Source organism: Plecotus auritus, assembly GCF_963455305.1.
Source record: "Plecotus auritus genome assembly, chromosome: 5".
Taxonomy (NCBI): Eukaryota; Metazoa; Chordata; class Mammalia; order Chiroptera; family Vespertilionidae; genus Plecotus; species Plecotus auritus.
The window spans coordinates 31879280-31946712 of record NC_137776.1 but is presented as its reverse complement, the minus strand read 5'-3'; the positions used below and the strand labels follow the sequence as shown (position 1 = coordinate 31946712).

General features: G+C 40.8%; 1 protein-coding gene across 2 annotated transcripts; it reads right to left on the bottom strand.

The window, feature by feature from the left end:
• Positions 1–26042: 26042 nt before the first annotated feature.
• Positions 26043–66863, bottom strand: LOC308248037 (nuclear body protein SP140-like protein). 2 transcript variants are annotated; one of them, XM_080667968.1, is made up of 16 exons: positions 66655–66863; positions 61745–61910; positions 60253–60421; positions 57791–57877; positions 57481–57582; positions 56508–56561; positions 53414–53479; positions 40378–40482; positions 38353–38495; positions 37170–37217; positions 34603–34647; positions 32290–32405; positions 31485–31593; positions 29687–29764; positions 29325–29468; positions 27034–28578 (listed from the first exon to the last, which is right to left on the bottom strand). In XM_080667968.1, exons 1-16 carry the CDS (start codon positions 66684–66686, stop codon positions 28471–28473), a joined length of 1572 nt encoding a protein of 523 aa, XP_080524094.1. In that variant the 5' UTR covers positions 66687–66863; the 3' UTR covers positions 27034–28470. The 2 variants fall into 2 exon arrangements, with proteins under 2 accessions (XP_080524095.1, XP_080524094.1); XM_080667969.1 differs by lacking the exon at positions 57791–57877 and having other exon boundaries at positions 26043–28578; positions 66655–66778.
• Positions 66864–67433: the final 570 nt, after the last annotated feature.

Genomic DNA, 67433 nt, shown 5'->3' with positions numbered 1-67433 from the left:
TGAGTGTCAACTATAATTGAAACATTTTTTAAAATTAAAAAAAAGCTTTCTGTATAGGAGTTTTCCCATCTGTGGAATGAAGGGAAACAAAAGTTATCTGGTCTAACTTTTAGGTTGTTGTAAACATAAAACAACATTTTTTTTTTGGTGAAGGTATTTTCAAATATCACTCTGTAGGCTAATGTCATATTGGGGGTCATCTGACAAACGTTATAAATTTGATGGTAATCACCAGAAGCTGTTCCTTCTGTCAATAGAGAATATGACCAGAGTCCATTGACGTTTGAACAAGTTTATGACAAAACTGAACAGTAGCTGACTGTCCCATTTTCTCTGCTCTGTGCAGAATAGCTGGTGAGTATGGGAACATCACAATGTGATCCACCACACTTGGGGGTGACATGTCTGAGAACATGGAATAAGATTCACTGCCATCCAACAAGAGCCATCCTTTTTGATTAAGCCAGAATTATAATGTTTCCTTTCTTCGTAGTTTTTAAAGTGGCCACATGAGACCAAGGCAGGAGTGGGCTCCCTGGGCCATGGTGTGTGCTCAGAGAAATGGGAACCCTGAGCTCAGACTCCTGATGTCCTGGAGCCCAGCAATGACAGGCCTCACCCTCCTCGTCAGGACCACTTCTCACTGCATAACTCCTGATTGCCGGGGGTGTCTCATCTGCACTGGACTCAGAAGACTCTTCATGATTTCTCCCTGCAGAAGGAGCAAATGTCCCTTTGAAGAAGCCAAATTATGAAAAGGAATCCACAGAGAAAAAACTTGGGAAGCTCTGAAAACCCAGGGCTAGAATGACCCTCCCTGAGACCTCCATGACCTGCCTTTTGCATTCATGTGACCTGTAGGTCAGTATTTTATCCCTCCCCTCCCCTGAGCTTGGGACTAAGCTATTTCACCCCAGTGGGCATCTCTGCTTTCTCTTGACCCTCTGTTTTCTTATACCAGATTTGCTTTCTCCTTTACCTTGTCTCTTTATGGATTTGTTGTTTATCTGTATTCACATTTATTTTTAGCTCTGCTCCTCTCCCAGGGCTGTCTTGGAAATCTGGTATTGAAGAAGGCAGATCTCCCCATGGCTGCTTCTCGGAATGACTTTGTGAAATAGAGCCCCACCTCTACACCACCTAATATTCCTAGGAATCTTTACTTGAGAAAAAAATTCAAATTCTATTGTGTTTGAGTCTTTGACTTCTTTGTGTTTATATGTTACAGCCATTATCCTAACTAATATGAAAGTTAAAATGCATGTTTGATTTTTTTATATACTTAAGTGTTAACTTTTTGACCACACATGATTTGCTAAAAGTATCATGGTACTTTCAAAAATCACTCTGTATTTTTCTTTTATAAAAAAACTAGAGGCCCGGAGCATGAAAATTCATGCACTGGAGAGGGGGGTCCCTCAGCCTGGCCTGCCCCCTTTCACAGTCTGGGAGCCCTCAGGGGTGGGAGGCCACCCGGCAATCAGGGGAAGGCGACTCCCCCATCACACCTCTGCTGCTGCTACTGCTGGCAGCGCAAGCCTTGGCTGGCCCTGGTTACCTGAGCCTCAGCAGCCCTGGGCAGCTGGGCAGCCAACATTCGAGGCTTGCCTGCGCCTTGGGCCCGCCCTGGGCAACTGGGGGATTCTGGAGGCTTGCCCCGCACCTGCCACCCCAGTGGGACTGAGGGGACTGAGCGCTGCCATCTTGTGGCTGTGGGTGCTGCCATCTTTGAGGGCATGGCAGTCAAATAGCATATTCCCTCCTTATTGGCTGTGGGTGCCACCATCTTTGAGGGTGGGGCAGTCAATTAGCATATTCCCTCTTTATTTGATAGGATGTTTTATTAATTTAAAACATCCTTTCTTAAATAACACATCCCACTGGAAGCTACATTGCAATGCCTTCCATGTGCAGGAATGTTCCTGAGTCTCTTCCATATCACTCATTTTCAACGGAGAGTCATGCAACAAACACATGAAACTTATTATAGACTAGTGTGCTCTAGGGTGGGGATCCTGAAGTCCTCAATTTATTTTCCTGGCCCTGAGGCTGGTTTTGCTGTTATCACTGCTTTTCCAAATAGCCCACAATTTACTGTAGTGGTTAAAAGCTTAGACTCCAGCACAAAAAAACAAATAATAATGATCATTGTTGTTGGGCGAACGTGAGTGAATGACCACTGGAGTCCAGACCAAATTAAAATTTAGGGAGCCTTTATTAGTCAGCCAGTGACTGCTCTGCCATTCTCCATGCAGGGAGTCCAGAGAGCAGCCCCAACCCTTTGTGCAGGACCACTTTTAAGCACATTTACCACATCCTGTTTTTGCAGAACAAGCAACCCAAGACAAAACAGTTTTTCCCAAGCAACGTCGGGGTCATGCCATTGACGACCATGTTATTTACAGGGTCATCCCGTTCTTCAGAAAGCTGACAGTGTTCTGTGTTCTGTCTTGCAAGGCTATTTTGTGATTCAGCTAGGATTCACACATGCTCAAAAATTTCCACTCTCTAACAATCATTAAGTATAGTAATATTATCAAATGCATGGAACACTGATGAAGTACCAGGTATGATTGTGAATACTTTACATGACATAACTTGTTTAAAATCTATCACCCTGGAAGTAGGTACTATTATCAGCTTCATTTTATAGATAATGAAACTGAGGGATAGAGAGGGGAATCCACTTCTTAAAGTCACAGGGCAGAATTTGAAGCCAGCCGTGGGTTGTCAGACTTCCTGCTCTGACACCACCTTAAGGCAGAGGTCAATCTCTAGTCTCAATAGCCAAATTCTCAGCTCATTCTTTGTCCTCTGAAAAATGTGGACAATATACCATCACTTTAAGTGTTTGAGAAAATTAAATAAAGTATTGCCTGTATCACTATACTCTAAGCCTTAGAGTCTAAGGGATATTGTAACTGATCAGGAAATTAAATCCTTATAACTAATGTCTTAAATGTCTTAAATATTTACATAATTTGAAACCTATAAAGTGTATGATGCATTAAGGGAGTTTGAGAGTTGTAAACCGTGGTTATTGGTTGCTAAAATACCAAAGTATTTTTTTCAGAGACCTGTAAGGTGTTTGGTGGGTAATTTTAGGTATGTGGGAGAGGGCTTGCATGGGAAGCACACGGTGTCCATGGTCCATGGTGTCCATGGACCCAATGAGGAAGCTACCCTGACCCACCAGGGACATGCTGTTCACACCCTCCCCCACCTCTCTCACTGCAGTGCTGGCCACAACTGGACATGACCTCAAAGCATCACAGATTCAAGTGAGACAGAAAACTGTGAAGCTAGGTGTATGGACAAGATAGCCAAGCCCATGGTGTCAAGAGATAGCAGAAAGTGTATTTAACAGTATAAAGAAGTGCCCCTCTCAGGAGAGCCATAGTACCAAGACTCTGTCATCTAAGGCTTTGGAGAAATTGTATAACCAATGGACACAGACAATAGTGTGGTGAAGGCCTGGGGTGGAGCAGGGGCTGCGAGCAGGGGATACAGGGGAGGAAATTGGGGAACATCTGTAATGCTGTCAACAACAACAAAAAGACTGACTATTCTGGGCAATTAGTGGTAAAAAGAAACAACCCCTCCCCAGCGCATTCCAAAATGGGACAAGGATCACAGAACAGTCAACAGGAACAGACCAAGGTAAGATGAGGGATCTGCTTATGAGGAGATCAGGTTTGGATACATGTTTTCACCAGTTCTTGGGGGAAGAAATTAGAAGTTTATTTCAGATATTGAAGTATGAGATGTGCCATTTCCCCCTAATACCATTTTAATCTTTACAAAGTAGGACTTGAAGATTCTATCCCCTCATGTATCAACACGGAGCCCATCTGGACCTGGCGGATCCCACCTGATTCTTGCCATCAGCTGCACCCCTGGCCTCAGTCAGACCATCTCACTGAGATCATCCATGAGTGACTCGTTTACTGGTGATGGCTTTTCTTGTCATCCATAGCCACTCTGAACTTGTTTTTTGTTCTTAAAGCTTGCCCCTGAGGAGTGGCCTTACCTTACTTCCTGCAAAGTCATGTCTCCTTGTCCTCACCCCCTTCACATCATATCCTCCCTCTACATGTTTGTTTCTCTGTCTTGTTATTCTTTCCATGAAGATTAAGTGTACGGGGTTAAGAACACAGGTGCTGGCTGGGCCAGTATTGCTCAGTGGTTGAACATTGACTTATGAAGCAGGAGGTCAAGGTTCAATTCCTGGTCGGGGCACATGCCCAGGTTGCAGGAGTGTGCAGGGGGCATGCAGGAGGCAGCCGATCAATGATTCTATTTCACCATTGATGTTTCTATCTCTCTCTCCTTCTCCCTTTCTTTCTCTGAAATCACTAAAAATACATATTTTTAAAAAAGAACAAAGGCTCTTGATTTAGAAAGCCTGGGTTCATTTTGAACATTTTACCCCAGGCCAACTGTACACATGATCTCTTTAGACTTCAGTCTCCTTTTCTGCAAATAGAGAGTAGTACTTACCCCCAAGGACAGCTGTGAGCACTAAGCCCACAACTGCCAGAATAAATGTTCAGTAAGTGGGCTCTTAATAATATGTTTGTTCTCATTGTGTTCTTTGCCTCTTTCCCCTGTCTTTCATTTCCGCTGTTTCTTCCTCTCTCTCTCAAAATACCCATACCCCTACCTTTACATCTTACCACTTCCTCTCTTCTCTCTATATATGACTGCCCATGCCTTGAATATTTTGAACAACATTTCCCACCTTGAATCAGTCTCTTTTTCTGTCTCAAAGGTCTCCTCTCTGACTTGACCCTGTGCCCATAGTTATTAGCCCTTCACAGCCTTTCACTGATCTTCCCCTACTGGTTCCCTCTAAATCACAGTTACTTCCAGGTCAGCATTGTCTTTAAATCTGGTTTCCTGACACACCCAGTTCCTATTTCTCTGTCCTGGCTATTAGGCCAACAGTATCTAATCATAGCTCCTCTTCCAGGATCAGCCTCTGGTCAGACATTCACACAAACAGCCCTCCCTGCCTTCTTCATGCCCCTCAATAGTTCTTCCCTGATTTCCAAACTCTATTCAGGATTCAGGCCTACTTTCCTTTCTCCTTTTTTCTTATCAGATGAGAATTGATTTTTATCTAGTCACAAATACCTTGTTCAAGGCTTAGCTGGGTATTAGGGTTCTCTGTTCTTTCTTCTCCTTCACTTGCTCGATAAATTTTCTCATGGATCGCTGAGAAAATGGAGAGAGAGGAAATTTGCAGCCTTCCAGTCACTCAGAACTCTGTGAGTCCCAATCCTCAAGCTAAAGCTCCCCATCATCCCTGGGATAGAATAAAGAACCCACAACAAAGGAGCTCTTCTATTTCCTGTACAGAAGGAGCCACTCGAATGTCAGGATAAAGGAGTCATGAAAACATTGTGAGCCTTTTATGTAAAATGAATTTACAGATGGCTAGGAAAGCATATATCAAAATAAATAATAGAAGTGAAATATGTTTTCTGACCTGTTCAAACTGTAAAGAAGAAAGAGAGGAATTTCCTCAGGAGAGAAATAAGATCCTCCATAAGTGTCTGTACCCACAGCTAAGCTGTCACATGAAGTGGGTAGTAGTTAATTTGGTTGGACTGCTGTGTGGATCGCTGCATGGGGTCCCACAGAAGAGCAGCAACTGATGCTGCCCTGTTAGGATATGGTGTTTCCTGTCTTTTGTCCTTCTAAGTAAATCTGATGCTACTGTAGCTCTGGTTGTCCTATGAGTCAAGATGTCCAGTTAAGCAGACCTACAGGTGGGTGTTGTGTTGTAGCCATTTTATCATAAGCTTTGAGAGGCTAATGATATGTCTCTTTTCTTAACTGCTATATCCCCACTGCCCAGCACTGTGTTGCACATGGTAAAGGCTAAATATGTATTGTGGAAAAAAATTGGCCCTGGACATCAAAAGGAAGTTAATAAGCTTGATAACCATTGTCAAAGCTTTTATAAATGTGAGTTAAATCAGGGTATTTCTGCATGTTGGCCTCATTGAACAATGCTTCCAGAAGTGGCAGTTCAAATGTCTTCTCCAGATCACTGAGAACATTGTACACCACTCTCTGTACAGGGAACAGGTTTCTACAAGATTCTTGACAATCCTTAAAGAACGTTGAATATAGAAAAATGTAAATATAGCCTTCCAAGTTATAGAAAAGCCCTAGAAAGTTACTTTATTGTTAATATATTACAATTTCCCAACATAGGTATCTTCTCATATAAAGTTTAAAATTCCTCTATATTTGTATGGCTACTAAGTGAAACAAGTAAATCCTTCTTCCTTGAAAATACCATTTGTGAATCTGATCTCCTCACCCTCATTTACAATAGAGGGAAAGAGGAGCAATTTTGAAGAATAAAGGTGGGTTCAGAGTTAAATGATTTGTAGCCTTTAAAGAACCTGGCCAAATATTTTCGGAATAGACTTAGCAGGTAGTGAGCTGCTATTCTATTAACTGGACAATCCTGTCCCTTCCCCAGGACTGATGTGACCAGGCTGATCCTGGAAGAGGAGCTATGATTAGATACTGTTGGCCTAATAGCCAGGACCTGGAAGGGCTCAAGGAAACCTATGACAATTCTCCCTTTTGGTGAACTTGGTCATAGAGAAAGCTTATTCATAGGGTAAGAGAAGACTTGCATCTCCGCATTTACACCTACATCTTTTGTGAAAATTAACCTAAATTCCAAAACTCAAGAAATACCTGTGGGAGGAAGGAGAGGGGAAAATGGAAAGAAAACTGAAAACTGTTGGCACAGGAAGAATAACAAGCATTTCCAAATTTGTCCTAACAAGGCATTTGGGTTTTAATGTTCTCAGATCTAATTATTTATATTGATGTTTATTGAAATAAATTGTTTTAATTATTATTTTAAGTGAAATCATTCAACTTATCCATTTACTTGTTCAAATTACTTTTAATTCCCAGTTTATGCTATATTGTAGGCATCTATGTAACACACCTACTTCAGATCCAGCCTATCTCCAGTGCTATTCACACGACTCTAGGGGGAACCACGGAGCACTGTTCCTTCAGGTAGGAGCAGGACTGTCTCAGGTGATGTCCTGCTTCTCTTCTCCCTTTTTACCTTATAGTAATACAACAGTATTTGAAAAGGTCCCACTCATAAGTGACTCCTCAATTGGTGAGTGGTTCCCTGACATTTGGTTCCAGTATATCAAAGCATAACTTACCAGTATTTGGGGCTCATTTACCAGATTGTGACATAATAAACCTCCCTTACTTCATATATTTTATTGGTGATGAATTCATGGTCATGAAGGCCTTCAAGGAAAGGAAATGCCTTTTTTATTGCAATTGAAATCTCAACCTTATGTCTTCTGAAGTGCCAGAGTACAGTCTCATAAATAAGCCTATTCTGATCTTCTATAGACATCCTAGGGAGAAGGGATACCATGAAAAAAAATGGTCATCAAGATTCTGAGATACTTGTGGAGGCTGTAGTTCTTATAAATGAAGGATAGGCTGTGATGAACCAACATATATAAAAAAAAGTGGTCCTGAAAATAAATAAATAGTCCTGAGTAGAGACCAGAATAAATGGAATTGAAGCAATAGACAAAGATGTAATGAAGGAAGCATGGAGGATCAAAAAGATAAAACTAAGACTGAAAAACTTCATTCCATCCTGTCCTTATGAAAGCCATTATAAAGGTACATTACCATATCTTAAATATTTTTATTTAAAAACTTAAATACAGGGTTGGAAAAATGGCGGCAAAATAGACAGGTGTGTCCTGAGCCTTGTGCCGGAGCAGATAGAAAGAACAGCTGAGGGTCTCATGGGGAGTGTCTGTTGGAGAGTTAAGGGACAGCTATACTCCAGGAGAAGGTGGGGGACTGCTGGACGGAGGTCCCCTGACTGGGCAGCCCTCACTGCTGCTGGGTTCCCCTTGGGAGCCACCAGCTCAGATGCACAGACCATGCCATCTTGAAGGGGAAAGTGGATGTTTTCTGAAGGCTGGAAATCTACAACTGCAGCACCCACTGAACAGCTGCGAACCCCAGAGTACCGGTCCCCAATTGGCGCAAACACGCAGATTCAGAGGAGCTCTACACTCCACCACGGAAAGGTCAGATTTCGCCTGGGATAAGGTGAGGTCTCTGGTACCGGTGGGAGAGAGAAACGCGCGCACTGCAGGAGCTGGAGGACCGGGGGAAGTCTGCACCTAGAAAAATCCATGGCTGTTGGGGCTGGCATGATCTGTGAATGTGGAAGGGGGTCCTCAGAGCTGCTAACAGAGGGGATCTCTAAAAAGCAACCCATTTTGATCTGACACAGAAGGACAGCCTAAAAATTTTGGGAGTGGGCTGGCTGCTTAGACACAAGGGGGAAAAGGGGATTGAGCAGGCTTGCACGCAGACCCAGAGTTCACACACTTGCGCTTTCTCCTCTTTGAATCCTTGCTACTGATTACTGAGCCCAATACATAGGATCACCCAGTTGGGGACAACCTAGGAGACTGCAGGGGAAAGTTATTTTTCTGGAAACTGGGGATCAGAGCAGGGAGTGACAGTCAGAGAACCAGCTCTGGGGTAGCCCGCTCCCACAAACCGGTATTGAGTGCCACAGGGAAAGCAGGATCTAAGCACAGGCTAGAGAGGACATATAGGCCCAGAGGTCAACCCCAAAACACTGCCACCCAGGGGCTGAATCACAAATTGATTCTTGTGTAATCACAAATAAAGGAATACAAGAAAGTAAGACACACCGCCTGCTTAAAAATCAAGACTGGCTTACAACACTGAGGAGCAGTGGAACGCAGGGATCTGCAATACTGTCCTGACTGGGAAACAGGTGTGCCAAACAGAACAATAGAGGAAGAGAATGACCTTCACTACTGCATATTTTATTTCAATTATTTATTTATTTATTTATTTATTTATTTATTTTTCTTTTTCATCTTTTACTTAAGAAACTATTTTTTTTCTTTTTTCCTCACTTGATTTTAGCTTTTAAATTATTACATTTTTATTTTCAATCAGTATTATTACTACTACTATTTAACCTTTTTTTAAAAAAAGTGTCATTTTATTTTCTCTTTATTTGACTTTGAGATTAGTGTTCTATATTCTATTTTCATCTTTCCTTTAGCATCATTCTACTCTATCTCAACTCTACCTTTATGCCATCACTCTCTTCTTAAGTTTTACCCTTTTGTTGTCCTGTTTCTCTTACCCTTTTCCTGCTTTAGAATTTCCCTATTCTTTCTTTTTACCCCCTGTTAAAATTTCACCCCATTTATATATCTAATTTCCAATCCCCTAATCTGAATTCATACACATCTCTCTCTTCTCTGTCTTCAATATCCAAAATATTGTTTTTCTCTCTGTCCTTTTGTTGTTGTTTGCTTGAATGTTGATTATATAGATTTTTTATGCTTGATTGTGAGATTGTTTTGCTTATTCTTTTTTTTTTTTTTGGTTTGCTTTGTTTTTGTTTGTTTTTTGCATCTGTTTTGCCTAACCTTGCTTGATATTAATTGTTGTTTGTAGTTTGTATTAATCTCCAGGTATTTGTTGCTGGAATTTTCTGGAACTATTGGCTGTTCTATTGGAGTTTTCTCCCCATATATATAGTTTGCTCCCCTTTTCTTCTTATTCTCTTTCTTTTCTCTCTTACTTTTTTTCCCCTTTTCCCAATTTCATTTTGGGACTCCTTTCTTTTTTTTTCTCTCTTCTACTTTCTCTCCTATCCCCAAATTTGCCTTTCTCTGGTGGTCATCTTTATTTGGGTTTATTAATATTGTGAATACACTTCTGTTCAGTGCCTTGTGTGTTGTACCTGGTTGTGTTGTATTTGGTGCCTTTAGATCAACGCAGGAGAGAGAGAACTATATAACCAGACATCCAGAGAAGAGAGACCATGGGGAGACAAAGAAACAGCCCTCATATGAAAGAAAAGCAGGCATCACCAGAAAAGGAAGTAAATGAAATGGAGGCAAGCAACCTTCTAGAGAAAAAATTCATAGAAATGGTCATAAGGTGGCTGAAAAGAATGGAAGACAAATTCGACAATATGAGTAAGAACCAAGAGGAAATGAAGAAGAACCAAGAAGAAATGAAAAATGACATTGCTGCTGTAAAGAACTCAATAGAAAGCATCAAGAGTAGACTAGAAGAAGCAGAGGACCACATCAGTGAGCTAGAAGACAAAATGGGGAAAAATACCCAAGTAGAGCAGCTTCTAGGAAAAAAAAATTAAAAAGCAGGAGGAGAGTCTAAGGGAACTTTGGGACAATACGAAACAAAACAACATCTGCATAATAGGGGTTCCAGAAGGAAAGGAAACTGAGCAAGGAATAGAAAACCTGTTTGAAGAAATAATGACAGAAAACTTCCCTGATATAAGGAGGAAAAAACCCACACAAATCTAAGAAGCTCACAGAGTCCTAAACAAAATGAACCCCAAAAGACCGACGCCAAGGCACATTATAATTAAATTGGCAAACACCAACGACAAAGTAAGAATCTTAAAAGCGGCCAGAGAGAGACAGAAAGTTACCTACAAGGGAACCCCCATCAGACTAGCAACAGATTTCTCAACAGAAACTCATCAGGCCAGAAGGGAATGGAATGAAATATACAAAGTCATGCAAAGGAAGGGTCTGAATCCAAGAATACTGTACCCAACAATGCTGTCAATCAAAATTGAAGGTGAAATCAGGAGCCTCACAGACAAAAAAGGACTAAGGGAATTTATTACCACCAAACCAGCGATGCAAGAAATGCTAAAGGGTCTTCTGTAAAAAAAAAAAAAAAAAAAAAAGAAATAGGAAGCAAAGAAGGAACACAGGGGTAAAGAATAAAAAAGGCGACAAATAAATACCTATCAATAATAACTTTAAATGTAAATGGAATAAATGCCCCAATCAAAAGACATAGGGTAATGGATTGGATGAGAAAACACTATCTACATATCTGCTGTCTATAAGAAACCCACCTCAGAAAAAAAGACGCACACAGACTGAGGGTGAAGGGATGGAAAAAGGTTTTTCAGGTGAATGGAAATGAAAAAAAAAGCTGGGATAGCAATACTTATATCTGACAAATTAGATCTCAAAGTGAAGGACATAACAAGAGATAAGGAAGGCCACTTCATAATACTAAAGGGAGCAATCCAACAAGAAGAAATAACTCTGGTAAACATACACGCACCCAATACAGGAACACCCAAATACATAAAAAAAAAACTCCTGGAGGATATCAAGGGAGAGATTGACAGCAATACAATCATAGTAGGAGACTTTAATACCCCACTATCACCATTGGACAAATCCTCTAAACAAAAAATCAGCAAAATCAATCCTAAATGACTCACTAGACCAGATGGAATTAATTGACATCTTCAGAACATTTCACCCCAAAGCCACAGAATATACATTCCTCTCAAGTGCACGTGGGTCATTTTCAAAGATAGACCATATGTTGGGACATAGGCAAAGCCTCTTCAAATTCAAGAAGATAGAAATCATATCAATCATCTTCTCAGATCACAGTGGCATAAAACTGGAAATCAACTACAATAAAAATAATCCTAAAAAATTGAACATATGGAGACTAAACAGCATGCTGTTAAACAATGACTGGGATACCAGAGAGATCAAGGAAGAAATAAAAAACATCATGGCAACAAATGAAAACACAACAATCCAAAATCTATGGGACACAGCGAAAGCAGTCTTGAGAGGGAAGTTCATAGCTCTACAAGCATACTGCAAAAAACAAGAAACAATGGTAATAAATTACTTAAACCTACAACTCAAAGAGTTATAAAGAGAGCAACAAGAAAAGCCCAGTGTAAGCAGAAAGAAGGAAATAATAAAGATCAGAGCGGAGATAAACAACATTGAGACCAAAAAAACAATACAAAAGATCAATAAAACCAAGAGCTGATTCTTTGCAAGGATAAACAAGATTGATGAACCTCTAGCCAGGCTCACCAAGAAACAAAGAGAGAGGGCCCAAATTAAAAAAATCAGAAATGAAAGAGGTGAAATAACAACAGAACCCACCAAAATACAAAGGATTGTTAAAAAATACTATGAACAACTCTATTCCAACAAACTGGACAACCTGGAGGAAATGGACATATTCCTAGAAAAATATAACCTTCCAAAACTCAATCACGAAGAATCTAAACATCTCAATAGGCCAATAACTATGGAAGAAATTGAAGCAGTCATCAAAAAGCTTCCAGCAAACAAAAGCCTGGGCCAGATGGCTTCACAGGGGAGTTTTACCAAACAATCAAGGAAGAACTAAAACCTATCCTCCTCAGACAATTCCAAAATTTCAAGAGGAAGGAACACTTCCACGCTCCTTCTATGATGCCAGCATCACCCTAACCAAAACCAGATAAAGACAACACAATCAAAGAGAATTACAGGCCAATATCCCTCGTGAACATAGATGCCAAAATCCTCAACAAAATTCTAGCAAATCGGATCCAGCAGTACATCAGAAAGATCATACACCATGAACAAGTAGGATTTATCCCCAGGAATGCAAGGATGGTACAATATCCGCAAATCAATTAACGTGATACATCTCATAAACAAATTGAGTGATAAAAATCACATAGTCATATCAATTGATGCAGAAAAAGCATTTGACAAAATCCAGCACCCTTTCTTGATAAAAACTCTCAACAAGGTGGGAATAGAAGGATCATACCTCAACATAATAAAAGCTATATATGATAAACCCACAGCTAACATCATGCTCAATGGGCAAAAACTAAAACCATTTCCCCTAAGAACAGGAACAAGACAAGGATGCCCACTCTCACCACTCCTGTTTGCCATAGTACTGGAAGTATTAGCCATTGCAATTAGACAAGAAGAAGAAATAAAAGGCATCCACATTGGAAAGAAGTAGTAAAGCTGTCCTTATTCACAGATGACATGATATTGTACATAAAAAACCCAAAGACTCTATCAAAAAAATAACAAACTTTATAAATGAATTCAGTAATGTAGCAGGATACAAAATTAATGCCAAGAAATCTATAGCATTTCTATACACCAATAGTGAAGTTAGAGAAAGGGAGACTAAAAAAAACAATCCCATTTACCATCACACCAAAAAATTAAGATACCTAGGAATAAACTTAACCAATGAGGTAAAAGACCTATATGCCAAAAACTACAGGACACTGAAAAAAGAGATAGAGGAAGACATAAACAGATGGAAGAACTTACCGTGTTCATGGATTGGTAGAATCAACATCATTAAAATGTCCATACTACCCAAAGCAATCTATAGATTCAATGCACTCCCCATTAAAATACCAACAGCATATTTCACAGACCTAGAAAGAACTCTCCAAAAATTCATCTGGAATTAAAAAAGACCCCGAATAGCCACAGCAATCCTGAGAAAGAAGAACAAAGTTGATGGGATCTCAATACCAGATTTCAAACTGTATTACAAAGCCACTGTTCTCAAAACAGCCTGGTATTGGCACAAGAACATACATATAGATCAATGGAATAGAATAGAGAACCCAGAAATCCACCAAAATCACTATGCCCAATTAATATTTGACAAAGGAGGCATGAACATATAATGGAGTCAAGACAGTCTCTTCAATAAATGGTGTTGGGAAAATTGGACAGATACATGCAAAAAAATGAAACTAGATCACCTACTGACACCATACACAAAAATAAATTCAAAATGGATACAGGACTTAAACATAAGATGGGAAACAATAAAAATATTAGAGGAATCCACAGGCAGAAAAATCTCTGCCATATGCCAAAGCAATTTCTTCACTGATACTGCTCCTAGGGCAATGGAAACTAAAGAGAAAATAAACAAATGGGACTACATCAAAATAAAAAGCTTTTGCACAGCAAAGGAGACCATCAATAAAACAACAAGAAAGCCCACTGCATGGGAGAACATATTTGCCAATGATATCAATGATAAGGTTTTAATCTCCAACATTTATAGGTAACTCATGCAGCTTAACAAAAAGAAGATAAACAACCCAATCAAATAAATGGACAACTGATCTAAATAGACACTTTTCTAAAGAAGACAGATGGAAGGCCAAGAGACATATGAAAACCTGCTCAAAGTCACTAATCATCAGAGAGATTCAAAACAACAATGCGGTACCATCTCACACCTGTCAGAATGGCTATTATCAACAAATCAACAAATGACAAATGCTGGCGAGGATGTGGAGAAAAAGGAACCCTCGTGCACTGCTGGTGGGAATGCAGACTGGTGCAGCCACTGTGGAGAACAGTATGGAGTTTCCTCAAAAAACTAAAAATGGAACTCCCATTTGACCCCGTGATCCCACATCTAGGAATATATCCTAAGAAACTAGAAACACAAATCAGAAAGGATATATGCACCCCTATGTTCATAGCAGCACAATTTACAATAGCTAAGATTTGGAAACAGCCTAAGTGCCCATCAGCAGATGAGTGGATTAAAAACCCGTGGTACTATACAATGGAATACTATGCTTCGGTAAAAAAGGAGTTCTTACCATTTGCAACAACATGGATGGAGATGGAGAGCATTATGCTAAGTGAATTAAGCCAGTTGGAGAAAGATAAATATCACATGATCTCACTCATTTGTTGAATATAATGAACAACATAAACTGATGAACAAAAATAGATCCAGAGACAGAGAAACATCAATCAGAACATCAAACCTCAGGGAAGGAAGGGGAGGGTGGGGGTAAGGGGGAGAGAACAACCAAAGGACTTATATGCATGCACATTTTTAATGAAACCTACTTCTGGTTATTTTATGCTACTTTAAATGGTATTGCTTTTTAAATTGCTTGTTATTATTATTATATGGGTTTGGAATTGGTTTTGAAAAGTATTAACTATGTATTCACAACTTTCCTAAATTCATTTATTAGTTCTAATAAATATTGTAGATTCCTTTTGGATTTTATAGAAAATATTTATGTCATTAGCAAATAAAACTCTTACTTATTCTTTTCCAACAATTATTTATTTTTCTTGTCTTATTACAGTGGTTAGGAGTTTAAATATAATGTTGAAGAGAAGTAGTAAGCATAAACTTTCTTGTCTTGTTTCCAAACTCAGAGAAAAAGCATTCAGTATCATAATTGTGATATTTGCTGTGTTTTTTACAGGGAAGTTCTCTTTATTTGTACTTCACTGAGAGTTTTATGATAAAGAGATATTGAATATTATAAATTGCATCTATTGAGCTATTCATATGGTTTTTCATCTTTATACTTTAATATTCAATCGATTCTTATTGATCTTTAGAGTCTTCTCTTAAGTAAGTACAACTACAGTTCAACAGTAATTTGAGGCTATTCTCCAATAAATGAAAGAAGGGATAATATTGAAAGGGTTACCTCAGGAGAAACAAGGATATTGTTGAAAATAAGAGAATGGCTTTAGAAACTCTAATATATTTAGAGAGATTTGAGAATACATATTGTACCCCAAAATGCAAAAAAAAGAAAGAAAAGGTTTACAGAGAAAGAGATAGTGGTTAGAAATTTGTTAAGTTAATTTTTGGATATTTACTAAAATGGTTGTAAAAAAAAGTACAGGAGATTTCCTAGAAAATTAAGTAAACAGGTTAAAAGGGAAAACATTACTTTCTTTCTCTGCATCATACACTGCTTTTCTGCATCAATTTTTATACATTAATACGTTGCAAAAATTCTCTGTCATCTAGTATGATTCTAGTTTGTTTATTTGTTTATTTATTTATTTCATGTAGAATATTGTGCATTACACTCTCACTCTTAGGAAAATACAATAGGATGGATTGCAGAAAAACAGAAAAGCAAACTGAAATGAGAAAGATGTGAAAATAAGATGGCAATGAATTCAACCTTGGAGACATTAAAGAGAAATCCAAGATGGCAGTTCAGCAGCAGACAGAGAACCCAGATGTCTCTGATTGAAAAAGGTGATGATTATAGCACATAGATAAGTGCAACAAATGACAGCAATGTCATAAGGGATGGAAAGCAGTAATTGGAAATACTGTTATAGGGTGCCTGAGCTACAGGTGAAGTGGCATAAATTGTATGTTTTGAACTCCAGGCTGCTACTAAAAACATTCTAAAAGAAATACCTGTTAGAATGGCTATTATCAGAAAGACAAAAAACAAACAAACAAACAAACAAAAAATATAGATGAGGATGTGAAGAAAACAGAATAATTGTTCACTGTAGTGGTAATGTAAATTGATGCAAACACTATGAAAAACAGTATGGCATTTCCTCCAAAAATTAAAAATAAAACTACCATATGATCCAGCAACACACTTGTTTTTGTTTTTTTGGTGTTTTTTTTTTTCCCAAAAAATGAAAGCACTAACTCAAAAAGATATATGCACCCTTATGTTCATTATAACATTATTTAAAACTAGAGGCCCAGTGCACAAAATTCGTGCACGGGGGAGGGGGTTGTCCCTCAGCCCAGCCTGCATCCTCTCCAATCTGGGACCCCTAAAGGGATGTCCAACTTCCTGTTTAGGCCCAATCCAAGTGGTTTTGGCCTAAACAGGCAGTCGGACATCCCTCTCACAATCCAGGACTGCTGGCTCCCAACCGCTTGCCTGCCTGCCTGTCTGATTGCCCCTAACTGCTTCTGCCTGACAGCCTGATCACCTCCTCACTATTCCCCTGCCAGCCTGATCGATGCCTAATATCTCCCCTACTGGCCTGGTTGCTTCTAACTGCCCTCCCCTGCAGGCCTAGTTCCCCCCAACTGCCCTCCCCTGCAGGCTGGGTCACCCCCAACTGCCCTCCTCTTCTGGCCTGGTCACCCCTAACTGCCCTCCTTTTCAGGCCTGGTCCCTCCCAGCTGCCCTCCCATCTTGTGTCCACATGGGGGCGGCCATCTTGTGTGTTGGAGTGATGGTCAATTTGCATATTACCTCTTTATTATATAGGACTAGAGGCCTGGTGCCCAAATTTTGTGCATGGGATAAGGGGGGGGTGTCCCTCAGCCCAGCCTGCACCCTCTCCAATCTGGTAACCCTCGAGGGATGTCCAACTGCCCGTCAGACATTCCTGTCACAATCCAGGACTGCTGGCTCCCAACCGCTTGCCTGCCTGCCAGCCTGATCACCCCTTAGCCACTCCCCTGTCAGCCTGATCAACGCCTAACTGCTCTGCTGCTGACCTGATTACCCCTAACTGCCCTCCCCTGCTGACCTGGTCACCCCTAACTGCCCTCCCCTGCCGGCCTGGTTGCCTCCAACTGCCCTCCCCTATAGGCCTGGTTGCCCCCAACTACCCTCCCTTGCCAGCCTTGTCACCCCTAACTGCCCTCCCCTGCTGGCCTGGTCGCCCCTAACTACCCTCCCCTGCAGGCCTGGTTGCCCCTAACTGTCCTCCCATGCAGGCCTGATTGCCCCCAACTGCCCCCTTGTATGCCTGGTCCCCCCCAACTGCCCTCCCCTGCTGGCCATCTTGTGTCCTCATGGGGGCAGCCATCTTTGACCACATGGGGGTGGCCATCTTGTGTGTTGGAGTGATGGTCAATTTGCATATTACCTCTTTATTATATAGGATAGCCAAGATATGGGGGTCGGTGGGGGATGAGTGTTCACTGATGGGTGAATGGATAAAGAAAATGTGATAGCTCTAGCCTGTGTGGCTCAGTTGGTTGGAACATTGTCCCATGGACCAAAAGGTTGTTGGTTTGATATGTGGTCAGGGCACATATCTAGGTTGTGGGTTCTGTCCCCGGACAGGAGGTCACTGATTGATGGTTCTCTCATACATTGATGTTTCTCTCTCTCTCTCTCTCTCTCTCTCTCTTTCTCTCTCTCTCTCTCTCTCTCTCTCTCTCTCTCTCTCTCTCTCTCTCTCTCTCTCTCTCCCTCTCTCCAAAATCAATAAAACATATTCTCAGGTGAGCATTTGAAAAAAAAAAGTGGTATATGTATATAATGGAATATTATTTAACTGTAAAACAGAATGAATGCAACAACATGAATGGACTTCAAGAGCATTATGGTAAGTGAAATAAATCAGACAGAGAAAAATACACGTGATCTCACTTATATGTAAAATCTAAAACAAACAAAAAACAAGCACATAATACAGAGAACAGATTGGTGATTGCCAGAGGCAGTGGGTGAAGAGTGGTAAAATTAGTAAAGTTGGACAAAAGGTACACACTTTCAGTTATAAAATAAATAAGTCATGGTGATGGAATGTACAGCATAGAGATGAATGTTAATAATACTGTATTGCCCGAACTGGTTTGGCTCAGTGGATAGAGCGTCAGCCTGTGGACTGAAGGGTCCCAGGTTCGATTCCGGTCAAGGGCATGTACCTGGGTTGCGGGCACATCCCCAGTAGGGGGCGTGCAGGAGGCAGCTGATCGATGTCTCTCTCTCATTGATGTTTCTAACTTTCTATCCCTCTCTCTTCCTCTCTGTGAAAAATCAATAAAATATATTAAAAAAATAATACTGTATTGCATATTTAAAAGTTGCTAAGAGAATAGATCTCATAACTTCTAATCACAAGAAAAAAATTGTGTAACTATGTGTGGTGATGGATGTTAACTTGACTTATTCTGTTGATCATTTTACAATATAAATAAATATTGAATTATTATGTTGTTATACACCTGAAATTAGCATAATGTTATGTGTCAATTACACTTCAGTAAGAAAAGAAAAAGTTAAGGATCTTGAGAGGGGGAAATTATATTGTTCGGGATTATCTAAGTGAGCCCAATGTAATCACAGGTGACTTTATAAGTTGAAGAAGGATGCAGAAAAATTAAAGTCAGAAAGAGATTTGAAGATGCTATGTTGCTGGCTTTGAAGATGAAGGAAGGGGCCATGATCTCATGAATGCTGGTGGCTTCTAAGGCTAGAAAAGGCAAGAAAAAGAGTCACTCCTATGAGCCTCCTGAAAGAATTCAACCCTGACAATACTTAAATTTAGTCCAGTTTTATTAATTTTGTAGTTCAGTCCTCCATAAATATAAGATGATAATTTTGTGTTATTTTATGCCACTAACTTTGGGGTGATTTTTTTTCCAATAAATTGAATGTATATGTTATGAATGGAGATAAGGTAGAATGATATAGAATGTTAAAGTAAAACTAGAGAAGGCAGAAAAAGAGGAGGGGAAAAAGGAATACAATGAATAAAGAACGCTTACAAACATGGTGGATATTAATCCAGCTCAACTGAATAACAATGGCAGTAAATGAACCAGCAATTCATAGAAAATTGATGGCCATTTTAATGGCCTATAGACATGAAAAAATGTTCAACCTCCCATATAATCAGGAAAATGCAACTTAAACCAAGATGGAACTTTTAATCCATCACCTTCACAATGTTTGGTGTGGGGAGATGGCTCATCTTATTTGCTTTTTGTATGAGGATGTATCGGTTCAGCCACGTTGAAAGGCAATTTGGCAGGATCTGTAAACAAGTAAATATTATACCTTTGTTTCAACGATTTCATCTTTTGGTTTTTGACACAAGCTTATATAGTACTTGTTTCCACCACTTCCTGGTAAAAGTGAACAATTGAAAAGAACCTGAATGTCAGTCAGTAGAGGGGGAAATGGTTTAGAATTTTGATATAGTAAGCCTGGAATAGTATCTGATAAAAAGAATGAGGTAGGTCTATGTGTTTGTTAAAAAGATCTCTAAACTACTTAATATTAAAATATGTAAAAATACAGAAAGTATATGCAATACTACCTCACTTATTAAAAAACAGGAACACAATTAGGCATTTAGGAAGATAAGTTATATGTGTAAATGTACAAAGAAAGGTGTAGAAGGCTATGTGCACAGCACTTAACAGGGCCAGATTGGAAGCTGCAGCGGGGGTGGAGGATGAATAGGACTTTTTTCCCTCTACATACATCCATATCATTTGAAATTGTATGACTAAAAATATATAATATATTTCTTTTGTATTAAAATTTTAAAAATTAAATGTATTAAGTAATGTTATTTCTGAACCCAATACTAGAAAAAAAATTGGATTTCTAGACCTTTCTTTGTAGAGGCCTCTCCACAGGTCAGGCATGAGACCACACACACCATCATGTGACTGAAAATAAGTCAGGTGGTTATCCTGAATTTTAGATTTTTTTAAAACTACCTTCTTTAAAATGGCCCAGAGGAAACCTGAGGAAAATAAAAGGGTTCAGAGGTCATGAGGGGAAAAAAACAAATCACTTTCTCAGAGCATCAGGAAGGACAGCCGAGTCCAGATGGCCCACCAGCTGAGCAGTAGCTGGTAAGACAAGAGTCCTGTGGGTTGTGGCAGCTGCACTCACACCAGCAGTTGTCCCTCTGCAGTTTAAAGATCCAACTTCCTCACTCGTGTTCCTGCATTTCATTACATTGCACACAAGTGTTCTTATAAAGCAGGATGAGGTCAAGATTTAGAGGAGTGTCTAATGACACTAAAACAGCAGCACAGCCAGAGAGGAAGTTAAGGAAAAGGAAACAGAAAATGAGGTGGTGCTGAGGTCGGTGCCCTCACTGGCCATTATCCTGCCCTGTGCCCTGCCTGGGCCTCTGAGCCCTCCCATGTCCCCCGCTGGGGACCAGTGTGGCTGCCAGCCTTGACAGGAAGTGAGTGAACTCACACCCAGAGAAGACTCCAACCAAATGGGGAAAAGGAAAGTGAAAATAACTCTCACATGCAGTCATGTGTTATTTCCCTCCTCCTGCATCCCGGGGGTGGTTCTCAGCCATCAGGACATATGGCAGCAGGAATGGATGACAAGGAGGGACAGTCAGGACCTGGAGGCCAGGGGAGTAGGACCTCCAGGGAGAGTAAGGCCAGCTGCCAGAGGTTCATTCATTTGTGGAAAGACGTCAAAAACATCTTGTGATTCCCCCTGTCCCCAGCTGCCCCAACCTTCTAACGTGGTGAAGAGATTATGAGACTAGAGGCCCAGTGCACAAAATTCGTGCATGGGTGTGTGTGTGTGTGTGTGTGTGTGTGTGTGTGTGTGTGTGAGCCCAGCCTGCACCCTCTCCAATCTGGGACATCCCTCTCATAATCCAGGACTACTGGCTCCAACCACTCACCTGCTTGCCTGTCTGATTGCCCCTAACTGCTTTTGCCTGCCAGCCTGATCACCCCCTAACCACTTCCCTGCCAGCCTGATCAACGCCTAACTGCTCCTCTGCTGGCCTGATTGCCCCAAACGGTCCTCCCCTGCAGGCCAGGTGCCCCCCAACTGCCCTCCCTTGCCAGCCTGGTCCCCCCCAACTGCCCTCCCCTGCTGGCCCGGTCACCCCTAACTGCCCTCCCCTGCAGGCCTGATCAACCCCAACTGCCCTCCCTTGCAGGCCTGGTCCCTCCCAACTGCCCTCCCCTGCTGGCCTGATTGCCCACAACTGCCCTCCCCTGCTGACCATCTTGTGGTGGCCATCTTGTGTCCACATGGAGGCGGCCATCTTTGGCCACATGGGTGTGGCCATCTTGTGTGTTGGAGTGACTGTCAATTTGCATATTACTCTTTTATTAGATAGGATGGGCGGTGAACTCCATGTTGCCCCTTGCCCTTGTGGAGATGGCTGTGGGGAAAGACAGAAACTACAAATCTTCACTGAGGCCTTTGGAGAGCCTGCAGCCAACTGAATGGTTCCCAGTGTTTGGACATGGGCTGGAGAAGCAGACATTATGTAGACTATACATTGTAGAGGGATGGATTCCACATTTGATCTCTGAGTCTGACTTCCTCCAGCTGTATCTAAGGGTTCTCACCCAATTACATTTAAGATACAGGGGAAGATTCTTCCTGCTCTCCATATATGTTTCTTCTCCCCCTAAAAAAGTGAGTATCAGTCTCATTGGGACAGATTTCAGGACCCTGATGAGGACATCAGTACCAGTGGGCAGGGTCTCTTGTGTGTCCCAGGAGCTGCACACACAGGGATCTCCCTTCCCTCCAGCTGGACCTCTGTAGCACACAGCTGTCACATACTTCTGCTCTCATGGTGCTTGGGGCCCAGACAAGGTCTCACACAGACCACACCAGCTTTTTCTAGTGTCCCCTCTCTCTCCTCTGTCCATGGGAAGTAGGCTGACTAGGCCACCACCATGCTGAATTTTGGCATAAATATGCCAGTTTAGAGTCACCAAGATTACCACATGAATTGGGGGCTGATAGCAGTCAGCTGGCTGGGAAATCCACAGGGCCCAGCCTCCTAGGTGGACACCCCAAACTGGGGCTGCCTTGGCCAAGGGAAGGACACGTTCCTGTGGGGCCAGAGAGAGCTAGGCAGCACCCCACTCTGTGAACAGCAGTGGTTTCTGTGGGAACTGGAGGTCTCTGTGGAGAAAGCAAAGGTTTTTGTCCAGAAAACAATGTCAGACCCACCCGGTTAGGAATGCGATGAGACCATCTTCAGAAGCAGGTTGAAGCCCGGACAATCTGCTGGGCTGATATGGAGGGAAGAAAGGAGGGCCTGGGACATTGTCCATGGTAACAGAGGCACTGACAACAGAGACCATTTCTGTTGTCAGGAAGTACCTGAGCTAGGGGCCTGGAAACCGGAAGAGCAGGAGAGGCAGTGACTGAGGAGGGACAGGGGATGGAGGACATGCCAGGGAGATGGGCTTCCTCAGCTTCACTAGGAGCAGCTTCTATTCAGATGTCACTAGTTCGCTGAGTCTCCAGCCTGGGAGACCCTATGGGGACAGGGTTTGTCCTTCAGAGGAGGGAGGGAGTCCCAGACCTAAGAATTCAGGGGCAGGAGGAAGCGGAGGCAACAGCATCAGCAGCCACTGGCCCAGAGGATGAAGACCTGGCAGCTCTGTGGATGCAGAAATGGAGAGGAGGGGCACCTGGGACCCAAGTGGGAGCACTCGGGCCCCACACCAATGTCCCCTTCTGGGAGGTGGCCCATCAGTCAGCAGGACTCCTGGCCCCTCTGCCCTCCCTTCTTCCTGGGAGACTCTGAGGCTGGGAGTTCTGTGAAGGTGAGTCTGCTCCTTGGTGGGTCTCCCTGGGTTCATCCTGCTGGAGGGGCCAGGGCTCTGTGCTCCTCTGAGATCCAGTGCAAGGGACAGTGGCCTGGGGATGTGGGGAATATGTGTGATTGACTAGAGCAGCCTGGGGACTTGAGGCTAAACCCATTCTGGGATCCAGACTTAGGAATTCTTTTCGTAGCCCCATCTAAACCATGACCCTGATCCAGCTTTTACCAGGAAGAAAGCTGATTTTTGTAAAATATATATATATATTTTTTTATTGATTTCGGAGAGGAAGGGAGAGGGAGAGATAGAAACATCAATGATGAGAGAGAATCATTGATTGGCTGTCTCCTGCATGCCCCCTACTGGGGATGGAGCCTGCAACCCGGGCAGAGCCCTGAACTGGGAACTGAACCAGGGACCTCCTGGTTCCTTGGTGAATGTTCAATCACTGAGCCACGCTGCCCGGGTAAGAAAGCTGATATTTTTAACCCCATCTCTGTCTCACTTTTTGCCTGTCAGTTGGTTTGGAACTCAGGTAAAGGAAACTTGGGGCAGGGGTTGGTGAGGGGGAGAGTTGTACACAGATTTTGTGGTTCTTCCCATGATTTTCTTCTTTCTGAAATTTCCCTCCCCAAAAAGCCTGGGGACCTTTGGCTTCTTCCCTGGCTCGGGTGACCAGAAAGAAAGTGGACTTTCTTACCAAATTTTGACCATCTCATGCAAGCCTGCGGCTGCTCACCCAGCTGGGGGATAATAAGCAGGAAATACCTTGTACTGCCTGCTTCTGAGATGGACTTCCCTCCGCAGTGCGCTGCCTTTGTTCATGGTCCAGAAGCCTCAGCCAGCTGTTCTCTGAATATTGTCCTCATAGGGATGTCTACCCACCCAGTTTACACAGAGAGAACAGGAGAATCCTTGGCCCCTCCTTCCAGACAGAAGGCACTTCTCTCTAGCAAAGCAGAGCAGGGCATGTGCTGATGCCCAGAGAAGCCACTCTGGGAGGTTCAGGCTGAGGGGTGGTTACCAAGAGCCCCTGGACCTCGGGAGCTCCAGGTCCTCCTGCAGCCACACTGTCCCAGGTAAGACCACAGCTGAGCTCCCTAGCATCATAAGAAGCAGCTGGTATCTGAGTCCAGGTAAATGGGACTGAGCAAATGACAGGCTTAAGTGGCCTTCCTTGCCTTAGGCCGTCTATGGAGTGGGGTGGAAACCCTACCTACTAGCATAATGACCAACTCAGCCTTTATCTCTGTAGCACAGGAAAACAGGACCACAGTTCCATTAAGGAATCCCCAGGCTCTGTGGCCCCTCTGACTGGCCTGGGACTGCCCCATCCTTCCTGTTAGGTTTCTGGGCCCACCTCTGGGGGTCCTCTGGATAGGTTCTGTCGATCATTCATATTTTCCTTGGCCAGCCAGCCTCCTCCCCTTCCCTAACAGCATCCAGTTTTCTTTTAGCAGATGACTTCTTCCTGTGGTGTGCACCAGTGGAGGGATTGTTCATCATATTGGCCCTTGAGCCAGCTAGGGCAGCCAGGCTCTCTTTGAGGAGATGGATTTTGATAAAGTTCATTAAGAAATTAAAAGAATAGTTGGGAAACATTAATCAAAACTATAATGAGCTACCACCTCACACCTGTTAGAGTGGCCATGATCAATAAGACAAGCAAAATAAATGTTGGAGAGGTGATGGGGGAAAAGGAACCCTCATTCACTGCTGGTGGGAATGTAGACTGGAGATTCCTCAAAAAATTGAAAATAGAGCTACCATACGATCCATCAATCCCTTTCTTGGGTATATACCTGAAAACCTCAAAATCTTGTATTCACAAAGATATATACACCCCTGTGTTCATTGCAGCATTATTCACGGTGGCCAAGACATGGAAACAACCAAAGTGTCCTGTGATAGAGAACTGCATAAAGAAGATGTGGTACATATACACAATGGAACACTACTCAGCCATAAGAAAGAATGAAATAGTGCCATTTGCAACAACATGGATGGACCTTGAAAATGTTATGTTAAATGAAATAAGTTAGTCAGCAAAAGCAAAGAACCATATAATTTTGCTCATATGTGGGATATAAAACTGAAACTTATGAACACAAACTGCAATGTAGTGGTTGCCAGAGGGAAGGGTGTGGGAGGAGAAGGGGGTCCTAATATATGGTGACAGAAGTTGACTTTGGGTGGCGGGGACATGGTACAAGATAAAGATTTGTAACATAGAAACCCACACCTAAAAGCTATGTGTTCATGTTGACCAATGTTACCCCAATAAATTTAATTTTTAAAAAAGGAATAGAAACCCTCTCCTTGCCTAGCTGCCCCACCTAGGTCTTGCCTATTGAGTCATGCTGTGAGGACTCTGCATATTCTCTATTCAAGCAAGAAGGGAGGCTGGGTAGGGGTCTGTCTTACAACAAAGGGCAGGGGACTCCTTTGCATGTGAGTGGGTTCAGAGGTACCTGGAGTTCGGAGCTCTCATGTACAACTTCTTAGAAACCCCCATTCTGAGCTTCAGGGCTTCACTCCTATATCAGGGCCCTGATTGGAATAGAGGCCCAATTGGGCTTAGAATTCAGCCTACTGTGAAGTTCTATCATTCTTAAAATTAGGGCCTGTTTTAGGCCTAGAACTATTGCCTTCCAGCTGCATGTATGAGGATCTCTTTGTTTTAGGTGGTGACTAATGGATTTAAGCCTATCATGTACTCTTTTCAATACATTCATCTCACTTAGCAATAGGCACCAAAATCCACAGTTCTTTTCTTTTTAATGTTTTTATTGATTTCAGAAGAAAAGAAAGGGAGATAGAGATGTAGAAACATCAATGATGAGAGAGAATCATCAATTGGCTTCCTCCTGCACACCCCCTACTGGAGATCCAGCCTGCAACCTGGGCATGCACCTGACCAGTAATCAAACCATGACCTACTGGTTCGTGGTTCAATGCTCAACCACTGAGCCACACCAGCCAGACAAAAATACACACTTCTTATAGTTATTTTTTAAATTAAATTTTATTTTTTTATTGTCTAAAGTTTTACATAGGTCACCCTTTTCCCCAACTGACACCCCCACCCCAGCCATTCCCACCCCGGGCAAGCCCGCACCTCCCCAGTGTCTGTGTCCATTGGTTATGCTAATATGCATGCATACAAGTCCTTTGGTTGCTCTCTACCCCCCTCCTCCTATCATTTGTCTCTGGATCTATTGTTATTCATCAAATTATGTTGATCATTATATCCCACATATGAGTGAGATCATGTGATATTTATCTTTCTCCAACTGGCTTATTTCGCTTCGCATTGCTCTCCAGTTCCATCCATACTATTGCAAATGGTAAACATTCCTTCTTTTTTATAGCGGCATAGTATTCCATTGTGTAGATGTAACACAGGTTTTTAATCCACTCATCTGCTGATGGGCACTTAGGCTGTTTCCAAATGTTAGCTATTGTAATTTGTGCTGCTATGAACATAGGGGTGCATATATCCATTCTGATTGGTGTTTCTGGTTTCTTGGGATATATTCCTAGAAGTGGGATTACAGGGTCAAATGGGAGTTCCATTTTTAACTTTTTGAGGAAACTCCATACTGTCTTCCACAGTGGCTGCACCAATCTGCATTCCCACCAGCAGTGCAGGAGGGTTCCTTTTTCTCCACATCCTCGCCAGCACTTGTTGTTTGTTGATTTGTTGATGATAGCCATTCTGACAGGTGTGACGTGGTACTGCATTGTTGTTTTGATTTGCAGCTCTTGGATGATTAGTGACTTTGAGCATGTTTTCATATGTCTCTGGGCCTTCTGTATGTCCTCTTTTGAAAAGTGTCTATTTAGATCCTTTGCCCATTTTTTGATTGGATCATTTATCTTCCTTTTGTTAAGTTGTATAAATTCTCTGTAAATTTTGGAGATTAAACCCTTATCTGAAATATCATTGGCAAATATGTTCTCCCATGCAGTGGGCTTTCTTGTTGTTTTGTTGATGGTTTCTTTTGCTGTGCAGAAGCTTTTTATTTTGATGTAGTCCCATTTGTTTATTTTCTCCTTAGTCTCCATTGCCCTAGGAGCTGTGTCTGTAACGATATTGCTACGACATATGTCTGCTATTTTGCTGCCTATGGAGTCTTATAGGATTTTTATGTCTTTTTATTTCCCATCTTACATTTAAGTCCTTCTTATAGTTATTATTATAAATGCCAGAGACCTGTACCAGCTGGCATACCTCTTCCCCTCTATATCATCCAGTTTCCTACAGATAAAAGTTTTGTCAATGACACTATTACAGAAACTATCAATATTCTTCCTGCTACCCTCTGGCTAGACGTGATCCAACTCACAAAACCCACTCTTAGGGCCTTCTTGCTAGGACTATTATATTAAGTTCCCTAGAAGCAGAACCTGAGATGAAGTTCCTTAAGTAAATGGTTTATTGTGATAATTCTCTCAGATGGAGAAGTGGAGAGGGAAACAGGAGTGCCTGATGGGAAAGCTAAGCAAGGATGTGATCACAGCTTGGACTACCTCTAACCTGATCCTAGTGGGGAGCATGAATCATGCCACTCATTGAAGCTAGACCCAAGGCCAAGGAGGTGTAACTGTTATTGTTGCAATTAGCTAGTTTGTCAATATTAATCATAGGAAGAGAGCAAAGGGGAGGCCAGGCATTATAAGCATGGTTATCTGGGCAGCTTCACTAGGAAGCTATAGCTTCATGCTCCCCAGAAACCACCAGTCCATTCCCTGCAGATTACCGGAGGAAGGGATGGAACAATGGGGGAGATAGGTGCATGCGCAGTGAAGTCAGGGTGATGTAGGGAAAGTGCTTGCCTGCCATCTAGCCCAGGAAAAAGATCATTGGCTGGAAGGGTGGAGCCATGGCAAGTGCACAAAATCTTGGAAGGGTAAAATCCCCAGACAGTTCCTTCTCTCTTATTTACTCTGGTTCTCTCTTGCTCCTTGTCCCACACTTACCCGTGCAACTGTTTTCTCTCCATAGCCATGTGGCCTTAAGCAGCCACATGGCGATGGGCCATGAAGACCCCTGGATTGAAGCTGAGAATACAAGCTAAGCTAGCCAGATGCTGGAATGGACTAGCCTGTATTTTAATATGAAACAGAAATTATGGGCACTGGCCTTAATTCTAGCCATACTGAAGGCAAGATTGGACTTCTTGCATGGTGAGACAGATGAAGATGGGACCTTGGAGGGAAACCCCCTTAATTTTACATCATCAAAAAAGCTTTCCATGAAACCCCATCCTCCCATGGGGGCCTCAGGAAATTCTTTTCTTCATGGCACTTCAGGAACTCCACTTTCACCAATATAACCTCCATGCAATGCTGGCTCCGTTGATTGGGCTCAATGTAACATTGCTCTGGGGAGAGATGGATTGGCAGCCAACCTTCATAGCACTTACAGGATGAGGGGATTTTCTAGGGTCCCAACAGTATCCACTACACAAGTGAACTGCTCTCATTTGTTTCCTGAATAGCAAACACTTCCTTGAAATTCTTCTCAAATTCTGCCTCTAGTCTAATTCCCATTAGGCCAAAGTCATTGTACTAGGAAAAAAAAAGATAAATAACAACAAAAGTAATGCCACTCATTACCAGTGTTTAGAAACATTGCATTCAAGAATAACTTCCTTAAACACCTAAGTTACATTAACCAGGTTAAAATAAAAATACCCTTGTGGCTAAGAGTAAATTTTGTGTCTTAAGTGCATAATTAATTCTTGTTAACTAGACAGAAATGGGAAATCATGATCACATGTGGGGACTCTCACTTATTAGTTTGGGTTGTTGAATAATCCATGTTCTTTGCAACAATCAAATATTACAGATGTCTAAGTACAATCTTCCTTTCATATTGTCACTTATATTCCCCTCTGGTGATCCCTGTTAACTATATGGTCCATTCATATGTAAAGGATTCTGGAATTTGAGATTTCTGAGAGGTTTGATTGAGTACATTTGAGAGAGATAAGAATAACATGACTTTAGGACTCAGTCTTCTTCTACTTGGGTTTGGAACAGGGAGGAAGAGACTCTTCTCACTGTTGCCTTTTCTGAAGAGGATGAGTTCTCAGGGACCTGCAGTCTGGTTGCAGGTACACCTCCTGACTCACCGTTACTCTCCCTGATGAGCTTAAATCCTCAATTTAAAAACCCACTCACTTCCTGAACCCTTGCTTATATAGGCTCATCATAAAAGGTGAGGGAAACTCTAAAATTTCCCAGCACCAGGAAATAAGGGCAGAGTGACTCAACTGAAAGAAAAGGAAATGGAAGCAGGGAGAGCCACTTACCTTGTAAGATGCCCTGTGGTTCTGAAAGATGAGGCGCATGTCCTTCACAAACCCTTCCACTTGAGGGTAACCCAGCTTACTTAGCCTCTTCTTGATCTTGTCCAACCACATGGGTTCCTTTAGATGTTGAGAAGTCTCTTTAATCTAGTGGGGGAAAATATCATTGAGACAATTACTGACACAATTCAATATCTGCCTTCTGTGGATTCCCTTAAAGTCCAGCAGAAATACCAGGTAAAGATAATGGCAGCTCACACTATCCCTCCTGTGGGCTTCATATCACAAATCCCACAAGAGCCCATGTCAAGGTCAGGTAACACCAGCGCAGCCTGTAATCATCGTTTTCTGTTGTTGTTACTTACATAATAATAATATGGAATCTTCGAAAAAAACGTGCTCTCTGAATCGCAATAGACTTTCAAGAGGAGGAACTCACATTTCTACAAAAGAAGGAAGATGTGAATGAAAAGCAACTTGGAGAGAGAGAACCAAGATTGCAGCATAGGTAAACTCTGATACTCGCCACCTCCCACAACCACATCAAAATTACAACTATGATACAGAACAACCATCATTCAGAACCACTTGAAGCTGGCTGAATGGAAGTCCTACAACTGGAGAAGTAAAGAAGAAAGCACATTTGGACTGATAAGATGGGTAGAAGCACAGAACTGGCTGGTCCAACATCCATATGTGGCATGTGTTTTTAATCAGGAGAAATATCTCAGCGGCAGAGGAGCAAGGGGTCCCAGCCCCACACCAGGATTCCAGTGCTGGGAAGAGAAGTTTCCATAACTTCAGGCTGTAAAAACAACTGGGGATTATGGCTGAGTAACACAGAGGCTACTGGATACTCAGGCAGTTCCTCTTAAAGAACCAGGGCATGAACTTACTTGGACTCATTCTCTTTAAGCTCCAGCACCAGGGACATATGGGAAGAACCGGTTTGTGTGACACTGGAGCAAGAACTTGGGGGCAGCTTTCTCCCAGACAGGGGTGCTCACGAGGGTTATTGTTCCTATGCTGAGACCTCCCCCATTGAAGAACTGCCGGGCAGGCATATCTGATTATCCATCAACCTGGCTCATATTGTTTGCTCCACCCTGTTGATTCCTGAGACCCTGCCCCATTCAATTTGCAGCCCCACTCAAGCTATTTGCAGCAGCTTTTCCATATGAATGGCCTTTCTTGGTTTAGGTTTCAGACTTTTCTAAAATTTTTCAAAAAACAAACAAACAAAAAACCAGCACTGACATCAGTATGCCCCATACTTACCAATAAGAGGCCCTAGACAGCTTGGCTTTGTCTGGGCATTTCCAAGCACAACAAAAGCAGCAGCCATCTGCAGATTACTCTGTAGTTCCTGCCAAGTGGCCATAGGCAGTGGCTGACTTTACACCTCCCGGGAGGACCCAGAGCCAGTGCACCCAGTAGACACCTTTTAACAGGCTAGATTACAACTTTACACATCCATGAGTAACACACTCAAGGGGTAAACTCAGTAAAGTCCCACTGAAGCAAGTCCTGCTCCATAGGGGTATCTCCTGCACAGCAGCTCTTCCACTGTAGTCACAGCTGGTCCTCATAGCCAATTGGCCTGGAGGTCAACTCCTCCTCGTGATGTCAACAGCAATCAAGGCTCAACTACAGCAAGACTGTGCACATAGCCCACACATGGATGCACCTTGAGTGCCCAGCTCAGGTGACTGGGGAGGCTGAGCCACTGGGTCCTGCAGGAAACCTACTATAGAAGGCCACTCTACCAATTCCAGGAGACATAGCAGCTCTACCTAATACATAGAAACAAGCATATTGAAGCAGCCAAAATGTAAGGACAAAGCGACATGTCACAAATAAAAGAACAAAGAAATCTCCAGGAAAAAAAGAACTAAATGAAATGTAAGCAAGCATACTTCTAGATACAGAGTTCAAAACAATGGTTATAAGATTGCTTAAGGATCTTCTGGAAGTTTCCTCAAACAACTATTGCTCTACAAGAATCATGCAATGGCTAATTCATTATTTTTCTTCAAACAAGTTCTGGTGAGAGGCACAGTCAGAAGAGCAGACACCCGTTGGCACCCCACCCATCACCCAATGACTCTTGACTTCTCACATGTGAGCAGAAAGGAAAGGTTGTGGGGTTTAAATCTGACTCACCAGCTGCTCCTCAGGCCCCATCTGCCTTGCCAGGACCTCAGATTCCCTGAGACACTGCTGACTTCCTGAATACTCCTTCATCCTGCAGAAGATGCAACTCCACGGGCTCCTGAGAGGTCGGGCATAAGTGAGCAAGGCAAGACCTCAGAAACAGCCACGATTCCTACAGCTGCCACTGTTCTTCCTTTCAGGAATGACCAATGGATACAGCCAGCAGATGAAGGGATACTCCAAGACCCCCTAGGTGTGGTCTGAGCCAATAACCTTCCTCCCATCAAGGGTAGCAGCAGGGGGTAAGTAGGTGGAGGGTGGTGTCAGGGTGAGTGGTGAGCTCTCTTTCTCCATCTGAGCTGCTAGGAGCACAAAGAGCTCTGCCCACCAAGCCCAAATGTTGGAGACCGGGCCTTAACCCATGGGGACCTCAGGCCTTCATCAGCCAGTTGAAAAAGTGGTGAAATGAGGGAACCTGTCCATGTTTCCTGATTTTTCTAAAAAAGCACAGAACACAAACAGCTGGCATTTCCACTCCCATAGACAGTATTCCATGCTGGGAACATTCTGGTAAGGACAATTGGCAGTATTTAGGCAAAGCACCCAGCCACCAGCCTCAGCCTCCCAGAAAAGAGAGGGGAACATTAGCCTCCAGTTGACAGCATCTTTAAACAGTTCCCAGGATCATAATGCTGGATCCTGTACCTCTGACCCTGCTCTTTCTCCATCAGAACACAAGGAGGAACTATGCTGGGGGATTGTGCATGGCAGGAGGAAGGGTCCCTAAATGATTATAAGGCTGCATCTCACAAACCTCTCAATGTCCACAGGTGGGAGGTGACAGTCCTCATGAAAGGATCTCGAACAAGTATCACAGCAGAATAGCTTTCCTCCATAACGGCAGATCTCACATATGTCTGAATTTCCTAGCTAGAAGGTAAAACAATATTCATATCTCCAGTGAGACCCTGAAGACCAGCATTGTAGGTATCTAGCACTCATTGCATTAGTGTGAATCTGCAGACCCTTATGTGCTTCTCCCTAAGTTGTGAAGGAACAGCATAGTAGTAGCGGTTTCAGAAGAAAGAACTGTAATCTGCAGTTGTTCAGGAGGAAGAATCTGTATGCCAGACCAGAAAAGTTTTTCCTATAAAATCAGAGATTCTAATACAGAAACACAGGCAACAAAACAAGAGGATGATTCATGGGATCTGAATAATTTCATTACCATGCAGATAAAACAAGTTCCTGAAATACTGTTAAGTCTATTTGTCTACACCAGTGGTCGGCAAACTGCGGCTTGCGAGCCACATGCAACTCGGGAGCCACGGTTTGCCGCTCCGTTGACTAATGAGTTTGCCTACCACTGGCCTACACCACAATAACATAATATATTGCGTAAACAATGGAAAAGGATAATGTATTGAGAATTTGATAACATGGAAAAAATTTTTTTAGTGCTGGAAGTAATCAAAGATGAAAAGACACTAATTCACAGTTATTTTGAGTTGTTTTCTAGGCTTTTGGGTGAAAATATTTGTGTTGGCTGAATTGGGTTCATGAACATTTCTTGTTCTTAAAAATGGCCATATATGAGGAAGTGCTAGCCCCACGGAATATCTTGCCAAGAGTTCCCATTAAATGTTCTGGAGGGGATGGGGGTCCTGACACATATCCCCAGTGAGCACTGAAATGCTCTAGCAGGGAGGCCTGGACCATTTTTCTCCTTATCTGTACAGACACTCACAGATTACCAGCATCATTCTCCAAAAGTGAAGACCCCAGAGATTATGAATCAGTTGGTCTGGGTGGGGCACAGGCATTGGAATTCTTCTTTGAGTCATAAAATGGATAATTTTGTGTATATGAATCATCTGGGACTTAATCCTAATGTCCAACTCATAGCACAGATTAATTAAATCAGATTTCCTTTGGGGGAAATCCAGGTCTTCAGATGATTCCAGTGTGCAACCCAGAGATTTAGCCTGAGCAGAGTTTAGTTACTAAGGCAGGGGGAGATTTTAAGTCAATATTGAATTGGCCTGTAATGTATATCTCATGAAAGATATTAACAGGGTTGAGGGTACTCTTGTTCTCTCATCCTTTGGCTGTGAGCAGTGTGGCCTGACCCTCTGTGTCTGCATCCATCCCAAATAAGCCTCACAAACACTGGACTCCAGGGCTGTTGACATGATTGAATACTTCCTCAGTTGGCCGAGGGTCAAAATCAATGTGGATAAGATCTAAATCTTGTTGGAGTATTGCTTTGAAGGTAAAGTGTACGTAAATCTATTTGACTATCCCTCCTCTGTTGAATGTCATATATCATTATTACTGCATCGTATCCTATGGAATGCTGCTCACTGGAGTTGTGCAAGGGCAAGTGTGCTTAAAATACCCATCTTGTTGAAATGACAGAAATCAATGTATGAGTTAGCTTAGGGAGCAGAATCTTCTATAATTTTGCAGACCTTAAAGCAGGTTGGCATATAGTATCAGTTTGAGTAAAAATGCCCATGATTCACTAAGTGGTAATGGTTTTATTCCTAAACACCAGCTCAGTACCTTAATGGTTCCCTTGAGGTTGGATGCAGGGCCTCTGCAAAGGACCCACTTGCCCTGAGTACATTTTCTGCTGGACTCATGACAGGATGCATACCTTGAACTCACTAGCTTTGCCTGGCCTGTTCCTTCTGTCTGATGCATGAAACCATCTTAGTTCTGCCTGCACCATGGAGTGAATATTTGTGATTTTTTCCCCTCCCCCCTGCCTTCTTTAAAATACTACTATCTCAAATTTGCTCCCTACCCTTAATCTGCAGGCCAGCCCTGCCCATTTCCACTTAAAATCCCTTCTCCAGTGGTATAGAGCTCTAACTCCCATGCTAATAAGAAAACAAACTTTCCTCCAAACAAATGAAAGGAATGCTTTTATGCTGCAACACTCAACTCCAGAACCATCTACCTGGTATGGGTAATGCATTTGCTGTTCTCTGCTTATCACACACAAGGATATGTTCCAACTGAGTATGAGCATGCTTCAAGGAAAGGCAGTAGTGGCAGAGATAATGTACCAAGGGAAAAGGTCTAGATTATTCTAGGGTTACAGGTTGGAGTTAGTACTTACATATGGGTCAACTAAGGTATTGTCATGAGACTGCGAGATTCTCCGCTACAAAGAGAGAAAGACTGTGTGACAATGCTGAATGTAATGTTTGCATCCATAACTTATGTAAACAGCCATCTTTTGAGGGATTCAATTCACAATGTATCCATTATTTCATAAATATATCTACAAGGAGAATAAAAAGTGCCAAAGTACCACCATTTGGCCAAATCTAGTTACATCCTCTGGCTCTCAGACCCAAGGCAGGCCATTGTGAAGTTATGCAGGTTGTCTGGCCCTGGTTTCCACAGGTGAAACTGGAAGAGCTCTTCTTGTTCTCCTACTTTGAGAGGCCCTCAGGCCTTCTTCTCCAGATTAATAAGTATAACCCCACCAGAGTAGCTGCAATGAAAGTATCAAGCTAACAGCCTCCAGCAACCTCAGAGCCCAGATTCCTGGAATCCATGCAAATGTCCCAAAGAAGAATTCCACCACCCTTTGAAACTCTTCTAGGGTGTAGCTTTAAAGAAAAAAATGTGCTCAAGGGCCCCAGTGTTGCAACTCTTCTTCCTGAAGGTCACACTCTTCTCTCCATTCAAATCCCAAAATGTCAGCTGGTGATATTTCAGAGGTAACTGACTACCACCTACCAGACTTACGTTGCTTGTGTATACTCACTGGAATGAATTGATGTCCTTCCCTTCTGGATTCAGGTAGCCACAGCCTTTATCTTCAGCCCAGGGCACAGAGGTCATAGACAAGTGTGATCCACTAGACAATCACCTGACAGGTGGCCATGTCACTGCCCACATCTCTGTGTGGCCTAGATTCCTTTCATATTGTCTACTATAAAAGTTATTACTCCATATTAGAAGTTATAGTTCCATATTAGACAATGAGTTGAAACAATCCTTGAGGTCAAGGTTATTGTTTGAATCTTCTTTAATGGCTAGTGGGCATTTAGTATGCCCTTGACAATTTTATGTTAAACAAGTGAATGGATAAGTATTGTTTTGCTTAGAAAAAGAGATTACTTGCTCTCTCCTAAATAAACATTAGCATACAATAAACAATTCTTCTTGAGGAGTATGTTATTTCACAAAATATTGTCACCAAAAGATATTAGAGGCCCTCTTCAGGAGCCAGGGAAGCTGTCTTGTGGTGCTAAGAGTAACACTGAAGTTTCCAGAAACCAATGGGCTCCATCAGCAAGAGAGGTTCTGAGAGAAACAGAGAACCCACAGCGGTAGTTACTGGTCCTGAGATATGCCAATTTGGGGAGCTTCTGTTTTTGATCAAGGAGAGACAAAATACAGAGGCAACTGCAGTTTGTTACTGTAAAGTGTTTGACTCATAAATGAGGGTAGAGCCTAGTGAAAGGAAGTTGCCAGCTTACTTGGGTGCTCTACTTGAATAAATCTTGACACTTGAGGAATGGTACAGATGCTCATCTTTAACTTACTCACTAAATAAGTCTAGTAAGTTTCCAAAGAGGAAATTCAGTGAATAAAATGTCCCAAGGACTGACAGTTTAAACCATTCAAATCATCAGACAATATAAAGGCCTGGCCCTCACATCCCCAGTGAAAGATAAATCCCATTGGTCAGCTATGTGTGACCTATCTTAGGATTCGAGAATGTCTTGGATGGCCATTTCTACCTGAAGTATATACGAATGTTATTTCTTTTCTCCCCCTCTACCTCAAGTTCTCATTCATACCCAATCTTGGAAAAGCCATCACTTTGTCCTGAATCTGAACTGTGCATTATGTATTTGTTTGTTAGCATCAAAGTACACAATTTTTCAGGTCAGGCCTCCTATATTCATGGATCTCCCAAAAGTTTCTTCCCCAAAAGCACTAGCCTCATGAAGGCAAATTATTTCCCCCTGAAAAAGAATTCTGAGTTTCTCTGTGCATGTTTTATTGGAAGGTGGAAGAAGATGTAAAGGATCAGAAAAGAAATAGGATTTTAGTTGCCTATCTCATGAAATGGTGTATGATAGGTTGTTCCAAAATAATGTATACACACTTTAATAGCTGTTAGCTCAATTTTGAAAAGGAAATGCACTTTAATAAACACTGCCTTTATAATTATTCAAAGTGTGTGTATATATTTTGGGGAGATGGTCCAAGATATACTACTAGACCAGGGGGTCATAGGGATGATGGTGAGCAAACTTTTGCACCATCAGATTTTACTATAGTTAGAAAATAGTAACCCTAATTTTTAAAAATCTAAGCTTGAATTGAAGGTGGCCCTGTGACTTTGTTATTAAATGCATTTATGTATTTCATAATTATGATTGCCTTTACAACTTTGACACCCTTATAGCATCTGCATCTATGGCTAAAACTCATCTATGAGATCTATTTTGATACCTCCTTATCATCTCCATCTCAAATGATTTGCTATTCAAAGGAGACCTTGTGTACAATATAATGTCCAAAGTAGGAACTCTGAAGGTGCATGCAAAAAATAAAGGATACTTAATTATAATTACCCAAATGAGAAACCATAAAATAACATAGTGCATATGTAAAATCAGTTATGCAATGAGAATTTGTAGAAAGTTATATAATCATTACCTTTTTTCTCCCTCTGTGTATTATTGGGGGATTTTTTAGAAATCCTTCCTGAAAAATAAAAAGATCCTAGTATATGATTAGCCTGTGGGTCTGGTTTGTGAGTCTGCCATTTCCAACCTCCTCCCAAATATTTCTAGCTTGATATCCCACTGTCAGTTAAAACCCAGGTATCTAAATGATACACCATCTCCCTGTCCTCACCTGTTCTTCTTCTAAAATTCATCAACAGTACCCAGAAAAATCACCTTTAGAACCTTCTTCCTTGATCTTGTGCTTTTCCCCTATGTTTTAAGAGGTTTTCCTTCACAATCCCTTGGATACTTTTTATCTCCTTTCTATTCCCACAAGTTCCATTCAAAATCGCATCCTCACATCAGGGCTATTCAACCCATACAAATGTAACCCACACCTACAGGGTGTCAGACACTCTGGACAATGTTGGACACACAAAGATGTACAAACCCTAGAGGGATCTAGAGACACAAAGAGAATTCATGGAATGATAAGTATTAAATAGTGTGAGAAGGGCCTTAATAATGGGGTCAGGGGGCCCAAGGAAGGGATGACAAGGCAGGTCAGTCAGGGAATATTCAAAGAGGGGTGACACTGGAGTTGAGCACTGTAGGTTGATTATAGGCTTCTTGGGCTGAAAAACAATGAAGCCCTTTCCAGGCCCCATGTTGTCTGAGATACTGTTTTTTAAACATGTCATTTCATACCTCAGGGGACTCCCTGGTTCTGCATTGTATATGCTATGAGTTTGAACTCCTTAGCCTGGCATGAAATCCCTCCACAAATTGATAGGTTATGCCATATCACACACAATCCATCTACCTCAATCCACGGAGCCACATTAGTCATGGTTCTGGTTTCACACCATTCTTTCTCTAGAGTGCCTTCTGACCACTTGTTTGGCCATAGACTGTCTCCTTTCTGTCAGTGCCTAAAGTTGTCTGCAAGCGCCTGAGTCAGGATGACTTTTTTCTCCTCCAGGATCCTGCATCTACCCCGAAAGAGCCTCTAATCAATGTGCTGCCTTGTATTAAGGTATGAGTGTGGGATAAGCATAAAGTCAGGGGCTTAGGGCTTTAGCTATAACTCAACATATATGTGGTGAACAAAAAGTGACCTATCTTAGGGTGCAACCAGGAAAACCACATCCAAGCTCCTGTCACTGGAATACCTCTATCAGCCATTTTAGGGTTCTCCCACCACAGCACAGGCTGTTCTTCCAGTTCTTCCATCCTGCACGGCCTCCTTTGACTTCAAATTCTCTGGGAGTGAACCAATTTCCATCCTCAGTCTGTATGCACTTCATGGTGGATCCTATAAGAACAGGATAAGTTGATCCTGGGCCTTTTGTCCTCATAACCCAGACAGTTGCCTCCCACCACACTAGATCTGGAGTCACCCAATTTGGGTTCAAGATCACCAGCAGAAGAGTCTGTCCTTCCTTCTCAGACTTCAGAATCCCCAAACCCAGCCTGTAAGTTCCCTCCCAGGAGATTTCCTGCTTTGGGCACACATTTCTTTAACTTTTGTACAACAAAATTTATCATTACCATAAAAATCAACATTATAAAAGGATTCCAAAATCACCTATAAGGAATCCTCCAAGAATCCTCTCATTCTGAACAATGAGAGGATTTCAATTTGCTGTTGAATTTTGGGAATAGAGACTAGGTCAGACTCTCTGATGGCCCTGGGTCAATGTGGAGGCAGAACCTCTGGGTGGGCTGAGATCTCAGGTGGTGGCCCTGCAGCTCAGAATGGAACCACAGAAACATCTGTGTCCTTTATTTCAACATGCTTCATCCAGTTTAATGTCATTATTGATCAGTGAGTTTTTTCATTCCTGAATTCATGAACAGCTGATAATAAAAATAATTGTGACATGTATGCAGTGGAAATTTTAAGTTATATGTAAAATATAATCATATGCTAAACATTATTAGCCATTAGAGAAACGCAAATCAAATCCACAATGAGATATCACTTCACATCCACTAGTAGGGCCATAATTTAAAAGTCAGACAATTACAAGTGTTGGCAAAAAGAGAGAGATATTGGAGCCTTCATACCATACTGGTGGGAATATAAAATAGTGCAGCCACTATAGAGAATATTTTAGTGTTTTCTCAATATGTTAAACATAAAATTACCATATGAACCAATACTTTCCCTCCTGGGAATATGTCCAAAAGAATTAAAAACATGCGTTAAAACAAAAACTTTCACATAGATTTTTAAAACAGCACTATACTTAATCCCAAAGAATGAAAATAACCCAAACTGATGACGAGATAAACAAAATAAAGTATAGTCATACCATGCAATATCATATTATTTGATAATAAAAAGTAATAAAGTACTATTCATGCTATTACACGAATGAACCTTGGAAACACCATGCTAAGTGAAAGAAGCAGTCACAAAAGGGCTCATATGATATGATTCCATTTATATGAAATTCCATTTATGTGAATATGCCAATTTACATAGCAGAAAAGAGGTTAGTGATTGCTTATGGCTGGGTGGTGGGTTGAGGTGGAAATGGTCATTGACTAATGAGAGACATGGGGTTTTCTTTAATGGGGGGCAAAAAAGTTCTAAAGTTAGACTGTAAATTCACAATCCTATGAATATGCAAACAAAACTCAACAATGAATCATATACTGTAAGTGGTGAATTGTATGATTTATGAATTGTATCAGGAAAGCTATTTAAATATTATACATCAATTATGTGAAATAATTCCTTATAGCTATACCATGAAGCAGATCATCTATTTTTTAGATGAAGTATTTCAGGGTCAAGAAAAGTCCCCTTCTCTACTTAGATGAATCATTCACTCTTGGCATAGCTGAGGCTGGGACTCAGGTTTTCTGACTCTAAATTCTGTCATCTTCTCACTACATCAAACACCTTGACCTTGTGATTATGATCCAGAAGGAAGAAAGCTGAGAGCCTCTTGCCTTTTATTTCTGATTCACTTCTCTTTGGTTCTTTGGGCATTTCCGTGGTCACTGCCATGTGGAAGTGGACATCTAAAATGTATAGTTTCTTAAAGTGTGAAAATACAATCTTTGGGATTCCTTCCTCCTTCTCTCAAGCCACAGTGGGTCCTCAATTCCTTGAATGATGGGTAATTCTATGACTTCTTGTCATTCCTTCACATAAGAGTTGCAAATGAGACCATGAAACCCACCTTGTTTCAATTTCTTCTTATGTAACATCCCTTTCACCGCACCACAGGTCACAGGAAGTATTTCAGAGCGAAAATCCACACTTTCACCTCTGTGCCTTTTTGACCCTAAAACAGAAGATTTCTTCATTCTGTATCATTTTCAGTTGCACATGTACCCCTCTTCCTATGTTGAGGCTGTTTCTAGAAACACATAGGGGCACTTCAGAAACTTTATTCAACAGATTTCTGGAGTCAAAGTCTGTCTTTCAAGTGGCATTTTTAATACATAACCATAGAGTGTCCGTTTCTACCCTCAAACCCCACACAATCAGAATGCCTTAGCACAGTGGTCAGCAAACCGTGGCTCGTGAGCCACATGCGGCTCTTTGGCCCCTTGAGTGTGGCTCTTCCACAAAATACCACGGCCTGGGCAAGTCTATTTTGAAGAAGTGGCATTAGAAGAAGTTTAAGTTTAAAAAATTTGGCTCTCAAAAGAAATTTCAATCGTTTTACTGTTGATATTTGGCTCTGTTGACTAATGAATTTGCCAACCACTGCCTTAGCAGAAAGATAGGGCTTCAATAAACTGTCATAACTCCCAATCCAGTCAGCCCCCCTGATTCTTACATTCTTTACATTCTTACAATGAGACACACAGTTGTAGTTAGGTAGCTAAAGACAAAGTCAGAGACTGTATTTGTATCTCCCTGTTTGAGCTCTGACTCAGTGAGCAGAGAGGATAATAATGGGATAATTTAATGAAGATGGTGTCTACTAGTATATGTGTTATCTGCTTTGCCTTATTTTTTCCTCACATCAACTTTCTCCAAAGATGAAAGAGGAGCTCAGAGGCAGAAAAAAAAAAAATGGCGGCAGAATAGACAGACCTGTTCCGAGCCTTGTCCTGGAGCAGAAAGAAAGAACAGCTGAGGGTCGCTCAAGGAGTGTTTGTTGGCAAGTTAAGGGACAGCTAAACTCCAGGAGAAGGTGGGGGACTGCTGGATGGGGTTCCCCTGACTGGGCAGCCCCCACTGCGGCTGGGTCCCCTCCCAGAGCTACGGGCTCGGACCCAGAGACTGCACCATTTTGAAAGGGAAAGTGGAGCTTATCGGAAGCCTGAAAATCCACAACTGTGGCACCCACTGAACAGCTACAAGCCCCAGAACACCGCTCCCGAGTTGTCACAAACATGCGGATTCAGAGGAGCTCTACACTCCACCACGGAAAGGTCAGATTTCTCCTGGGATAAGGACTGGCTTACAACACTGAGGAGCAGTGGAACGAAGGGAACTGCAATACTGTCCTGACTGAAAAACAGGCATGCCAAACAGAACAATAGAGGAAGTGAATGACTTTCACTACTGCACATTTTATATTTTTTTTATTTTTAATTTTTATTTTTTTATTTTCATTTTTTGCATCTTTTACTCAAGAAACTAATTTTTTTCTTTTTTCCTCACTTGATTTTACCTTTTTAATTATTACATTTTTATTTTCAATCAGTATCATTACTACTACTATTTTACCTTTTTTTTAAAGTATCATTTTATTTTCTCTTTATTTTACTTTGGGATTAGTGTTCTACATTCTAGTTTCATTTTTCCTTTAGCATTGTTTTACTCTATCTCAACTCTACCTTTATGCCATCACTCTCTTCCTAACCTTTCCCCTTTTGGTGTCCTGTTTATCTTATCCCTTTCCTGCTTTAGATTTTCCCTATTTTTTCTGTTTACCCCTGATAAAATTTCACCCTACTTATATATCTAATCTACAATCCCCTGCTCCAAGTCCATATACACCTCTCTCTTTGCTGTCTTAACTATCCAAATAATTGTCTTTCTTTCTGTCCTTTTGTTGTTGTTTGCTTGAATGTTGATTATATCAAATTTTCATTCTTTTTTGTGAGATTGTTTTGCTTATTATTTTTGTTTTTTTGTTTGCTTTGTTTTTGTTTGTTTGTTTTGCTTCTGTTTTCCCTTGCCTCGCTTGATATTAGTTGGTGTTGTAGTTTGTATTAATCCCCAGGTACTTGTTGCTGGCATTTGCTGGGATTAGTGGTTGTTCTATTGGAGTTTTCTCCCCATATATATAGTTTGTTCCCCTTTCTCTCTTAGTCTCTTTCTTGTCTCTCTTACTGTTTTTTTCCTTTTCCCAATTTCATTTTGACACTCCTCTTTCTTTCTTCCTTTCTTTCTTTCTTTCTTTCTTTCTTTCTTTCTTTCTTTCTTTCTTTCTTTCTTTCTTTCTTTTTCCTCTTCTTCTTTCTCTCCTATCCCCTAATTTGCCTTTCTCTGGTGGTCACCTTTATTGGAGTTTATTAATATTTTGAATACATTTCTGTTCAGTGCCGTGTGTTGTACCTGGTTGTGTTATATATTTTGCCTTTAAATCAATGCAGGAGAGAGAGAACTACATAACCAGAATCCGAACAAGAGAGACCATGGGGAGACAAAGAAACAGCTCTCATATGAAAGAAAAGCAGGCATCACCAGAAAAGGAAGTAAACGAAATGGAGGCAAGCAACCTGCCAGAGAAAGAATTCAGAGAAATGGTCATAAGGTGGCTGAAAAGAATGAAAGACAAATTCGACAATATGAGTAAGAACCAAGAGGAAGTGAAGAAGAACCAAGAAAAAATGAAAAATGACATTACTGCTGTAAAGACCTCAATAGAAAGCATCAAGAGTAGACTAGAGAAGCAGAGGACTGCATCAGTGAGCTAGAAGACAAGGTAGGAAAAAATAGCAAAGTAGAGCAGCTTCTGAAAAAAAAAAATTAAAAAGCAGGAGGAGAGCCTAAGGGAACTTTGGGACAACACGAAACAAAACAACATCTGCATAATGGGGGCTCCAGAAGGAAATGAAAAGGAGCAAGGAATAAAAAAACCTGTTTGAAGAAATAATGACAGCCGAAACCGGTTTGGCTCAGTGGATAGAGCGTCGGCCTGCGGACTGAAGGGTCCCAGGTTCGATTCCGGTCAAGGGCATGTACCTTGGTTGCGGGCACATCCCCGGTAGGGGGCGTGCAGGAGGCAGCTGATCGATGTTTCTCTCTCATCGATGTTTCTAGCTCTCTATCCCTCTCCCTTCCTCTCTGTGAAATATCAATAAAATATATATATATATATAAAAAAAAGAAATAATGACAGAAAACTTTCCTGATATAAGGAAGAAAAAACCCACACAAATCCAAGAAGCTCACAGAGTCCCAAGCAAAATTAACCCAAAAAGACCGACGCCAAGGCACATTATAATTAAATTGGCAAACACCAATGACAAAGTAAGAATCTTAAAAGCGGCAAGAGACAGACAGAAAGTTACATACAAAGGAACCCCCATCAGACTAGCAACTGATTTCTCAACAGAAACTCATCAGGGCAGAAAGGAATGGAATGAAATATACAAAGTCATGCAAAGAAAAGTCTGAATCCAAGAATACTGTACCCAACAATGCTGTCAATCAAAATTGAAGGTGAAAGCAGGAGCCTCACAGACAAAAAAGGACTAAGGGAATTTATTACCACCAAACCAGCGATGCAAGAAATGCTAAAGCGTCTTCTGTAAAAAAAATAAAAGAAATAGAAAGTGAAAGGAACACAGGCATAAAGAATAAAAATGGCGACAAATAAGTACCTATTAATAATAACTTTAAATGTAAATGGATTAAATGCCCCAATCAAAAGACATATGGTAATGGATTGGATGAGAAAACACGATCTATATATCTGCAGTCTATAAGAAAACCACCTCAGAAAAAAAGACGCACACAGACTGAGGGTGAAGGGATGAAATAATGTTTTTCAGGTGAATGGAAATGAAAAAAAAGCTGGGGTAGCAATACTTATATCTGACAAATTAGTTCTCAACGTGAAGGACATCACAAGAGATAAGGAAAGCCACTTCATAATAGTAAAAGGAGCAATCCAACAAGAAGAAATAACTCTGGTAAACATATACACACCCAATACAGGAGCACCCAAATACATAAAAAAACTCCTGGAGGATATCAAGGGAGAGATTGACAGCAATACAATCATAGTAGGAGACTTTAATATCCCACGATCACCATTGGACAAATCCTCTAAACAAAAAGTCAGCAAAGAAACATCAATCCTAAATGACTCACTAGACCAGATGGAATTAATTGACATCTTCAGAACATTTCACCCCAAAGCCACAGAATATACATTCTTCTCAAGTTCACATGGGATATTTTCAAAGATAGACCATATGTTGTGACATAGGCAAAGTCTCTTCAAATTTAAGAAGATAGAAATCATATCAAGCATCTCAGACCACAGTGGCATAAAACTGGAAATCAACTACAATAAAAACAATCCACAGAAATCAAACACATGGAGACTAAACAGCATGCTATTAAACAATGACTGGGTTAGCAGAGAGATTAAGGAAGAAATTAGAAACATCATGGCAACAAATGACAATGAAAACACAACAATCCAAAATCTATGGGACACAGTGAAAGCAGGCTTGAGAGGGAAGTTCATAGCTCTACAAGCATACTGCAAAAAACAAGAAACAATGGTAATAAATTACCTAACCCTAAAACTCAAAGAGTTAGAAAAAGAGAAACAAGAAAAACCCAGTGTAAGCAGAAAGAAGGAAATAATAAAGATCAGAGCGGAGATAAACGACCTAGAGACCAAGGAAACAATACAAAAGATCAACAAAACCAAGAGCTGGTTCTTTGAAAGGATAAACAAGATTGATGAACCTCTAGCCAGGCTCAACAAGAAGCAAAGAGAGAGGACCCAAATAAACAAAATCAGAAATGAAAGAGGTGAAATAACAACAGAACCCACCAAAATACAAAGGATTGTTAGAAAATACTATGAACAACGCTATTCCAACAAACTGGACAACGTGGAGGAAATGGAAATTTTCCTAGAAAAAATATAACCTTCCAAAACTCAATCAGGAAGTATCTAAACAGCTTAATAGGCCAGTAACTATGGAAGAAATTGAAGCAGTCATCCAAAAGCTTCCGGCAAACAAAAGCCCGGGGCTAGATGGCTTCACAGGAGAGTTTTACCGAACATTCAAGGAAGAACTAAAACCTTCCTCCTCAGACTATTCCAAAAAATTCAAGAGGAAAGAATACTTCCAAGCTCCTTCTATGAAGCCAGCATCACCCTAATACCAAAACCAGATAAAGACAACACAATGAAGGAGAATTAACAGGCCAATATCCCTCATGATCGTAGATGCCAAAATCCTCAACAAAATTCTAGCAAATCCGATCCAGCACTACATCAGAAAGATCATACACCATGAACAAGTAGGATTTATCCCAGGAATGCAAGGATGGTACAATATCTGCAAATCAATTAACGTGATACATCTCATAAACAAATTGAGAGATAAAAATCACATAGTCATATCAATTGATGCAGAAAAAGCATTTGACATAATCCAACACCCTTTCTTGATAAAAACTCTCAACAAGGTGGGAATAGAAGGATCATACCTCAACATAATAAAAGCTATATATGATAAACCCACAGCTAACATCATACTCAAGGGGCAAAAACTAAAACCATTTCCCCTAAGAACAGGAACCAGACAAGGATGCCCACTCTCACCACTCCTGTTTGACATAGTACTGGAAGTATTAGCCATTGCAATTAGACAAGAAGAAGAAATAAAAAGCATCCAAATTGGAAAAGAAGAAGTAATGCTGTCCTTATTTGCAGATGACATGATATTGTACATAAAAAACCCGAAAGACTCCATCAAAAAACTAACAGACTTAATAAATGAATTCAGCAATGTAGCAGGATACAAAATTAATGCCAAGAAATCTATGGCATTTCTATACACCAATAGTGAACTTACAGAAAGAGAGACTAAAAAAGCAAACCCATTTACCATTGCAACAAAAAAATTAAGATACCTAGGAATAAACTTAACTAAGGAGGTAAAAGACCTATATGCAAAAAAATTCAGGACAATGAAAAAAGAGATAGAGGAAGACATAAACAGATGGAAGAACATAGCATGTTCATTGATTGGGAGAATCAACATCATTAAAATGTCCATACTACCCAAAGCAATCTATAGATTCAATGCACTCCCCATTAAAATACCAATGGCATATTTCACAGACCTAGAAAGAACTCTCCAAAAATTCATCCGGAATAAAAAAAGACCCCGAATAGCCACAGCAATCCTGAGAAAGAAGAATAAAGTTGGAGGGATCACAATACCAGATTTCAAGCTGTATTACAAAGCCACTGTCCTCAAAACAGCCTGGTACTGGCACAAGAACAAACATATAGACCAATGGAATAGAATAGAGAATCCAGATATCAACCCAAACCATTATGTGCAATTAATATTTGACAAAGGAGGCATGAACATATAATGGAGTCAAGACAGTCTCTTCAATAAATGGTGTTGGGAAAATTGGACAGATACATGCAAAAAAATGAAACTAGATCACCAACTTACACCATACACAAAAATAAACTCAAAATGGATACAGGACTTAAACATAAGACGGGAAACCATAAAAATACTAGAGGAATCCACAGGCAGCAAAATCTCAGACATATGCCGAAAGAACTTCTTCATTGATACTGCCCCTAGGGCAATGGAAGCCAAAGAGAAAATAAACAAATGGGACTACATCAAAATAAAAAGCTTTTGCACAGCAAAAGAAACCATCAACAAAACAACAAGAAACCCCACTGTATTGGAGAACATATTTGCAAATGTTACCACTGATAAAGGTTTAATCTCTAACATCTACAGACAGCTTATACAACTTAAAAAAAGGAAGATAAATGATCCAATAAAAAAATGGGCAACCGACCTAAATAGAATTTTTTCGAAAGAAGACAGAAGGAAGGCCAAGAGACACATGAAAACATGCTCAAAGTCACTAATTATCCAAGAGATGCAAATCAAAACGACAATGCGATACCATCTCACAGCTGTCAGAATGGTTATCATCAACAAATCAACAAACGACAAGTGTTGGCGAGGATGCGGAGAAAAAGGAACCCTTGTGCACTGCTGGTGGGATTGCAGACTGGTGCAGCCACTGTGGAGAACAGTATGGAGTTTCCTCAAAAAACTGAAAATGGAACTCCCATTTGACCCAGTTATCCCACTCATAGGAATATATCCTAAGAAACTAGTAACACCAATCAGAAAGGATATATGCACCCCTATGTTCATAGCAGCTCAATTTACAATAGCTAAGATTTGGAAACAGCCTAGGTGCCCGTCAGCAGATGACTGGATCAGAAAGCTATGGTACATCTACACAATGGAATACTATGCTGCCATGAAAAAGAAGGAATTCTTACCATTTGCAGCAACCTGAATGGAATTGGAGAACATTATTCTAAGTGAAATAAGCTAGTCAGCGAAAGAAAAATACCACATGATCTCACTCATTTGTGGATGATAAAAAACATTATAAACTGATTAACAAAAAGATAGATACAGAGGCAGTAAAGCATCAAACAGACTGTCAAATTACAGCGTGAAGGTCAAGGAGAGGAGGGGAAATAAGAGATCAACCAAAGGAATTATATGCATGCATATAAGAATAACCAACAGATGCAAAACATTGGGGGGTGAGGGTATGTATGGGAGTGGGAGGGGGCAATGGTAAGATATGTACACATATAATACCTTAATTAAAAAATAATAAAGTTAAAAAAAAGAAAAAAAACATAATTCAATTGAAAAAAAATAAAATGGTATTATAATAAAAAAATACGTAGGCAAAAAAAAAGAAAGAAAGAAAGAGGAGCTCAGGAAACTCTATAATAATCTGAAAATTGTATGGGGGTTGAGGGCTAGAGACCTGATTACACAGAAGAATGAAAGTTTTTCAAATGAACTAACTCAAGAAGGATGTGTAGTTAATCCTGCCCTTTCAGCCAACATTTTAGAGCCTTGATGGGAACATGGATATCTTATCCATGTTCTTATTTTGAGATAGGCAGACTATTAGGACTAGGATGGACTGAGAATGATGGTTGGCCTAATTCACTCTCTTGATTTACAGATGAGGAAACTGAAGCAAAAGTGATCAAGTGACTGGCACAAGCCCAGACAGTCAAAACAGAGGACATGGACTTCTGACCACTACTCTGGGCCACCTGCGATATGCAACCAGTGACTCCATGTAACAGGAGAAGAGCAGCTAAATAATTTGTGGGTTATATATATCCTTTATTTGGCAACAGCTTGAAAGCTATCAGTTCAGTGGAAACAGCAGCACTGCATTGGACCCGGGACCCCAGGGCCTGGTTTAGATCTATCACCAGGTAATAGGTGTGTGGAATTATCTTCTTTCTGTACCTGACACATTTTCGAAACAGACCAAATCATATAAATTTCTCAACAGTTAGTCAAGCTACATGAAGCAATTAGGAAATTAGTTTATTACTAAAAACACAGACTAGAGCGCAGGAAATTAGATGTTTAGTTATTGAAAGTATATCCTCCTTTCCTTCATTGCCTCTTGACTGGACTCTTCTTTAGGGCTCTGTTCCTATGAATTAAGTAAATTCTAGATCTGCCTCTCTTTTCCCTGACAAAATGAAGAAATATAATCACAGTTGCCGACATGCAGTTTCTTTGCAGATATTAGTGCTTTTCAAATTTTCCATTTAAATGTAACTTCCCCTAAGCCTGTCTAATGCATGAAGGAAAATATATAATCCCTAGCTTTTAAACTACCAAGAAATAAATGGCTAATCTTAAGTTCATCTTCTATTTTATTTTTCATAACACTAATTAGTAAAACAATTGAAATCATCATTTCACTTATATCTCAAATTGCCATGTGTTAAGTGCTTAATAGATGTCAATTATATATTTACCAATTTATTTCACCTTTTCAACAAATATATGATATTAAGATGATGATTACTCCCATTACAGAAACTAAAAATATTCTGAGAAAATTGAGGCAAAAACTGCAAAATTAAGTGGACATTTAGGAATTTTTTGATGGAGAGATAGAAAAAATAGAAATTCTGTGCATTAAGGAAAACCCTATGGTGGGCTTACAGGTGAGCAGCACATTATCTTGAATAGAGTTATTTGTACATTTGTGCAGAACATGATATAAAAGCAAAGTAAATGTGACCAAGGGCTTTGTTCACCTTGTTTTGAACAAAGATATTATCGTCTAAGAAACTACTATCAGAAGGCTAATCAACAGAAATGGATAGAATTGAGTCTTATAAAAACTTGGTTTCAAATAGTAACTAAGGATTGACTTGGTAGATGTTGCAGCAGAGAATGTTCTTCTATTTGTAAGTTAATTGGCTATGGATGTGCATCTCAATGTTTGCTGTCATTTAAGTGTGTTTTATTCTTTAGGGCAGGAAGACAAATTAATTTCCTTCTCTCTGTGTTCAATGCATACTATCCAATGACCACCATCTGGTGGTGCTAGGTGAAGTTATGTGGACTTGCCCACCGTAGGTACAGTAAACACTAAGCACATTATGAGCATATTAGACCAGCAAAATAAAAGGGTTATTTCCTTCAATAAAACCTAAAATGGACTTATTACTTGGTAAAATAACCCCACTTTCTGGTCTTTAGACTAAACAGTTACTGAGAGGGTTTTTATCTCTTCAACATCAAAATGGCCCCATAGGACGAATATTAATAATTAGACTTTTTCACAAGATCAGACAAGTTACAGACTGGCTAATTGTTACCTTATTATTATGTAAACAAGATAATAGCAGCTCAAACAAGATGTCTACAGAGAAAACTTGTGTAAGAAAGTGGAGGACTTGCATATAAATAGCTACGAGCAAAGGAGAACCGCTAAAAAGGAGAAAATGTGTTTTTTGAAGAGGCAGATTATTATTTTTTTTCCTGCTCCCTCTCCCTTCCTCCTTCTGGAAGGTGAGGTCACCAGGCAATAGAAGGTCATCCATGCAGGCACAGCTCTCAGAAAGGCTCTCCTCCCCTCCTCTTTCACCCAAGATGCCAAAGTAGTGAGGGACTTTGGAAGGCCAGGACATCTCTGCCTCTCTCATTCCTGCCTCCTCTTCTGAAAGCCATGCTCAGCCCAATTAGAAGAGATTCACACATCTTATTCTTGCCTCCTCCATATTCCGGTCAGGCCTGGAACAAAGCTCTAATTACAACCTGGGAGGATTCAGAAAATACATAGTTCTTTCTGTGTCTCTCTAGTTAATTTTTCCTGAGACCAGTGGATATATTGGATTTAGCTTTTATCAAACTTGTTAGGCCTAATATTTTTAAGGGGGAAAAAAAAATACATTGAAGTCCACTCTAGCCTATGGAGCTAAAGAGATTTGGAGTTTAAAACAGGGGGTAAGGGAGGCTGGGGGAAAGTCAATGTGGCGGGGGGCGGGGGGGGGGAAGGAGATATATGTACTACTATGTGTAATACTTTAAACAATAAAAAAAAATAAAACCAGTTAATTCATAACATAGCATTATTGTGTTTTACTCTCCTAATATATTGGCTAAGCAAAGCAGGACTAAACTATTTTTTGTGTTCTCAGGTTGTAAAACCCATTTAATAACACTGAAACCTCATCACAACCCTAATAAATACTATGGCAGTCAGAATATAACTTAAGGTTCTTTTTAAAAATTTATTATAGTTGGTATTAATTAATCTCTAGAAGTAAGTGTGACAGAATTTTAAATTCCTTCTTGTTTTCTCAAAAATTTAATAGAAGTTTCAACAGTTGGGAATAATTCACTAAGTGCCAAAAGGGGTGACCAACTGCCCCCGTCTGTTCAGAACTATGGGGTACACAGGTTCCAAGATTTTCAGTGGCAAAAATGGGAAAGTCCTGAGCATACCAAGTTGAGTTGGTCACCTCACATCCTAAAGGCAATGCACCAAACCACCTATTCAGCTACCATACAAAGTATTGGTGGAACTGGTTATATGGGCTCTAGGTCTTCCGTCATATCCAGGCAGTAGAAGAAATGCTACATTTCTTTTGAAAGAGGTTAAGCTGTGGTGTTTGACTCTGCCCTTACCTTCCCCGTGGAGTTGATGAGAGCATCTGATGGAGGAAAGAGCTAGTGATTGTGCACTGTTCATATCCAATGTCGTCTCACAACTGTGCGCATCACATAAGACACTTCCACACTCTTCTCTCTGCTGGCCCTTCCAACTCCCCATCCTGATGGACCCAAACCAATAGCTCTTGAGTGGGGGTAGAGCCAAGAGAGAGAGAGAAGAGCTGGACATTTCCACCTTCCCACTGCAGGTGTCCAAGGCTTGCCCAGGTGCTTTGAGTCAAAGAACATATTGAAGTTTTAATACTAGACAAGGAAGGACTCTCAACTATTGAACAAGAGAACAGAGAAGTTACCAGGCCTGCCCAAGAGTGAAGGAACTCATCTACAGGGTAGATTTGAAAGGTCAGCGAGAGAATGAACCTTCTTTCTGTTTACAGTTACCAAGTTTAGCCACTTTCATAAACCAATTATGTAAGGTAAGGGAATTACCATGAAAAGCAGATAAAATTCAGAGGGGAAAAATCATAGATTTGGGCAGAGCTATGATATAAATGCAAACAATTGACAACCACAGCTCCAAACAGATTGGCTTTCTAGATTTCATAGCTCACAAATTGCCTGGTAAGCTTGAGTAGTAAAAATTTAAGTAGACTCTATGATCCCCAAAAGCTTAGCAAAATTTGCACTGACCCATACATAGTGCAAAGTGGAAGTGGCACAAAGTTTATCTTTTGCCAAAATCTTGGCAGAATCCTACAGATTCATTTTCACCGTCTTTCTACTCAAGACCAACTGGCCAACAGCTTTGCTGAAATAGGCGGTAACATCAAATTGGGCAAAACTGCAACTGACATGTGAGACCACCTTCACTCTACACTCAAGACAAGAAAGCAAGTTAACAATAAGGGATCTCAAGAAGGTGTCCAGAACATTCTCTATTTTGAAGAAGGACAACATTTAAATAACATAAAATTTTATTGTACTGTAGAAAGAAATAGTTCAAAATCCATCTATATACATAGAAAAATGTTATCATAATTAATTCCCAATATTTGATATTTTGAAAATAACCATTCTTAAAATGGATGGAACCACTTCCTTTTTCCTCAAAAGAAATTATACAAATCCACTAACAGGGCAGCCAAGTAAATTGGCAAAATATAAGATATGCAGATTGGTGAAAATTGGGAATTTTTCATTGGACTTGAAATCTTATTATGTAGATCTACTGATTCAGAATTTTCAATGATGTAGAAAATGAGATCTCAACCTCATTGTTTCAGAGAAAAGAGTTGCTTGAATCACTATAAAAATAAATAAAATGTCAGGAGTCTGATTAGAAGAAGCCACAATTAACTTGTTCAAAAGCATCCTCCTAGGCTTTTCTCTTTTCACATGTTACTAATGAAATAACACTTTTGTATTACGAAAGTTGAATGTGTTTACTATTGTTAATATGCACACATACATTTTAAAAACACAAATAAAAATATAAAGATCACTAATGACCAAAAAAAACTGCTGCATATATTTTTATGGAAAAACTTCCATTGACTTTTCTATATATCTGTATCTATGTTTCTCTATAGAGACTGATAATATGTACTAGTATAAATAAGCATTTATACATATATAAAACATATTTGCACATATATATGCTTATATGTATATATTTTTATAGTATATATACATACATACATACAGACATACAGTCTGCTTTCATACTCAGCCTTCTTTGGAACATCTTTCTAAATTAATAAAAATGTATTGACCCAGAAAAAAGCCATGTAGGGAGGATGGCAGTGTCTCCCTATTAGCCCGGGATCAATTAGCTCTGGAGGATTACATACATGTATCAGAAATAAACCATTTTATTGAAGTCACTGCATTTTTAGGCCTCTTTGTTACAGTGTCTTAGCCTATATACTACCTGATATCGTAGCTGGGAAACTATCATGGCCCTCAGGAGACTGCAGGATGCAAGGATACAATGAGCAGTGCCTTAGTAAACTCAAAAGGTGTGACTACTTCACTTTGCCCACTTACTTTTTCCATATATGATTCTCGGCCATTTCCTTATAATTATTGCCCAGGAATACCCTTTCTTTTTTCCTTCAAAAAAGAAGAGAACAAAGTTAATTATGCAGAACCATGAATATAATTCTCAAAGCCTCATAGGTCAGTAGTGTCCAAGTATTTTTTTCAAACTTTGATCCACAAAAATGAAGCAAAAGTCTTAATTACCAGTATTGTAGCATGAGGTTGTTTATGGAGTTACTGTGTGTGGACTTGGGAGACTGTAGGAAATTACCTTTATTTGACAATTAAAAATAAATCACATGTAAGCATGGGTTAATTTCTGAAATTTCTCTGCTGTCCCACCGATCTCTGTGTCTGTTTTTATGCTAGTGCCATACTGTTTTGATTACCATAGCTTTGTAGTATAGTTTTAAATCAGGGAGCATTATATATCTCCAACTTCATTTTCTTTTTTCTCAAGATTGCTTTGGCTATTCAGGGTCTTCTCTGGTTTTATATAAATTTTAAGATTATTTGTTCTAGAACTATGAAACATGCCATTGATATTTTGATAGGGATTGCACTGAATATATAAATTGCTTAGGTAGAAATAAACCCATACTTACATGGTCAATTAATCTATGACAAAGGAGGCAAGAATATATAGTGGGGGAAAGACAGTCTCCTCAATAAATGATGTTGGGAAAACTGAACAGATACATGCAAAGGCAATTCTCCGTGGCATTTCTACATGCCTCAGCGTATCTTTTCAAGGATGTTTCAAAAACTGCATTGGAAAGCAGAGATAAGGAGCCCTCCAGGTCAGAGGGCAGATTTGTTTACTGACCAGTATAAAACCAGAGAATATCTCCCTCCCTAGAAGTATTCCAGGATAGTAAAGTCTCCCTCCTCGCCTCAGACAAAATTTGCTTAGGTTCCAGCTAATAAGATAATGTCTCCTTCAGGGGTAAGGTTTGAGCAGGTTTACTAACAGGTTTATTAAATCCCTTCTAAGACTGGGGGGTTTTGATAGATAAGAACAGTTCCTGAAGCATTTTATTCTTCAGTTCGGCACAGCCTCTATGTGCTGCATAACCCCTACGTGGGTTTGCATTTATCCCATATCCTAGCAATTCATTCCTAGGAAATTATACAAGAGATGTGAAGGCATGGAGCCACAGAAAGACTTCTACAAGAATATTCACTGCAGCCTTCTCATATTAGTCAAAAACAGACACACTTGTGGTGTCTATCAATAGAAGAATATATACACAAAATTGAGTACATTCGTACAATGTGCACTACTTTAAAATAAAAAAGATAAAAGATACTGATACATTCAACAAAGTGTATTAAACTCAAAAACATGCTGAGAGAAAAATTACGCTGAGTAAAAGTAAACTTTTCAATAAAATAGTTTTAAAAGCAGCCAAATTAAGTTATAATGAAAAATATAAGTTGCTATTTTAAAATATCTGATTTAACCATATTAATTGTCTATTGGTGCTGGAGTCAGAAACTGACACAACTCTCACTGGGCTAAATCAAGGTGTCCACAGGCTTTGTTCCTTTCTGGAGGCTATCGGGGACAATCTTGATCTTTTCTAGCTTCTGAAACTGCTTGCATTTCTTGGTTCGTTGTCTGCATCTTTAAAGCCAACTGCATTGAATCTCTGGTTATTTCATGGGTACACATCCTTCTCTCCACAGCTGGAAATGTTTTCTGATTTTAAAGACACCTGTGAATTTATTAGGGCCACCTGAATAATCCAGAATAATCTCCCCATTTTAAGATCCCTAATCACATCCTTAAATTCTCTTCTCCATGTAAAGAAACAGATTATAGGTTCCAGGGATTAGACATGGAGAGTTCTGTTTCTGTTGGTATAAAATTCTTAAGATTCTTATGAATCTCTCCTGTATATTGTGGGGATTTACTCCACTAAAAAGAGGCTCCTACACATATCTTTCCTATATAATTATATATCTGTGTTTTACTTCTACTGAGATGGCTTGAGGGGATCTGTGAGTCACATACTTAATCTTGTCAAAGAACCTTTTATGTGACTGAATACCCTGGTCTTTTGCTACTTCTGAGGCATAAGCAAAAATTCATTAGGCCAGATCTTATTCATTCTTCAGAGCACACTTTCCGGAAAGTGGCTCTCCTAATTTTAGCATCTTTTGCAACCTGAATAGGCTGGGAATTTTCCAATCATCAAGTCCTGATTTATTTTGTTTAGCAGTTCTTCCCTCAATTTATCTCTTTCCTCTCCCATTTTACTTTAAACTGTGAAATAAAACCAGTTTCATCTTTATCATTTGGTTTAGAAAGTTCCTCATATACACTCAAAAAGGTCTACTTTCCGCATGTCTACAGACTAAACTTCGCTAAGCTTTCTGCCATGATTTCTGTCTTTGGCATCTACATTTCTACTAACAAACTGCTCCAGGCCATGAAGACATTCTCTATAATTCTACTTAAAATTCTTCTCACTGCCCAATTCCTAAGCCAACTCTACCTTTTCAGGGATGTGTTATAGCTGCACCCCACTTCCAATAACCAAAATCTGTATTACTCTTCTATAGCTGCCATAACAAATGAATACAAATTTAGTGGCTTAAAACAATGCAAACTTATTATCTTACAGATATGTTGGTGAGAAGTCTGACAAGGGTCTCTCTGGGCTAAAACATAGGCCTTTATTCCTTTCAGGAGGCTGTGGAGGAGAAGCTATTTCCGTGACTTTTCAGCTTCTACAAGTTACCCGTATCTTTGTTAATTTCCTCCATCTTCAGAGCCAGCAATATTGTAGTTCTTTATATCTTCCAGAGTTACTCCTCCCTCTCCCCACTGTTCTCCAATTTTTAAGGCCAATTGATTCTACTGGTGGCACACAGATATCTAAAATAAACTCCCCTTTCAAGGTCTCTGGTTTTGTTATATCTGTAAAATCCCTTTTGCCATGGAAGAAAACACATTACAGGTTCCAGAGATTAGGAAATGCACATGTTTGAGGGATCAGCCTGTTATTATCACTTACTATTATAATAATTGAAACTCTGGCATTAATAACCTCAGTTTAATATTAATATCAAGTAAAATGTTATGCATTCTTACTTCTTTTCCTCTTGAGTTTTCCCAAAGTAGAGTTGTTTCCAAGATCCACAGTACCTGGAAAAAGAGGTTGATCTAAGAAAACAGATATTAATAGCTAAAAGTTACCAAATCCTATGATGACCCATACTACAGAAGGCTTGAGTTTATAAAGTTGTTTGGATTATCATTTTTCTCTTCCTTCTAAAGGAACTAGATATCTCCTGAATTGAGAAGTAGGAGTCCAGGATGGGCCTGGGATCTTCCTTCTTTTTTTACTCAATGGGACTCTTAAAAAACTCTTCAATACCTACAAACTTCAATTCATTCACGGATAAGAACAGGTGTCCTATCCTATCCAAGTCTTAAGATTTTTGTGAGGAACAAATAACATCTTATGTGCAAACGTTTGTAGGGAAAAAAATGTATAAATTGGTGACATTCAGAGAACATCTAACAAAAATATGTGCTATGTTAATCAAAGTTGATTTGACGTCTTCCCTCCTGACAATTAAGTGGCAGGATCAGTTGTCTTTGAGGTCTTTCTAAGGTTGTGGAAAAAATGACACTATTATCTACTAGCAGAAGTACACCTTGTTTTCTTGGGTTCCATAAAATATTGGGTGTGACAACAGTGGAAATAGCTGAATAAATTCAAGGTATTATTGCTAATATACCAAACTGTATATTGCCATTTTAAGAGTGTATTTCTACTACATCATCCATAATAATCAATAGGACTCATCCTGTTAAATATGACATTATAATTATCTCTTGCCTCCCTGCTGTTCCCTAAAGGGTCAGGTCGAGAAAATGCAGAGAACAGGAGAGTGGGATGGACTAGACCACCTGCTCCACTCTACCTGGGTCCTGGGTAACTATGGATTCACCCTCACACCATGACCCCTGTGTAGTGCCTTACCTTGGCTACCTTCAGCCCTTGCTTCTGGACCTCCTGGCACATATTTTTAGAGACACACAATGCAGGAACACTTACTATTTTTATGTGCTGGTTGCTCTGATTCTGGACCCAAATCATAATTTATGAAGCACATAACACAGGAACACCTCTCATTTTCATGTGTCGGCAGCTCTGCTCCTGGAACAAAATTGTAAGATATGAAGACTCTTTTCATATGCCCCAGTGACTCTATTTTTGGTACCCTTGTGAATTTCTGTTTTACTACTTCTTCCTCTGAAATATAACATTAATCCTCTTTACATCTGACTCTTTCTTTATGTCTCCCTTTTTTCTTCTCTTGTCCTTTTCTTTTTATCAGAACTCTGTTTATTTAAGTCATGTTTACCTTGTCCATCACAGGGTAGTGGGCCAGAGGTAAGTTCTTCAGGTTCTCCTTCTCTATCTATTTGGGGAGCTTCTAGTTCACCAGATACTAAAGAAAAACAAGAAATTTACTGTTTATGGATCCTGGGACAGTGATTAGGTAATTGCTCCTGGTGCTCCTATGCGGCACATTGATATTCTGAGCTAAGATGAGCTGTTTCCTCAGAAAAATACATCTGCTCCAATAATCACTCCTAAGTTCTGACAGAGCCATGCTTATCCCATCTTTTGTACCTCATTGTGCTTCCTTCACTTTTAATTTTTCCACTTGTAGCCCTAAGAATAAATAAAAATATTGTATTCTTCCAGGGGGGGGAAAAAAAAAAAAAACTGTTTTTTGAAAATCGTAACAGTAACGTGTTACTCATGTAAAAAATTTCAGCTGGCCGGGAAAGCATATATCAAAATAAATAATGTACTACTTATTTTGAAATGTGTTCACTGAACTATTCCAACAATAAAGAAAAACAGAGGCATTTCCTTGGGAGGAAAACAAAGATCCTATAGAGGTTTATTTGTATAAAAGAGGATAAAATTCCAAATCTTTAAAAATGTGGCTGGACAAGAGAAAGTCTTGAGCCAGGGAGGATGACTGCTTCCCAAAGAGACAAGCTAGAGGACATGGGAGCAACTAGACAGACTGAGATCCCAGGACAAAGGAAGGACATTCTTTGAAGCTGCAAGTAGGGACCTAATTTTGTGCCACAGGAGGATGTCCCAAGAGGCCTGGATCAGGGAGCTTGGAAGGCTGCCAAAAGAGGAAGAACATAGCACCAGCCCATGGCCCCTGTATGTAAGTAGCCCAGCAAACATATAGAGGAAGGTAATATAACAATAGTCCTTGGTGCAGGTCTCTGGAGGGTGCCCGGGGAAGAGATGGAGGGAAGCAGTTAGCCAACATGCCTCAGGGCTGATGGCACAGGTACCACCTAGGGCAATAAAGCTGTACTTATAAACCTTATAAACCTGTACTATCGCTTTACTGTGTGGTAAATAACATCAAATTCCTTAATTTTTGTATCCAGACTTTCCAAAATCCTTTTTCATTCTTATCCCATGTGAATAAACTCCCACAATCTGCTTCTAATTTGTCCTTGTTGTGCAGATACACAGACCCTAAAGGGGTCTATGCTTGCTCCCGTATCATCGCATTCCTCAGTTCATATAATTTTTCTTTTCAATTCTCGAGCATTGCGTGGAAATCTTTTTGAGAGCAAAAGTATATAGACTAAAAAAAAATTTCTAGGCAAGTCAAACTAAAATTATTGGAGGACACTTCTCTACTAAGAACCAATTAAAAAAAAATGAAATCATGCCTCTCAGGGAAAAAGTAGAGAATCAAACCAGTAGTATTGTATAGCACAAAAAACCATCACTGGCTGAGCAATTGGTTTTTTGATTATTTTATTGTTGATCATACCTCTTGTGGAGAATCTATATATATAAAAGCCTAAGCAACCATTAAGACCAGATGACCAGCTGGTAGCTATGATGTGCACTGACCAACAGGGGGCAGACACTCAATGCAGGAGCTTTCCGTGGTGGTCAGTGCGCTCCCACAACCAGCATCCCATGGCCAGCTAACCTCCCGCGGTCCCTCCCCCCGGCCAGTCTGCCCCGTTCGGCCCTTATCACCGGCCAGACCGAGGGACACTTCCTGTGCACGAATTTGTGCACCAGGCCTCTAGTGAGTTAATAAAAACATTTCTACTTCTTCAAGAGCAAATTTGAAATTGAGTTAATTTTCTTGCTCATTCCTCTGGAAACCTGTTGATGGTGGCCTTTCTTCTGAGTTAGTAGGCCAACACTAAGCTCAGAGTTAAAAATGACCAGTGACTGTAGGTGGGTAAATTGCATGTGGCCTGGGAGGGAGTAGCTGTGAACTATAATGCATTTTTTGTCTTCCATCAACATAGCAACTCATGTATCTCAGCTGTCCATTGAGCAATCTCTGAAAATTATGACTACAGTGTTGTTTCATGAGATAGTGACTCCCCTGGGCATTGTGTGGCTAAATCAGGGCAGATCCTGCACCCATATCTAAGCTGTTACTTGAGGCAGGTTGTAGTCAACTTAGTGGACTGCTGTGTGGAACCTTGCAAATGGTCCCATAGAAAAGGAACAACTGATGCTAGCTTTTTGGGATATTGTGTTTCCTGTCACTTATCCTTCTAAGTAAATCAGATGTCCCTGTGTCCCTGAGAGTCTTGTGACTCTAAATGCCTAGTAAAACAGACCTGCAGGTGGATGTCTGTACTCTAGACATTATATCATAAGCATTGAGAGACTCATGATATGTCTGTTTTCTTAACTGCTGCATCCACACTACCTAGCGCCTTGTGTGACACATAGTAGACACTCAGTACATACCCGTGGGAATAAATTGGCCCTGGACATCAAAATGTAGGTAATAAACCTAATTACCTTTGTAGAATATTTTGTAAATGCGAAATAAATCGGGGTAATTCTTCATGATGGTCTTGCTGAACAGTGCTCCCAGAAGAGATATGTCAAATTTCTTCTCCAGTTCACTGAGAACATCATATATGACTTCATGTACAGAAAACCGTTTTTTAAAAGATTCTTGAGATTTCTTAAAAACAGTGAATGGAGAAAACATAAATACAGACTTCTCAGTTACAGAAGAGCCCTAGAAGCAATTTTATTTTTTGTTTGTTTTGTTTTTTTAAAATATATTTTATTGATTTTTTACAGAGAGGAAGGGAGAGGGATAGAGAGCTAGAAACCTCAATGAGAGAGAAACATTGATCAGCTGCCTCCTGCACACTCCCTACTGGGTATGTGCCTGCAACCAAGGTACATGCCCCTGACCGGAATCAAACCTGGGACCCTTGAGTCCGCAGGCCGACGCTCTATCCACTGAGCCAAACCGGTTAGGGCAGCAATTTTATTGTTAATGTATTATAATTTCCAAACATAGATATCTTCTCATGTACAGTTTTAGAATTTCTCTATATTAGTGTGGCTACTAAGTGGAACAACTAAATCTTTCCTCCTAGAAAGCACCCATTTGTGAATCTGAGCTCCTCACCCTCATTTACATGAGATGAAGTAAGGAGCCATTAGGAAGAACAAAATAGTTTCAAGTGAAGTAATATGTAGCCCTTTCAGAGCCTGGCTAAATGTTTTAGGAATAGGCTTAGTGGGTGATGAGCTGCTGTTCTATTGACTGGACAATCCTTGTCCCTTCCTCAGGACTGACTAGGCCTGGAAGCTCTTGTGAACTTTGCCATAAAGAAGGCCTATACACAGGGCAAATGAAGATGTGCATCTCTATATATCCACCTATGTCTTTCGCTAAAATTAACCTAAATTCTAAGACTCCAGAAATACCAAAAGAAAAGGGGGAGAAACAGAAAGGAAACTGAAAACTGTTGTTGAAAGAATAGCAAGCATCTACTTTCAAATTTGTCCTAACAAGACATTAATTCTCTGTGGATTTTAATGTTCTCAGGTCTTAGTATTTAAACTGATGTTCATTGAAATGAAATGTTATGTCAATTATTATTTTTTTAAACAAAGTCATTCAACTTATTCACCCATTCATTAAAGTTATGTTTAACTTCTAGTTTATATTACACTGTATATATGATTTCTAGAAGGCATTATACTCCTACTTCAGATCCAGCCTATCTCCAGTGCTATTCACCCAGCTCCAAGGGGGCACCATAGAGACCATTCCTTCAGTTAGGATCAGCACTGTCTCCAGTAGTGCCTGCTTCTCTTCTCTCTTTTGACCTTATAGGAACACTTAATAGCAGTACTTGGGAAGGTTTCCACTCATAGGCAACTCCTCAGTTGCCCAGCTGTGCCCTGATGTTTAATTCCAGGATATCAAAGTATAACTTAGTTTGGGGTTGTTTTATCAGATTGTAACATAATAAACCTAACTTACTTCATACATTTCATTGGTGATGAATTCATGGTCACGGAGAAGTTCAAGGAAAGGAAATGTTGTTTTTATTGCGTCTGAAATCTCCACCTTATATTTTTTGAAGTATGTGAGTGCAATGTCATTGATACGTTTTTTGTTTTCTATGTTCTCATCTTCTGCAGACATCCTAGGGAGAAGGAATACCATGATAAAATGGCCATCAAGGTTTTGATATGCTGTAACATTTTATATATGAAGGATAGATAGGCTGTGAACAACCAACATAATTAAAATAAGTGGTCCTGAGTAAAGATTAGAACAAATAGAATGGAAGCAATGGACAAAATTATAATAAAACTAGAGGCCCAGTGCACGAAATTCGTGCAGGGGGTGTGTGTGCCTCAGCCCAGCCTGCACCCTCTCCAATCTGGGACCCCTCGAGGGATGTCTGACTGCCCGGGCAGTCGGACATCCCTCTCACAATCCAGGACTGCTGGCTCCCAACTGGTTGCCTGCCTGCCTTCCTGATTGCCCCTAACCACTCCCCTGCCAGCCTGATTGATATCTAACTGCTCCCCTGCAAGCCTGTTTTCCCCTAATTGCCCTCCCCTGCAGGTCTGGGTCCCCCCACCTGCTCTCCCCTGCAGGCCTGGGTCCCTCCAAATTGCCTTTCCCTGAAGGCTTGGTCGCCCCCAACTTCCCTCTTCTGCCGGCTTGGTCACTCTAACTGCCCTCCCCTGCAGGCTTGATCACCCCCAACTGCCCTCCCTTGCAGGCCTGGTCCCTCCCAACTGCCCTCCCCTGCTTGCCATCTTGTGGCAACCCTAGCCTCCTGCCCTTTCCAGCTCTGTGGCTGCTGCCATTTCTGTTTGGGTTTATGTATCTTCTATCATTGAAACTTTTTAGCCTTGAGTGGAGGCCTAGGCTGGCAAGGGCAGGAGGAAAGCTTGGCTTCCTCCATTGCCAGGGAAACCCAAGCCTCCCTCCTGCTCTCTGTGGCCTAGCCATCTTGGTTGGGTTTATTTGCATATTAGCTCCTGATTGGCTTGTGGGCGTGGCTTGTGGGCATGGCTTGTGGGTATAGCGGAGTGCTGATTAATTTGCATTTTACTCTTTTATTAGATAGGATGAAGCATGGTGGATTAGAAAGACATAATAGTATTGAAAAATGCAAGCCTGTCATGATCAAAACCATTGTAAAGTTATTTTGTCCCAAACATATCTGCAATGTTTTATGAAAACATTTTAATTGACCCTAACTCCTTGCTGGCCTGATCTCACCCCCAACTGCCCTCTTCTGCTGGCCTGATCGCTCCTAGAAGTCGGACGTTTGGAAGATGGCTGGTCGACCCGGTCTAATTAGCATATTACCCTTTTATTAGTGTAGATAGATTATATAGAATAGGATTGCTTAAATGCGGGGAGGACCTTTTTCAGCAGGAGGAGATGCTCTTGGAAGACAAAAATACATAATCCCTATATCTGGACTGATAGCCAGTCATATGCACTATACTGACAAACCAGTCATTAAAAAATTAAACCGCTTCCTTACACCTTACACCAAACAGCTGTTGCCCTTAAAACCCCTCCTCAGCCTCCACCTTAGGTTCTGCCTTCGCAGCTCACCCAGATTTGGTTCTGATTGGTCGGTTTCTATGCCAGTCAGCATCAAAAGTGCCACCTCCTAGGCAGCCATTGGCTATTCTGGGAAACTCATAATGGCCCCGCCTTCACCTCGCTAAGAGCCCTTCATCATGGCCCTGTCCGCTACCGAGTGTATCTCTGGCCGCTCTGAGAAGCAGCACCTCAGGTCTGTGCTGGTGGCGATTTTGAATTTTCATCCCTGACCTAACCTTACAGTTCGAGGTCTGTGAAGGCAAGCATTTCTCTTGTTCATTCTTAGTTCATTCATAGACTTTACCTGTGTCTATGCATCTATGCTAGCACAGAATGGTGACCGATCGAACGGTTGTTTCAGTCATCACGGTCACTGCCTTTTTATATACACTCAGTGGCCAGATTATTATGATCTCTGAATGCATAATAATCTGGCCACTCAGTATACATATATATATTAGATGCCCGGTGCATGAATTTGTGTATGGGTGTGGTCCAGCCAGCCTGGCCAGGGGGAGAGGACATGGGTGGTTAGCCAGCCTGCCTGCTGGTCGAACTCCTGGTTGAGGGGACAATTTGCATATTAGCCTTCTATTATATAGGATAAAGACTGAGTGGCCAGATTATTATGCATTCAAAGATCATAATAATCTGGCCACTCAGTGTATATAGATGATTATATATGGAGAAATTATAGAGACCTAACTAAATTCCCTAAGTACTAGAAAAGGAATTTGCTGAGGAGCCTGAATAAAAAACAAAGCAGGTACATAAAACAAACAGATATTATACGCACAACATATATTGAAAAGAAATAATACTTCAAACACAATAGCAAATACATATACATCATAATAATAAAAGGCAAATATGCAAATGGTCATCACACTGTGATGCCTTAATGAGTGATCAGCAGGGACCTGAGGCTGCACGGCGTGGGGCAAGAGAGGGGGACTTGAGGCCACACCCCCAACCTGGTGGGGCTTGATAGGGGACCTGAGGCTGTGCCCCCTGCCCGGCGGGGCTTGATAAGGGTGGGGCTGGCTGGGTCTCCATCTGGCACGATTTCGAGGCACGTGCAGGTAGGTGGGGACTTGACTCTGGGTCCCGCAGCATGCCCCAGACTCTGACAGGAGGGAGATTTTCATATACAATTTACTAATTTTCTTTCATCTCTGACACTTCTATTATAGAGAAAGGACAAATAGCAATATTAAAATATTTCCTCTAATTAATTCCCTTTTAATGTGCATGAATTTCATGCACCAGACCACTAGTATACTTATAAACCTCTAAAAATTATGAATCTATATGAAAGAAACTATAATGTTTTATTGAAGGAAGTTAAACAAGATCTAAATAAATGGAAATATAGAAGGTACCTCCAATTAGGAAAACATAGCAATTTAAAAATGTCAATCCTTCTGACATTTGTAATCCAATTGAAACTGGCTATAGTAATTCATTAATTTATATGACAGAACAAATATCTAAGTCAAGCAAATAAAAGTATTACAAGAGTAGATGAAGACTTAATAAGTTTAAATATTAAAAATCAATAAGATTAAAAGAATGTAGAAAAATATTTTCAGCACACAAGTCTAAGGTTTAATATATCTGATATATAAAGATTCCAGTCTGTTTACAAAATATGACATATAACCCCAAAGAAAATGGACCTGAACCATCACTTAGAGAAAAGGAAATTAAAATGTCCAACAAACACATGAATACATACAAACTAAAACATCAATGAGGAAACCCTTATCATCCATTAGATGGGCAAAAATGATTTCATAAGGGACAATGCAGCAAGGGGGAAGATTCATAGAAGTAGGCATTCATTGCTGGTGTGAACATAAATTGCTGTAGCTGGTCCTATACAAAAGTGAAAATAATAACACTTTTTATTTTATTTATTTTTTGTTAATCCTCACCTGAGGACATTTTTCCATTGATATTTAGATAGTAGAATGGAGGGGGAGACAGAGAGAAACATCGATGTGAGAGAGACACATAGATTGGTTGCCTCTTGCACGTGCCCTGACCAGGGATGGGATCAAGCCTGCAACTGAGGTACATGACCTTGACCAGAATCGAACCTGGGACCCTTCAGGCTATAGGCTGACGCTCTATCCGCTGAGCAAAACCAGCTAGAGCTCTCCTATATATTTTTTAAAAAATGTCATTGCCCTAGCTGGTTTGGCTCAAGGGCATGTACCTTGGTTGCGGGCTCCACCCCAGTCTGGGCCCTGGTCGGGCACGTGCAGGAGGCAACCAATCCATGTTCTTCTCTCACATCAATATTTCTCTCCATCTTTCCCTCTCCCACTCTCTCTAAAAATCAATGGAAAAATATCCTTGGGTGAGAATTAACATATATATAATTAATGATAAATATTACTGACAAAAATATATATTATATATCTATATGATGAATATATATATATATAATAAAATCTTTGTGACTTTGGGTTAGACAAAAAGATAGCTATAACACCAAAAGCTTGATAAATTAGAATAAAAAATATTTAATCTTTTGTACTTTAAAAGACACCATTAAAATTAAGCCCAGCTGTGGTGGCTCAGTGATTAAGCATAAACCTATGAACCAGGAAGTCATGGTTTGATTTCCAGTCAGGACATATGCCTGGATTGCAGCTCAATCCCCGATTGTGCAGGAGGCAGCTAATCAATGATTCTCTCTCATCATTGATGTTTCCATCTCTAGCTCCCTCTCCCTTTCTCTCTGAAATAAATAAAATTTAAAAAAAAAAAGAAAGAAAAGGAAAAAACTAGTTACAAAGCAGAGAATGAGAATCTGAGATTGGTCAAGGACAAGGACTTCTGCTGAGAGCAAGGAAGACAGATAAGCTTGTGATGGTCATGCAGGGCTGGAGTGAAGCACCCCAACACAGTCAGTTCCCCCCTTAGGACATGCAGTACCCTCTTTGAAATGACCTAGGTGAAAGCAGAGGGGACCTGAGGGAAATGAGAGGGTTCAAAGGTCATAAGAAAATAACAAGTCTCTGTCTCAAAGCATCAGAAACGACAGCTGTGTCCAGATGGGCTGCCAGCTGAGCAGTAGCTGTAAGACAAGAGTCCTGTGGGTTGTGGCAGCTGCACTCACACCAGCAGCTGTCCATCTGCAGTTTAAAGATACAATTCCTTCACTTCATTACATTTCATTACATTGCACGTCAGTGTTCTTGTAAAGCAGGATGAGGTCAAGGTTTAGACGAGTGTCTAATAACACACACTAAAGCAGCAGCACAGCCAGACAGAAAGTTAAAGGAAGGGAGACAGAGACTGACCTGGTGCTGAGGTCGCTGCTCCCACTGGCCATCGCCCTGCCCTGGGGCCTGCCTGGACCTCTGATCCTTCGATCTCCCCAGCCTGGATCCACTGTGGCTGTCTAACCCTGAGCAGGAAGTGAGTGAACTCACCCAGGGAATGCTCCACCCAAATGGGGAAATTAGAAGTGAAATCAACTTTCTGAGTGTTTTCAGACACTGTCTCCTTCCTCCTGCAGCCCCAGGGTGGCGGCAGGGGAGGGGCGTGTACTCTCAGCCATCAGGACTTGTGACAATAGGAGTGGTGGACAAGTAGGGACAGGCGGTCCTGGAGGCCAGGGGAGGAGGACCCCAAGGGGAGGAGCAGGACCAACCCCCAGGAGAACCCTTGCTTGTGCAAAACATGAAAAACATCTGTGAATCCTACTGTCCTCACCTGCTGCAATTTTCTAAGAGGGTGCAGAGACCTGAGGTCCCAATGTTCAGAAACAGGACTGGAGAAGCAACATTCTTGAGAGGGATGGTTTCCACATTTGTTTCCCTGAGCCCGACTTCATCTGGCTGTAAATAAGGGTTCTCACCCTATTCGTTTAACACACAGGGGAAGGTTCTACCCTCTCTCCATGTACATTTTTTCTTTTCTCCCAAAGGAGCAAACATCAAATCTGGACAGATTCCATACACTGATGAGAACATTTTTTTTTCTTCTAAACAAGAGCCCAGGATCTCAGTGTGTCCCAAGTTGTGCACACATGGGGGATCTCTCTCCCTGCCCTGCCTCCTCTCTCATTTGGGGGGTA

What these genes read in the sequence shown, in the direction of transcription:
- LOC308248037 (XM_080667968.1), bottom strand. Translation starts at nt 66,686, where the DNA reads ATGGCCAGTGGGAGCAGCGACCTCAGCACCAG. An exon ending in TGGGGCCTGAGGAGCAGCTG is followed by an intron (nt 29,765 to 31,484) that starts GTGAGTCAGATT and finishes CTTCTTTTGTAG; the next exon opens with AAATGTGAGTTCCTCCTCTT. An exon ending in AGATTCCATATTATTATTAT is followed by an intron (nt 29,469 to 29,686) that starts GTAAGTAACAAC and finishes TTCCCCCACTAG; the next exon opens with ATTAAAGAGACTTCTCAACA.